We start from the raw sequence: 72,089 nt of genomic DNA, 5'->3' as shown, positions 1-72,089 counted from the left end.
AAGGCTATCAAAATTTGACATCTTAAATAGCTTAAATCGTTAGCTCAGGAATTAAATCCAAGAATAAAAAAGAGCTATTAGGCTCTGATACCACTTGAAAAGGCCTAGCTATATGTCCTAGAGGGGGGGTGAATAGGACAATGCCAAATAAAACTTATAACAGCAGAATTAAAAAGAATATGATAGCCAAAATAAATCACAATGCAAGAAAGTAAAATAACCTCAAAATTTAGATCTTGAGAGGTTGATACAAATGTTGTTCTAAGGACAACCTTACACCAAAAACCAGAGTTTATGGTAGGACAACCTTATTTCTAAAAAGATCTTTGTATCAAATCTCAAACCAAAGAGGAATATAGAAATAAATACAAACTGAATTGAAATAAATTGTAATCACAAATGTATTGTTCTAGGGACAGCCATACACCATAAAAATGGCAGGGCAACCTTGCTGGAACAACTTTCAAAGGAAATTAAATATCAAGCTGATAAAGGAATAGCAGAAAATAAATTCTAAACTATTACAAAATTCTCACAATGCTTGAATTAAATGATTACAACATTCACCACCATACATACATCCCACAAAAGAATAATTAAAGATCAGAAGTATAAATCATTCAACCACAACACAAGGGATTATAGTGGTTCGCATGTGTGTTCACCAACTGTTAAACAACAGCGACACAGAATGCTACTCCACTCTTAATATCCTCACACAGGGGATATTAGCATTCACTAACAAAATAGGTTTTCCCAGGTTCACCCAAAACCTTTACAATTGTGTCTTTATCTGTGGGCTTACACAATTAAAAAACCTCACTTCTGAGTTTTTCTGGCTCTCCTCAGATAACCAATACAATAAGATTTTTCTGGCAAATCTTGAAAGAAACCAAAACAGAAAGGAATTTACAATTAAATGTAAAATACCTGATTATCTTCTTCGTTGTAGCAGCCCGGTAGAACCAAATCAGAGTAGATGATTGAATGTCCAAGTTCAATGTCCAGTACTCAATTACAATGGTTCTAATTCTAATAGATTTTAAATTAAACCAAATAGTGCTTGCCTTAATTGATTTTGATTCCGAAGAAAGGGAATAACAATTCCTCTTATCAAATTAGATTGGAATAGCAGAAACAAAATCAATTAAATAAAGCTAAGGAAAGAGAATATTAAATAAGCACACTTAGCTTAGATGGAGCACAGAATTATCTCTCAGAAGTTCGACGAAGATTGGCTTGAATGGATTAATTAATTCGATTTATGTATCCAAAGTGACCTACTTCTAAGGTCAACCTAAGGTCAGTCAAACCTCAACCATGAAGTAAGGACATTGAAACATTAGGAATTAGTGACCTTAAAGTATGAGCCATGAAGTCTTGATGTAGTTCAATCTTGAAATCTTGATGTACCTCAATCTTGAAAGTGTCTTGAATTCTTTACAAACTGCCTTGTACTCTTCTTGAAGTCTTACAGCTTGAGTCTTGTCTTGTGAGCAATTCTTGCATTCAAGATTGATCCTTGTACTTGTGAGCTTTGCTTGTTGTGAGCTTAGCTTATTTATGAATGTTGATCCTTGAGAGAGCTTCACTTATGCAAGTTATATATAACAGTGATTTTGGCACCACTAATTTGACAACAGACAAGGATATAAACTATAGCACTTACAACTCTGCCTAGAAGAGATCCTCAAAAAATTTAACAACTGTAGATTTTATCTCCTCCTACGCAGTAAGAGTGTCACATGACACTGTCTTGATGAAAGAGATGGAAGCCCTTCTGGCTTTCTCACTTACCATCATATGAAAGAACTTTATGTTTTTGTCCCCTTCTTCTAGCCTGGAATTACTCGATTTCTGTTTCCAAAAAACCTCTTCCGTAAGCTCCAACTGATTTAACCTTTGCTTAATCGCCACGGACCATTGGGATAGCTCATCCATATTCGAGGATTGCATGTTGATATCAATACTTTCTAAATCCTCCTCAGTCCTTTGAATTTGATGGAAAATGTTACCGAAAATCTCCTTGTTCCAGACTTTCAGCAATTGCTTTGTTTCTTTCAGCTTGAGTTGGACATTGAGTAAAGGTTGCGTATCACACTCACCTTCCCACGCCTTCTTGATAAGTTGTTGAAAAGAGTCATGAAGTGTTCGTATCCTGAGGAATCTAAACGGTCTAACCTTGGGCTGCGATTGACAAGGGAAGGCAAGCCGAAGAGGGGCATGATCTGATCTAATTCTTGGAAGATGTTCGACTCTAAACTGTGGAAAAGTAGCAGCCCATTTGCTATTAATTAGGATTCTATCCAGCCTGGCCCACACACGGGTGTTCCCCTCATGGTTATTACACCAAGTAAATCTATTCCTCACAAAACCATCATCTAAAAGACCGGAGTTATGAATTGCCTCTGTAAAATTAGCCATGCTAGCTCTATCAGGATCTCAGAGCCCTCTCCTTTCTTCTAATTCCACCACCACATTGAAATCTCCACCAACAACCTAAGCTCCTTAGTTAAGTCCGCTAAGAGTCTCCATCTCATTCCAAAGTGCCCTTCTTTGAACTTTGCAACAATGAGCATATACTACGAAGAGAATAATCGGGACGTTGAGGGGCTGCATGGTGATGTTCAGGGAAATCATCTGGTTGGAGGACGAGAGCACTGAGACGTTCAGCTGATTTTGGTAAAAAACATCTAGATTTTACCTCCCAAATTGCCATTAGAAATCGAGGAATCAATTTTTAGACCTATGGCCACCCTTCTATCCTCTCTCAGCATTGGTTATAGGATCACCACTAAACAAGTGTTGAACTTCTTGACCAATATTTTGAGGGATCTCACCGTAAGCGCGTTTCCTACCCCGCGCGCATTCCAGATAAGTGCGTTATCCATCCGTAACACAACCTGAGTTCACTGCCCAACACTTCAGTCTACGTAACATGTTGTACCATTCTCCAGATGGTTGAATGCCAGGACTACTTATGTTTGCCTTTTTCTTGATTTTCTTGCTACCAGGTAACTGAATTTTTACCTGAGGTGGAGAGCTAGCTGCAGACTGACCTTGTTGAACTTTTGTCTCTGAGACGTTTGGAGTGGCCTTGGGGAGGGATTTCTGCAATTCTTGGTTGATGTACAGTGAAAGATCCACCGCAATATGCCTTAGCTTATCTTCTGAATCCAAGTTCGGAACCTTGCTCCTACATCTGAAAACTTGGTTGTCTACCCTATTCTCAACCTACTCTTTGTTTCTTATCCAACTCATGTTGGCCTGCTGTGGTTGGAGAGACAAGCAACCCACCAATCTTACTCGATTATGCCTGAGGAAAATCTTGGGAGAGGAGGGTTGCATCCCACTCTCAGATGCTTGGAGTTTGTGGGAGAATTGGGGTCTACCACTGAAGGACTACTAGGCTCAGTTGAGAGCCTGCGTTCGAGCTAATAAGGGGACTACCATAACGGGGACTATCGAGCTCCACAGATGGGATGCCTACATTGATGGAGGTTGGGGGATGGCAAAGATCAGTTTGGGTGAAGGGGTGTGTACCAGGGGGTAGAAGGTGAGGGCTGTCATGCATAGAATACTCCAGAAGGAGGGTGAGCCTGTTGGATTCCTCTAGGCTAGGGGATGAAGGGCTTGGGGTTAAAATAGGTAAGGGAGCTACTTGGGAGGGTTAGAGGAATTTGGGGGGGGGGGGGGGGGGAGATGTGGTCTGGGTTGGGTTTATGGGGACAGGGTTGGGTCGTTAGGCTTGTGGGGACTGGGTTGGGTGGGGCATTTTGTCGAATGGGTGATGGGCGAGTGGGGATGGATAGTCTGGGGGAGGTAAAGTTTGCATAACCCAATCTTTAGTGGATACAGGAATTTTCGGAGGCTAATGGGGGGGACACCTGACCTCACAATGAATCTCCCATCCTCTAAAATCCCAAAGATAGGGTAGGCCTTCCCATCTACCATTAGGAATCTGGTCTTTTGAATGTGGAGCTTGGGGGAAGGCTTAATTCGAATTCTAGCAAACCCTTAAAAAATTCCTTAGGAGGCCATACGATCTATCTCCAGAATTTCTCCAAAGCTTCTGGCCAAACTATTGATCCTCGTCGGGTAACAAGCATGGGGAGGAATGCCAAAGAGGAGAATCTAAACCCTTTGGATGAGACCAGCTGAACCTAGAGCCTAGGTCTCCACTGTCAAAATCCTCATTTTCCTATGAAGATTGAGATCTGTAACAAATACTAACATCTCTTCTCTTGACTGGAATTTTAAAAGAAATTGATTTGGGGCGATTCTGGAAAAATGTACATGTAGTCTCGCTAGGGACGATTCCCGGAAGACATCGATGAGATGGAGGATTGAAACTTCATCATTCTCAACCATAGCTGTGAGGGCAGAGGATAGGGTTTGTTTGATTTTTTTCACCACTCTGCCATCAGCATGAATCGTAAACAGATCTGAGGCCACCATCTCCGAAGGGGCGAATCTGGTAGAGCTATGAGTAGGACCATTCCCCGCAGATTGATGGTGCATCACCAAGTCCCAATATGACGAAAACCTAGACGAGTCTTTGTGCCTACTAACATGGGATTTCTATAGCAGGGATGGATTTCTAATCTAGTTTTTCGCCCAAGCTATGCTTACTACCCTTCCATCAATACGTCTTTCATGGAGGCATTTAATGGCATTGAAGGCCCCCTGTTCATAGATGAATTGGATGAAGGCAAAACCGCTTGATCTATTAAGATTCTAGTTCCAGGGGATGAACACATCCGCCAACTTACCAAATCTTCCAAAAATGCGGTGGAGGTCTTCCTCTGTAGTGTCGTAGGTCAGATTTGCAGCAAAGATGGAGAAGGGAGAGAAGGGGCGTCGAGCTTTTTTTGGGGGAACCCTTTCCTAGGGGGACTCATGCTCCCGCTCCTCCATGAGTTGCAGTGATAGAATTCCAGCATAAATTAGAGCCTTTCAACTAGAAGAAAGAAAAAAACTGCTTTTTGTGATTTATAGCTTAGCTACGAATGGGACCATGCCATGTGCTTATATAGACCAGGAAACTTAAACTTCTTTCAAGTCAACTGCATGATAGTTCAAGTAAAGTTTTTTCCTTTACAATATAATCAAAAGGGTTTTCTAGCTCATTGAACAGTACTGTAGCAATGGTGGTTCAAAGAAGTTGGCAAGGAATTTATTTGGGAGCACTTTGAGGTGGTTTTTCTTTAGAGCCTGTTTGTTTCTCAGCCTTGACTATATCCTTGCAGGACAGAACTGAGTATCAAAAGTCACTGGCACATGAGATGGAGGCTCGCTTGCAAGTGAAATGTAATAAGTTAGGTGATGCCTTTATAATGAACAAAATGTGACAAGCGAAATTTTCATTTTGTGGATGTTTTATATACCATGTTTGTTGGCTCTAAAACTTCGTGAGCTAAAGTTTGCTAATATTCGTTTGGATGAAAGTCCATCGTAAATAGACCATCCTGATGTGATAATAACTATCCTGAGTTCAAACTGCCTCGATCCCACATAACAATAATCAACTTTAATAACTTGCAGAACCTTCAAGACGATCTGCAAAAGTTGGGATCAAAGATCAAGCATCATGAGGACAACCTGAAATTTTCGAAGACTCAAACAAACAACTTAGGATGAATCCATTTTTGATATGCAAGGTTGGCTTAATGCTTTTCTTTGTGATGCAGAGAGGGTCGCGGACAGTTACATGGCCAAGATGGATCAGAAGTGATCTGGACCGTTGGACCTTAAATCAGGCATATCTTGCAATTCGAATTGAGTTATTGGACGTAAAATATATGATTTTGGGGTATAACAAGCTACTTTAGCCACCCAACCCCACTATACTGGGTTACCTAAGATAGATTTGTGAAATACTGCCAGATCCACGGTCGTTTCCCTATGTTAATTCCGTTTTTACTATAAATAGTAAGTTTTAGTTTGATTATAACTCTTCATCCGTTGGGCTTTAGGAGTTGTGCCCGACGCGAAAAGAGCTTAGAAAAATTAGGAGAACAGCTTGGTGATGCCAAACAAGACACTTATATTTTTGGCCGAAAACCTTGCGCACTAGTAGACATCATGACCATCTATAAATAGTAAGTTTACTATTTATAGTAAGTTGCGAATTCTATGAGTTTTATTTGTAGCTTGATTCTGATTTCTCTCCCAATGCTTGGTATCCCTATTTAAAGGGTTGTGAACTCGTTTTTATTGATTCGTCAATCAATTTCAAATTTATTAGAATTTATTTCTATTTTCTTGCTTTCTTTCCTCGTGGATTCGAGAAGTCTTTGTGAGGAGTCTAGAGAAATTCCTCTTGAGGAAGACAGTGCTCGACCTCACATCCTCCCTTACGTCAGTTTAATATCAGAGCAAGGTTTTCCCTTGGATCGATGGCTTCTAATGACGGGTCGGGCAACAATCCCATGGATGATGATCCAGGAAATTTACCTTTAACGGCGGCAACTTTCAAAGCAGCGCAGTGAGAGAATCGACAAACCATGCAAGGGCTGGAGGCTTCCATCGATCGCATGGCGGATCGCTTGGCAGATCACATAAAGGAGGCCCTAGGGCAGCTCTGTGTTCCTGATGGTAATCCTCCACCACCAATTATTGAGACTCGTAATCACCCTGATCGCAGGTTAGTTCCGACAGTGCACCCAAGGGTCATCCTGAGGAAGGGGGGTCCATCGAGGAGGAAATTGATGATATAATCTTCCAACACCCTAGACAAGGCAGCGATCGAGTAGATCAAACAGATCAGGAATTTAAGATGCGAGTTGATATTCCTAACTTCAATGGCCAACTACACATTGAGGATTTCCTCGATTAGCTTTCTGAAGTTGAGTGATTCTTCGACTATATGGATATCCCTGAAGTGAAAAAGGTCAAGCTTGTGGCCTACAAGTTGAAAGTGGACCTTTAGCTTGGTGGGAACAACTGCAACTCCCACGGATCAGGCAGACGAAAGCACCAATCCACACATGTCAGCAGATAAAGCAACTACTACGTACCTGATTCCTCCCTAGCGACTACGATCAGGTATTATTCCAACAATACCAAAATTATCGGTACGGTAGTTGGTCGGTGAGAGAATATGCAGAAGAATTTTACTGCCTGGCTGCGCGTAACAATTTGGTCGAGACTGAATCGTAGTAAGTCGCCCGATTTAATGGTGGATTGCGTATGGCAATCCAGGATAGGGTCCAGATGTAATCCGTCTGGACGATGAATAATGCAATCAAGTTGGCTACCTGGGTGGAAGTGCAACTTAAGCGTTCTAACACACAGACATATCCTACCGCAAGGGTCACTACAGCAGGTTCGCCCCAGAGAGCTCCACAGCCCAAGTGGAAGGAGCCCATAGGAGCATACAATTAACCTCCTACACCTGTGAACTGGGTTCAAGGAAGTGGTCAAACTAGGCCCCAAAAGGACATATCGACTGCAGCTAGCCCAAGCAGGATCCCAAACCCCTATGCTCAGTCAAGTGGAAACCATTGCTTTTGTTGTGGCTAGCCAGGTCACCTATCAAATACTTGTCCCCAACGATAAGTGGCGAACCTCGCCATCAATGATGGTAGTGTTGAAAACGCTGACGAGGATCCATGTATTGAGGAACTAGAGCACACCACAGAAGACGAGGTGAATGAGTCAGGTTGGGTTCAGCAGGATCATGGCGAATCACTCTTCGTGAGGTGACTATTTTACGCGCTAAGGAAAGAAGTACACCCACAATGGCATAACATCTTCCGAACTAGGTGTACGGTTAATTGAAAAGTCTATGATGTGATCATCGACAGTAAAAGCAACAAGAATATCATCTCCAGGGTAATGGTAGAAAAATTACAATTGAAAATGGAGCGTCATCCCTCCCCATATACGATTAGTTAAATCAAGAAGGTCAACGAAACAAAGGTAATTGAGAGGTACACCATATCCTTTTCAATTGGCAAACATTATAAAGATGAAGTAGTATGCGATATGGTTGACATAGAAGCATGTCACATAATAGTCGACCCTGGCAATCTGACCTTGACGCCACTTATAAAGGGCGAGATAACATATATATCTTCATTAAGGACGACCGAAAGACCATATTGGCTCCTATAGATCCAAAGGAACCACCTGAAACTTCTAAAGTGGAGGGTCATTTTCTCTTGACTATACGGGACTTCATGAAGGAATCCAAATAGACAAAATAGGCCTTTGTACTAATCGTGAAATGGAAAGAACTCGATCCCATCAACATCTCTGATGACCTAAAACCCTTACTGTATGAGTTTAAAAAAATTTGGCCCAACGACCTTCCCGATGGATTACCCCACATGCGAGATATTTAACACCATATCAACCTTATCCCTGGGTCTAGCTTACCAAATCATTCTCACTATCGGATAAGTCCGAAGGAGTACGAAATTCTATAAGGGTAAGTTGAGGAATTGATCTGTAAGGGTCTCATCCAAGAAAGCATGAGCTCATGCACTGTACCTGCTCTATTAATTCCTAAGAAAGATGGGAGTTGGCACATGTGTGTCGACAACCGGGCTATCAACAAAATCACCATCAAATACATGTTTCCCATACTATATCTGGACGATATGTTGGACATGCTTGAGGGCGCAAAATTATTCTGAAAATTGGATTTGAAGAGCGGCTACCATCAGATTCGAATATGGCTGGGTGATGAGTGGAAGATGGTCTTTAAGACCAAGGAAGGATAGTACGAATGAATGGTCATGCCCTTCGGTCTTTCGAACGCGCCTATCACATTCATGAGATTGATGAACCAAGTTCTAAAACCTTTTATTGGGCGGTTCGTTGTAGTTTATTTCGATGATATTTTGATATACAGTTAAGACGAAACCACCCATATGGAACACCTTAAGAAGGTCCTTTACGAGCTCAGTAAAAATAAACTATATCTCAATTTTTAAAAGTGCAGCTTCATGACTGATAGCTATTATTTATTGATTTTGTCGTAACATCCACGGACATTCAGGTGGATGAGGAGAAGGTGAAGGCAATCAGAGAATGGTCTGTTCCCACAAATATTCATGAAGTGTGAAGTTTTCATGGATTGGCGACATTCTATCGTCGGTTCGTGAAAATTTTCAGTACCATTATGTCACCAATCATAGATTGTATGAAAAAATGGTGGTTTCAGTGGACTGATGAAGCTGATATGAGCTTTGCCAAAATTAAGCGCAGGTTATCCATGACTCCAGTTATTGTACTTCCCAACTTCGACAAACTATTTGAAGTCGAATGTGATGCCTCATATGTCAGGATTAGGGAAGTTTTGTCTTAAGAAGGTAGGCCGATAGCCTTCTACAGTGAGAAACTTAGCGATGCACCCAATAAGTGCTCTACATTTGCGATCGATTTGTATGCATAGGTCTAGTCACTGTAACACTGGCGACACTATTTGATTCAAAAGGAATTCATACTTTACACGGACCATCAAGCTCTCAAATTCATTAATAGCCAAGCTAACATTAACTGTGTGCATGCTAAATGGATCTCATTTTTACAAGAATTAACGTTCATGCTAAAACATAAGTCTGGGCAACAGAACAAAGTAGCCGATGCGCTGAGTTGCCATGCAACTTTGTTAGTCACTATGAGTAATGAGGTTGCCGGGTTCGAGCGCCTCAAGGACATATGCTGACGACGACGACTTCAATGACGCATGGGTTAGATGCCAAGAAGGTCACCCTGGTGATTTACATATGCAAAACGGGTTCCTTTTCAAGGGGAATTGATTGTGCATCCCCAAAAGTTCGTTAAGGGAACAGATAATCCAAGAGCTGTATGGAGGTGGCCTTAGTGAACACCTTGGGCGAGACAAGATGTGAGCACTTGTGGAAGAGCGGTATTACTAGCCGCAATTGGTATGTGATGTGGGAAAGGCAGTCCAACGTTGTTATATTTGTCAGACGTCCAAGAGACAATCTCATATTACGAGCCTCTACACCCCATTACCCGTGCCTAATGGCCCTTGGGAGGATTTATCTATGGACTCCATGCTTGGTCTCCCAAGAACACAATACGGTATGGATTCGGTGTTCGTGATAGTAGATCGTTTATCTAAGATAGCGTACGTACTTTATTCCATACAAAAAGACTCTCGATGCAACACATGTAGTGAATCTATTCTTCAGAGAAGTTGTCTAGCTACACGAGGTTCCCAAGACTATTACTTTTGATGGTGACACGAAGTTCATTAACCACTTTTGGCAAACTTTATGGACTCGATTTGATACACAACTTCAGTTCAGCAGCGCCTACCACCCACAAACTGACGGGCAGACCGAGGTTATGAATCGCACATTTAGAAACCTCCTTCCATGTATTTCAGGAGAAAAACTGAAGCAATGGGATTTACCCTTATCTCGAGCGGAGTTTTCATTCAACAACATGGTGAACCACTCGACAGGAAAATCCTCATTCCAAGTTATTTACGAACGAGTACTTCGCCACACACTTAACTTGGTCCCTCTGCCCAAGCTCCCATGCATGAGCATTGCAGTAGGACATATGGCAGACAGGATCATGGGCATTCATGCAGAGGTGCAGGCTAAGCTACATGCCTCGAGCGAAAAGTACAAAGAGCAAGCGAACAAGCATCAGCGACAAAAAGTGATCGAGGTGGGCGACCAAATAATGGTCCATCTGTGCAAAGAAATATTTTCGACCGGAACGTATAACAAGTTGAAGAATAAGAAGATTGGACCGATACCAATCATCCGAAAGATCAATGATAACGCTTACGTTGTTGATCTTCCAGATGACATGGCAATCTCACGAACTTTCAACGTTAAGGACCTGACCGAGTATCATAAACCAGAGCAAGACAAGAACTCTAGGACGATTTCTTTTGAAGTGGAGGACACTGATGTAGAGAGGGTCGCGGACAGTTACATGGCTAAGATGGATAAGAAAAGGCCCGATCGACGACAGAAGTGATTCGGACCGTCGAACCTTAAATCAGGCGTATCTTGCAATCTGGAATGAGTTATCAGACCACTGGGTTACCCAACCTGGATTTGTGAAATACCGCTAGATCGACGGTCGTTTTCTATTTTAATTCCATTTTTACTATAAATAGTAAGTTTTAGTTTGATTATAACTCTTCATCCGTTAAGCTTTAGGAGTTACACCCAATACGAAAAGAGCTTAGAAAAATTAGGAGAACAGCTTGGTGAAGCCAAATAGGACACTTACTATTTTTAGCCAAAAATCTTGCGCACTAGTAGACATCACGACCGTCTATAAATAGTAAGTTTACTATTTATAGTAAGTCACGAATTCTAGGAATTTTAGTCGTAGTTTGATTATGATTTCTCTCCCAATGCTAGGTATCCCTATTTAAAGGGTTGTGAACTCATTTTTATGGATTCATCAATCAATTTTGAATTTATTAGAATTTATTTCTATTTTCTTGCTTTCTTTCCTCGTGGATTTGAGAAATCTCTATAAGGAGTCCAGAGAAATTCCTCTTGAGGAAGATGGTGCTTGACCTCACATACTCCCATGCATCACTTTAGTGTGGTGTCCTTGTATCATCTTGTCTATGATCCATCTTGAATTAGGAAAGGCGTTGAAAATAGGTAAAAGCAGAATCAGAAATGGAATCCACTTGCTATTTGTTATTCTGTTCAGTTTTTTAAGCCTGTGTGGCTTTCAATCTAATGCACTAGGAAAGTTGGGTCATTTAGATGCTACCCTAGGATTGCATCTTTGCAAGTGCAACACGATATAACTAGTTACTACTTCATTGCCTTTCTTTTTCTTCTTTTAATATCTATTTCTATGGATGCTGCTAGTTTTTTCTTTTTTTTATTTCTTTTTTTTTTTTTTAATACACGCACTCACACCACAGTGAGATTTCACCACAATGGACACTCGAACCCAAGACCTCATGCTGAAACTCTTGTGAGTCTACCACTGAGGCATGAGCTAGGACCCAGCTACTTGATGCTTGTTTTCTCTCCATGTAAATGAACAGTACCCAAGTGAGCCATATAATTCATATTTTTTTAGGATATGGCCCGGATTTTATATGGTGGGGTTCACATGATGGATGGCTTGGATTATATATACCCACATATCAAGTTCGTACATGTAAAACAAAGTTACAGGTGGTGATCAGCTCCCAGCTTTCAGAAAAATAAAAAAGTTCATACATGTGGAGTTTGAAATACTGCCTTGTTATACATTTGTTTAGTTGAACTAACTCCTGTTTCATGCCAGTGCAGTCAGACCAGGAAGATCTTCCTCACATTGTTAGTCCTATTTGGATCATGCCTGGTAATGTCCAAAGCCATTGACCTCGGTCGGAAAGTAGATCTAGGGATCTATAGAGAAAACAAGGCCGATACCAACGGCGTTGGAGGAAATCTAAGTAAGGACCATCTTGATAGGGTCCGAGATGCCAGAAATAACGGAAACAATGATGCAAATGAAAATACCACCAGCCAGGGTGATAAGAATGGCAATGATGCTTCTCCTTCGGGTCTTGGGTCACCGACCAATCCCCATCATGACTTGGACACACTAACATATATTAAGAATTACCCAATAAAGAAACATAATTAGAAGACTGGGTTTGATGCAGTAGAAAGGTGCTGGTAGAATAAAGTGGAAATGACATATCAGCCTCCTATGAAAGAGCATATGTTAGTTTCCATCAAGTTTCAAGTATTTTTTTTTTGTTTGTGGTGTGTTCTATGTTTGTGTCATGGCTCAAATATCATCTACAAAGTAGCTATTATATAATAAACATCCATGACTATTGTATGTATATGAATTGTTTCCCAAGTAGAAAATATATCTATATATATATATATATATATATATATATATATATATATATATATATATATATATATATATAGGCTCACACAAGTAGTTGGATAATTCAATTTGGTTCAATTATCTGGGAAGCAAATGTAGTGGCAGATGATCTAGCTAGAAGGGGAAGCATGGGCTAGACTCAGTTGCCCTTCCGTTCTTCCGAGGAGCTTCCCCAGATTACCAAAGGGCTGTTATTCCTAGACAAGGTGGGGCTGGGAAATTTGAGGTAGGGTTGCTCCCTTTCTTTGTACTTGGTCATCTTCAGCACTTTGAATTGGTCGTATACACTTCCCTTTGCAGTTATTCCCAAGTTTCCTTCCATGCTTGGGCCTGAAGCTCCTGCTCAAATTACTGGAACAAGGTCGCTAGAAAAGGAGTCAAGATCTTGAAGGAGGCTCCTTCAACCCGAGTTCTTGCTTCAGTCAAGTCTTGACTCCGAGAACTAACGGGTATAATTCCTGACCGATCTTAGGATTTAGAGACTTCCTAAATTTGTTGCAAACTTTATGTTTTTGTTGGTGCAGGCATTCCTGAAGTTTGGTCCGCTGTGAAGCACAAGGCACCCCCTCTCAGGGACTTGCCTTCGAAGAAGAAGGGGAAGACGGCCTCCCAGAGCAAGGGGAAGGTCGACCCTTCGCCCCCTGTGGTCGTGGAGGTCGCGGATGAGGTACCAACCACAGTGCCCATCCCCACTGCTTCTGAAGGAGTCGCTGGGATGACCTCACCTATGGAGGCTCGCCTTGTGGAGGTCCAGGAGGTAGTGGAGACCTCTTTAGAGCTTCCTACGCCCCAAGCGGGAGGCTTCTCAACTGGCAGCGGAGGGAGTCGAGGTGCTCTTAAGTCGGCAAGAAAGTCTTTGGAGCAGCTTTTGCCTTGGATGGAGTGCCATGTTTCTGGCGTCGACTTCACCCGTTAGCTAAATGCGCAACTGGAAGGAGTCATCGGCCAATTGGCAAAGGTCTTCTCAAGTTGTTGTTGCTTTTTCTTCTTGAACACTTGACAAGTTGGCACATATGTGGAGAGAGAGAGAGAGAGAGAGAGAGAGAGAGAGAGAGAGAGAGAGAGAGAGAGAGAGAGAGAGAGAGAGAGAGTGGAATAGCCATTATAGCAAAACAGTTAACCCACTAACGAGTGGGCTAACCCAACATCCAAAAGATTGAAATAAATTACCATGTAATTGCTAAGCCCACACACGTCACACCCTAGTGTATGTGCCAACATGGCAAACATGTGAAAGATCGGAGCAGACCATCAGATGGACCGCGACATGTAGATATTCTAACCTAAGAATCATCACACCCTATTCACTAATCAGTTGGGCTGCAGCCTATGAAACAAATCAAAAATGAAAACACGTTTTTTTCTAGCGGTCCACCTTGTAAATAAATATGCCATATTTTTGGGCTAGAGAATTTACAGTGTGACCCACCTAATGCCCTGCTTGGATATTGCACAGGTATGACACAGTAGCACTTGCACTAGCATGTTAGACAGACAGGATTATGCGCAAGGGCATAAGAAAATTCAAATTACACCATAATTACCCTTTTGAATCTACTTGTAACAAAAATCTCCGAGATTTTCAAAATAACATTCTATTTTCATGAATAATCATCAGACAATATTATCACGATACACTATATTTTCAAAACCTCAGCTCTTCGGACTTTATTGCGATTTAATCGCAAAATTACAAGAATTATAACGTAGAAATTACTTAAGAATTAAAATAATTCATTTATACCAAAATATTTAAAATTTTGTATAAATATTTATAAAATTGTAATAAATATTTTTAAATATTTTAATTTCACCGAGATTTTCTGAATAATATCTCAAGAGAAAAGCCATAATCTGAAAATATCCCGAGAAATTGCCGAGAACAAGATTTACCACTATCAAATTTTATTCCTAAATGTAATTATACAATGACATGATAACCTTGCTAATGTTCATCTGTAATCCATCCATCAAGTTAGTGTTTGAAAATAGTCTTACTGGGCTTTTGTGTTTTTCCACTTAAATTCCACTTCCATCTTGCAAGAATCTTTTCATCTATATAAATCTGCAGCAGTGCCACACATATCACATCTACTGCTCTCTGCTTGAGCTAGACAAGCTGACAAAGGCTGTTGAGAGGTACGTGACATGGTATGCCTGCTCTCTCACGTGAGACACGACGTTTACTTAGGAGCACACGTGCCAACGTGTCATACATGTGTGAGACGTTGGTTCAACAGGTGGGCCACAGTTCATATGCCTGTTGCAGATTTCAGCAGGTTATGCACAAACTGAGCCTCATCTGTGGGTAGAATATGGACCGTTGGCACTTTGTTTCTACTCGTGCCTTCCATGTTTCCCAAATATACGTGGCCCACCTGATGAGTGGACTGGCCTGAATGTTAGGGCAGCACATGATCACTTTGGCACGCTACCTGATTAGTTGCCTGGACCTACTCCACATGTGCCACGTTGGCTGTTGTCACACCTGAGTGTAGGGTTTGGTTGGTTACTCTCACAAGCATAGTGAAAAATCTCATTCTCTGCCATTTCTTGGGTTTTTTTTCCTCGAAAAAATCTCACCGAGATAATTTAGAAATAACTTTAAATGAATGATTTTAACTCTTCGATCATTTAGCGCTTTTTCTTTGCATATGGAATATTTAAATGTTAGAGGGCTTTTGAATATCCTAATCCAGTGTTAGGTGCATCATATAAACAGCCTCCATCATTGAGAAGGATGCGATCCAATCCAACGGCTAAAATCCCAATGTATATCCTATTGCAGCCTCGGTCATTGATTATTTGCTCAGGTGGGACCTGGTCCATTCAGATCAATATGACAGTTGGTAATGGCTTTTCGAACTGTCCTTTTGTTAACTCAAGTCAAGCAGTTAGTACTAACATGGAGAAGCTAGGGCACTGTTGGATGGCTTTTCCATGACCGTTGTGAGAGGCTTCTTGTGAAATGTTATGGAGAGTGATTGTAAGAGCTTGGTGGGATTGCTCAACCAAGATAGCACCCCGGGGTGGGTCTTCTGTTACGTTTGGGCCGGAGTTTCACACTTTAGAAGAAATATTAGTTTGAGGATCTCTTTTTCTTTCGCCTAGGGAAACGAATGGAGTGGCAGATGGGCTGGCCGGATTAGAAAGCCAATCCCAACAGCACCATTTTTTTGTTCTTCCCCCTAACTCCCTTTTTCTATTCAGGGAACTCTCTCCTCTTAGACCAGGTGGGTCTGGGTGTAGTCAAGATGGGCTGACTGCTGTTCGAAGTCCAGGCATCCATTAGACTGATGGGGCCTTCATATCGGTGCTCGAAGGTCTCAGTAGCGGCAGCAGTTGCTGGGTTTGGTGGACAGTTTTTGTTTCAGTTTCTTCTCGACATCTCTGGAGGCGGGAGGGTTGCATGTATAGGCACATTTTTTTTTTTTTTACACACGCACACACTCATCTATAGTGGGATTTCACCACCTATAGATACTCGAACCCTTGACCGGGTGTTGAAACTCCTGAGAGTCCAAAGCTAGCCTTTCTAATTCAATAAAACTTAGGTAGTGTGCTCCCACCTTTCTTTGAAAAGAAAAAACAAAAACCAAAAAGCAAAAAAATTACATGGAGAATAAGCATTCCTTGTTCACGTGCAACGATGCATACAGGATTAGCCTTCTTCGTAAACAAAAATTATTCTTTTTAAGCTCCTTCGAAATCAATTTAATGCTTTTTTTTTTTTGGTTGAATTGCTATCAATTAGGTGGAATCATGAAGTCCCAATGCATGATTTTGTTCGTAACAATTCTTGCATTAGCAATGGCAACTACAAGCTCATCTGAACATGATACCGGCAACCGGAAGCTAAAGCTTAAGGTGGACCGACACCAACTCCTTCGGAACGCAATCAACGGACTTGAACATCGCCTATTAGAAGATCTTAATGGTGGAAAGTACAGTGCCATGGATCCAACAAGGAGAAATAGTATCGACAATGGCGTTAATCAAGCAAGAGAATCCAATAATTCCAACAAAAATGATATAAAAAATGAAAGCCGTGTGGCTATAACAGACAGTCACCATTCCACCGATATGAATGCTTATCTTAACCAGCATCCTAAAGTAGGCAACTAGCAAAATAACATTAGTCTTGCTTTGCAAACTAATATTAGTCTTGCTTCCCTATGTATAAGAAACCCTAGAGCTTGTCACCTAGGGCCCATCTGCCACCTACTTACGTTCAAGCAGCACATCTTATCCACCAACATGCCACGTGTGTAGGACATCCATAGCATGCAAACATTTGATCCCGCAGAATAGAGATCGCCCATCTTGAAAATCAGGCTAATTAATCTACTCGTTAGGTCAGCTGCACGAGTTGGTTGAATCAGACCATTGGTTGCCTATGGATTCCAATGGCATGGCCCACCTGATCAGCAGACATACATGTCTTTTTTTCCATCATGGTGTGGTTGCATGGTAAGGATGTGCTACTCAAATGGCATGTTGGCGGAAGAGATTTGGCTGCATCACAAGTTAGCATCCAGTGGCTGTAGGTTATCAGCTCTCAGAACTAAATAAGGTGGCTTGGTGTGTTCACCTTCCATAGTTGTGGTACAACTGTACCTTCTGTCCTTTGTTATATACATGAATGAATATATATTAAACCTCATCACTTCCTGCACATTGCAATATTGGTTGGTTTGGCTGTTCATGACTTTGAAGTTGGTGGTTATCGTTACAAACAGAAATTATCAGGTCCTGATGATCATAATGTGTCCCGATGAATGTATTTTGTACAAAAGAGAGCTCCAGTTGTAAAGATGTGGGGTCCACGTGATCTATTCAAACCATCCAATCCTTTTATCAAATGTCACACTTTACAAAAACCGGATCCAAAAATCAGCCTAATCATAATTACTAAGATAGGCCACAGCGAAAGGAACTCTCTCCCTTAAATTTATCATAACAGCATAAGTGTTTGAGGTGCGGATCGTATGTGTTGAAGCACAGAAAATTCCTGGGCCATTGCTTCTCGTTGCTACACGTCATTGCTGATGACACCAAGTCACAAAACACGCCGTTTTCTCTCTCGTAAGTAGTTAATGTACTGCACAGCACAATCTTTAACGTGTGCAAGTTCTTTGGGCCCACCATGATTGATGTGTTAGATCCACACCGTCCATCAATTTTTCTATGTCATTCTAAGTCATGAACCCAAAAATGAGGCACATCCAAAGCTCAATGGGGCCACCCAATTGAAGGAAGTGGCGATTGAACGAATTGCTGTTGAAAACTTCCTCTGGCCAACCGTGAAGTTTATTTTCCATCTAATCTGTGCATAAGGTCACACAGATATGGATGAAGGGAAAAAAATATATATATCAGCTTGAGAAGAGGCTTCTGTGACCCTAAAAAGTTTTCAATGGTAGGCGTTCAATTCATACTGTTTCCTATGATATGGTACACTTGAGCCATGGATATGCCTTGTTTTTGGGCACGTCTTAAAATGATCTGAAAAAATAGATGAACAGTGTGGACTTAAGAAATACATAGTAGTAAGGCCAGGTAAATCTCACACGTTAAGGAATTTGGTTGCTTGCGGCATGGTGCAGCACATTCATAGAAGAGAAAAAAAAAAAAGTGTTGACATATGGAACTTCCGTGGACCTATCATGATGTATATAAGAGATTCACCCCGTCCGTCCATTTTTCTATATCATTTTAGGATATAAGACGAGAAGTGCGGCAGATCTCATACTCAAGTGAGATCTCATACATGAAATGAACTGCACATTTTGTATCTGGCCCGCCCTAGTCACTACGTGAAAAATGGAAAAAAATGACGGATTTAGAGACGGTTCTGAACCGTCTCTAAAATTGCTTGGTTTAAAGACGCTTTAGAGACGGCCGTAAACCGTCTCTAAAATTTTAGACGGCCCCTAACCGTCTTTAATATTGTCTTAAAAAATTTGAACGTCCACAAATCATTTAAGACGGTCGTTGACCGTCTTATATGGGTCATTTGAGACGGTCATTGGCCGTCCTCATTAGAAACGGTCCTTGACCGTCTTATATGCGGTCATCTGAGACGGTCATTGGCCGTCCTCATTAGAGACGGTCGTTGGCCGTCTTTTACTTACAATCTGAGACTGTCAAAGACCGTCTCTATTAGAGACGGTCCTAAGCCGTCTTACAACCCTGTCAAAGACCGTCTTTATTAGAGACTGTCAAAGACTGTCTCTATTAGAGACGGTCAAGGACTGTCTCTATTAGAGACGGCCCTAAACCGTCTCTATTAGGGACTGTCAAGGACCGTCTCTATTAGAGACGGTCTTAAACCGTCTTATAGCCTTGTCAAAGGCCGTCTCTAATGCTCAAGTCAAAAATGAAAAAGCTCATAAAAATTATAAATTTCGAAAAAAAAAAATATTTAAGAAGCTTAGAAAAATAATTAACAATGTTTAAGAAAAATTTAAATTTTGAAAAAAAATTGTAATTTTATAAAAATCTAGATTTAAAAAAAAAAAATTAAGAACTTTGAATAATGTTGATAATTTTGAAGAAAAAAAATTTCGATAAAAAAATGATATTTTGAAAAAGAAAATTTTAAAAATTAAACAAAATTGTGAAAAAATTGATAATATGTAAAAAATATATTTTTTAAAAAAGAAAACTAGATTTTGTATTTTGACAACAAAAATTGAAAAGTTATATAACAACAGTGAGATTAAAAAAATGATATTTTGAAAAAGAAAATTAAAAAAATTAAACAAAATTGTGAAAAAATTGACAAAACTAGATTTTGATGATGTAAAAAAATATATTTTTTAAAAAAGAAAACTAAATTTTGTATTTTGACAAGAAAAATTGAAAAGTTAGATAACAAATGTGAGATTTTGATGATGTGTTGTATATCCTTACCGCCCATACATTTCTCCAACCCATTTTTGGGCCAGGTATAAAAAATTGTGTAGATTTAAATCTTAAGTAGACCACACCATTGAAAAGAATGATAATATAGTACCTCGCCATTAAAAATTATAAAGAGCCCATCATAAGGTTTTAGTAATGTTTATTTGCAATCCAACTTGTTGACAATGTAAAGGAGATCTAGGTGAAGGAAAACTACAAAGATTAAATTGATCCAAAACTTTTGTAGCCTTCAAAAGGTTTTTAATGGTTATTCATCATTGTTTTGATTGATATGGCCCACCTGAGATTATTGAGTTCTTGTGATTTGAAATCATATCCTAAAATATGATGGAAAAATATATGGACGATGTCAATATACATAAAATATATTAAGGTGGGCCCTACATGGTTAGAGTAACACCCATGAAGGAGTTACCTAAATAGTGAAATAGTACTATAAGGTCACCTCATGGGAACTTCCCATGAGGTTAATTTGTGTGGGCCCCACCATGATGTGTAGAACATCAACACCATGCATTTGATGTGTCCCCTTTAAGTCCAAAAATCAGTCATATACGAGACTTGGGTGGGCCATGGCATCTAAAACTATGTGAAGACATCCCTAAAACATATAAAAGTATTTGGTGGGGCCCACATGAGTTTTGGATGTGTATGAAACTTGGTCTGATTCCTCATCCAAGCGGGACACACATAATGAATGGGCTGGATCTATGAACCACATCTAGGTGGGCCCAATAAATGATTATGAATGTTTTAATGGGAGGGTAACTCTCTCAACTATAGTATGTGGTGTGGCCCACCCAAGTCATGGATTGACTTTAGTTTTAAGCTTGTGGCCTACCATGGAATGGTGCATCTGATTGACGGGGCATATCCAAAGTTCAAGTGGACCCACCATAGAAAAGAGTGGGACAGTGACACCCATTATTGAAACCTTCTTAGGGTCGGCCGCGATGTTTATTTGAGATCCAATCTGTTTATAAGTTAATACAGACATGGATGCGGTTGAAACTTGGTCTGATCCTTCATACAAGTGGGACACACATAATGAGTGGGTTGGATATGTGAATCACATATAGGCAGGCTCAATATATGATTATAAATATTTTAAGGAAACCCTTCTCTACTACATTTGGGTTACTCGTTACCCTTACCAGAGTAAACTCTGTGGGGTCCACTGTTATTTATTTATTCTATCCACTCCATTCATCCATGTTAACAGATAATTTGAGGTCTAAAGAACAAAAAGGAATCATATCCAAAGCTTAAGTGAACCACACCACAAGAAATAGTGTGATTGAACCTCTACCATTTAAAATTTCTTGGAGGCCATAGAAGTTTTGGATCAAGCTGATGTTTGTGTTTTTTATTCATTCATATATTTTTGATATTATGAACAACCTTTAACCGTTTTTGGATAATCCGATCAGTCTAGATTGAAGAGTAATAACTTCAGATGTTTAAATCAAAATTCACTCAAATTGTTGATCAATCTTGTTTGCCCAATATCTTTCTCATATGTAACATGATTGGGGCAAGTAACTAGTCAATTTAAGGGTAATGATCAGTAAAATAGAGTGAATGGACCAGACATGTAAAATGGGTTAAATATTCTAGACAAATTTGTGACCCAACTTATTGACACCCTGAGACTCTAAGAATTAATGTTAGTAAGTTTTGTGGGGCCTATTATGATGTGTATCGAACATCAACACCATGCATTTGATAGAAGTTTTGGATAAGCTAATGTTTGTGTTTTTGCTTCATTCATATCTTTTAGATATTATGAACATGTAGGATGGAAAATAAACATTATTGTGGGCCTAAGGAAGGTATCAACGGTGGAAATCATTACTCCACACTGTTTTGTGTGGCATGGTCCACTTGAATTTTGAATTTACCGAAAATTTGGGATCAACACACACCATTCATCCATTTTTCGAGATCATTTTATAGAATTATCTAAAAAATGAATCATATCCAAAGATTAAATGGACCACACCACAAATAATGGGAATAGATTGGCTACTCCTCCTAGACCATTCAATGGCTGGTGGTTAGTGCTGTGTGGGCCCCACCATAATGTATGGCCCCACAAACCATTTTTAAAATTTTTTTTTTAGTTTTGAACCAATTAGATTTCAAATAAACATTATGATGGGTCTTAGGATAGTTTCAACGGTGGGAATCACCCTCCCATTGTTTTCTGTGGTGGGGGCCACTACAGATTTTTATTGGTCTCATTCTTTTGCTCCTGACTTAAAATGAAATCTCAAAATGGATGAACGATGTGGGTATAACAAATACATCATAGGTTTTTATATTATTTAAATATTTTATATGTATATATATATATATATAGAAAATGTTCTATACGTCGAGCTCATGGGAACTCTCCATGAGGTCGAGCTGGGTGGGCCCCACCATGACGTGTGTCAAAAATCAATACCATGCATTTGATGGGTCCCCTTTAAATTATAAGATATCCCATAAATCAGCCGTATACAGAACTTTGATGGGCCATATCATCTAAAATCATGTGAAGACATGCCTAAAATATATAAAAGCAGTTGGTGGGGCCCCACCTTAAATTTGGATGGGTCTGAAACTTGGTATGACTCCTCATCCAAGTGGCAACAGGTAATGGATGGGCTAGATTTTTAATGGTGGTTGTCCAATCACTATTATTTTCGCATTGTGTTGTCAACCCATGTTTTAGTTCATGCTCATTTTTTAGGATCGATGATAAAATTATGTTGAGAAATGGATGGACGGCATGGATGAAACAAATCGATTATGGTGGGGCCACAAAGCCATACTAGATCCAAAGCTTGACCTCATGTTTTCATTTTTTTGTTTTTCTTTGTGAGTTTTGTATTTTATATAAAATAGTGGTGACTTGTTTATAACAACAGTGGCTAAGCTATAGAGTTATCCAGACCATCCAAAAAATCGGTATAGTTGTAAATGGTAAATATTTGTATAATTTTTATTATATAATACAATCTTAACCATCCAGAAATTGGTCCCATACATGTACGGCCGTTAATAAACTTTGTGTTATTATCTAGTAGAAAACTCATACGGATTTTAAAATTCTATATTATTTGGAAGAGGATTTTCATATCCATCCCAAATCGATCGAGCGCCCCTTCTCCCTCCTTTCCTCTTTTCCGTCTTTCATCTTCCATTGAGCGCCCACATTCAAACGGCCCCATCGATCGCTTTTTCCGACACCAGATCGGCATTCTCCGGCGCCAGTGCTCAGCTCCCATGTCTGATCTCAAGCCCAAGATCGAGATCTCGTTCGCGGGAACGTTCGCCAGCAATGCTTTCGACGCCTATGTTGCAGAGGTATCGATCCTTTTCTTTTCCCTATTCTATTTGATTTCGAAGTTAGATTGAGTGGAATTTGGTTGTATTTACTTGATCTTGTTGTTTTGATCTTGATCTTGTATTTTTGGCCTTTTTTTTTTTTTTTTTTACATTTTTACTGTAAATTTTCGGTGATTCATTTTAGTTTGATTGAACAGATGTTCTTGTTTGATCTGGTTCTTTTGACCTTGAATTTATAAATTTTTATAAAATTTCTTGCATTTTTTGCTCATCTAGTCGAATCTAATCAGTTTGGATTTTCTTTTTTCTTTTTTCCTGTTTTGCTGGATCTTTGGTTGACTTGTAATAGTTTGATATTTTTAATTGTAGAACTTTCGATCTTCATGCTACATTTGCCTAAATTTTTAGCATTTTCGTGTTACATTTGCTGTTTAATTAGCGAATTTTGAAATGCATAAATTTTCTAGTTTTCTTTTTCTATTTCTTTTTGCCTTTGATAGACAGCAGAGAGGGCAATGGCTTGCATTTGATAGACGGTAGAGGGGGCATGGATTTATGGAGGCTTGCATTTAGGAAATCCACGAATTTGACAATCCCTGCAAACGATAAATAGGGGAGATTTGAAATCCATGGATTTCACAAATCCCTGCCAAAAATCCCTCGCCCCAAACAGCCCCCAAGTAATCAAAGTAGAAAAAATAGTGAACACGTTGATTAAGTGATGACACATGGAAAAAAAAAAGAAAAGAAAAAGAGACTGACATCAAAGAGATCTCAAACCCGAATCAATAATGCTAGTTCAGAAACATCCTCAGTGCATGAGTCACTGAGACTAGACAGCCTTGTCTATCTCTAAATGTACACAGTGGAAAGAAGTAATCAAGAGGTGTTGCAAGAATCCATACTTCCTCTTATATTTTCATAAATCTTCCTGTTTTTAGATACCTTTCAAGACGCCGTCTGGTGTGTATCATCTTTAAGGCCTAGCTGTCCTTTATAATATGGTTTTGAAGGGTGTGCTCTTTGGTGAGCACGGGTGTGACTTGTGAGGATCAACTATGGAAAGGTTGAGTCAGGGGTCCTCCAAACTCTGATTTCTTAGGACGGTTATGGCAAGGATTAGTTACAATTCACAACTATAGCTGTGGAAAATGATTTCCGCAACAAAATTTACATGCATGATTAGCCCAGCTTGTATGTACCTGTATCTTGGTTGCATTCTGAACATTTCACTAGTCAAAAGATTCTTCTCCAGTGTTCTTGAACAGATGCTGACAGAAGGGGAGAGAGATCTTAGTCCAACTTTAGAAGGGCATGGAGCAGAACCCTCATAGAAGCATTGCAGTAATGTTGCTGATCCTTAGCTAAACCTTGATCAACCATGGTTCTGTATTTCATATGATAAATATTTTTTAGAGGTTTTTGCATATACAACCCTTCCTTTTAGCAATAGAAGACAAAGCTCCCTCTAGTTTTCATATTTGTAATAACACCATTCCTTTTTGTCATTTATAAACAAATCCCCAAATTGTGACTGTTTTAAGATGATAGCATAACCAGTGTTAGCTAAGCTACCAAATTAAGTTTTTGCCCCTTCTGATTTGGAAAACGTTAGTTACTCTACTATGTTGTTAAGGTGATATTCATGATGTCAAAAACTGCACAAGTGGCATGGTCACAACTTAAAACTGTTTATATCGCTGATCCTATTTTAGTAGTAACTTAAACTAATAATTACAATAGTTTGATTATTAATCAGCTGATTGATCTTCATTTTTTTGGATGATCAATGAAAGGAAGTGGGTGGTCATGTGCAGTTCCCTCCGTTTCTTTGGGCCATGCTTCTTAAGCTAATAAATATTTCATTCATTATTTCAGAGTATTGCAGTGGCCTTCATGTTTCAGTCCCCTCCGCTTCTTTGGGCCATGCTTCTTAAGTTCCCGTTCGGAAGTGCATATTCAGTTGATGTAAGAGCATTTAATCTTTCCTTTTATTTTACCATGATTTAGAAAGGAATTATAGATAGTGAATGTCATTTGCAGTTCATAAGATGGAAACAAAGGGTAACCATGCCTTGGTTATTTTACTAACATCTTTAAAATTTGACCAAAAAAAGAGTAGTAAATGAATGTGCATGTATCAGCTGTCATCTCTAAATATGATGGGATGCAGAGGCCAATTAAATGTTTTGAGAGAGTAGCTGAAAGGTGTCACACGGATTCACTATCCAGTATAGTTGCATCATGTTCTTGGGGTAAACATGTCGCCGTTGGCACAGGAACACCTTTCCAAATTATGTGGAGCAAGAAAGAAGTTAGTTTTCTTCCCTTTACCATTGTTGTTTGATTGTTAATCCTGTTTGGAGTTCTTTCCCTATTGAGAAGTCTTCAGATGAAGTGCTTTATCCAAGCCTAGATGCCACACATGTATGAAGTGCTTATTAGATGTTGTGAAATATAATGCCAAGAATTAGTATTTCATGTCCCATAATGTGTTTTATTTTGTTCTTTCTATGAAATTGGCTTCTTTTTTCTAAACATGTACCTATTGCATGCATTTTGTTAGTAATTGGCATCCACCCATACATGGTGTCTTTCTTTTTCTTTTTCTTTTTTTTTTTTAATGCTGTTCTATGATTGGACTGGTTCCTTCTTTCCTGGCAGGCATTCTGATATCAATCTGGTCGAGTTGGGAAAGGAAGCAGTGAATGAAGATGATAGAGTTATCTTGTTTTCAGCAACAAATCTTACTAGGAAGTTTGACATTATGGGTTTAGAACAAGAAGACATGATTCCATTGTTCATAATTAGTAACAACAAACAGTAAGTCAACAAACCTTATACGCGGTAAGAGTTTCCTGATGCTAATGGATTCTTGCTTGGAAGGCCACATCTCAAATGATGATGGAACTGAGTTGGTGCAATTGGCTTCTCGTTGCTTGCAATATGAACCTCGTGAGAGGCCAAATGCAAAGACGCTTGTGACTGCTCTTACTTCTCTTATCATGCAACACTTTCACGGGTACTTGCTCATATTTACTTCTTTTTTTTTGGGATTTCACTGGTACATGATAGCACAACAACATTACTAGTTTGTGTATGAAGCATTACTTTCCATCTGCTGAATTTTACTTTATTGGCCCCTTGAGTACGAATCTCGCAAGTCTAGGAACTACACCAACCATCTAGTGGAAAGTAATCTTGTTGGAAAGTAGGTTCATCCAAAAGAACCTGAAGTTTGACATTGAGGTATACAAATGCAAATACATGCAAATACATGTAGATAGGTAGAAGAGATTGATACAGTCATGTAGATAGCTTCTATGTGGTTGTATTGAGAACATGAATGACATAAATAAATCGAAGGATGCAATTTGGGGGTGTAAACCAGCCACCATCACCAAATTGTGTTAAAGGAGCGACCATATCAAAACCTTTGTGGGAAATGCTTCTTGTGGGAAAATCCAAACCTGTTGTAGCCTTTTCTAGGGAAAATCGGAACTGTTTAACCAGCAACAGCCACATTTTTTAGTTTCTAATATACCCTTGACTTCATTTGAAATTTCTTTCAAAACCCATTGAGTATTGAAAGTTTTCAGCCCTAGGAAGCTAATTGTGGGGACAAAAATGTCCAAAAGCTACTCAAGCTGGGTCACACTTTTTAGAACTTTTAGCTTAAAATTCAAGTGTTTCCTTCCTCAAGTTTTTAGAACTTTTAGCTTAAATCTCTAGTATTCCCATCGTGAAGCAGGAGAAACCATCAATTACAATATCTGCAATGAACAGTATATTGAAACAAAACCATGTTTCTTCTTATAGCCAATGCTATAGTTTTTAGAAGCAATGATTTATCATAACAAATTGTGAAAAGAATAGAAATTTGTGGAAAAGCTCTCCCTTGACTTTTTGTAGCTAAAAATACATGAATTAACTAAAATATATGATGTCTAGTTGCCTATGTATACGATGTGTATATGTAAGCGTCTTTGATGTGCATGTGGATGAATGATGGCATTCTTTTTCTTAGTTAAGAATATGCATTGATTGTGTATTTGAATTTTTTTAAATGCACCAACCAGAAACGATTTGAGACAACGTTCAATGATACTTTGTTAAATATGAAATTTATGACCTTTAGTAACTTGGTTAATTAAAAAGAACTACATAGTGGCTTGATCCCAATCTGAATTTTTGGGTATGTAGGCAGCCGTTTGTAATGTACTAGAATATCGGTGCAGCCACAAATCTTTTTTCTCCTTTGAATTGTAACAGACTGTATCGGTTGCATTTTTCTCTGTCATACAGGTTGTGGCTATTAAAGATATAATATCACCTCCTTATAGGGAAACATTTAATGATGTGTACAGGTAAATTCATTTTTTCTTATTCCTTATATTGTTTCCCAGTTATATTTGTGTTGGTTTCAGAGTACAGGTAGCAATAGAAAGTGTTGGTCGATTGTGGCTTATAGACAAAGGGATGAGTAACCAACAATACGAATATGGGAGGCCTTCCCCAGGTATCCAAATGCTTTTAGATATAATTATGTTGTTTTTAAGGGCGTGTTTGGGCGTTGGGATTGGAAGGGATTCGGTGGGATGGGATTCAAAAAACATAATTACCCTGTTGCCATGGGATAAGAATAATTCCATGCTTTGTTGGTAATCCGGTGGTACATTGAATGGATATACTAACCATCGTTCGAAGTTATTGAGAATAACACACATGTGTTATATCTAGACCGTTCATTTGTTTTGGAACCTCATTTTATGGCATGGGCCTAAAAATGAGGTAGATCCAAAACTTATATAGCCCCATTGAAGTTTTCAACGGTAAGTATTCAATCCCCGTTGCTTTCTATGGTGGGGTCCACTTGAGTTTTAGATTAACCTGATTTTTTGGCCCATGCTCTAAAATAATCTCAAAAAATGGGTGGACGGTGTGGATCTAACTTACACATCATAGTGGGACCTACACAACTTGCTAACATGGAGTGAAATTGGCATGGGACCCAATGCAATTCCATCGACAGCTTTTCCGTTCTCCCCAAACATGGAGTGGAATTGGCACGGGACCAGATGCAGTTCCAGCCCACCTATTCCCTTCTAATCCCAGTGCCCTAACGCGCCCTAAATGTATTAAATCGAAATTGATGGAACAGACACGGATGTGCGTCGGAGCTATCCGGATGTTGAGCGGGGGTCCCTGGAAGGTGGGAACCGCTGTTATGACCATGATGAAGCTGTCCATTTCCTATGGACAGCATTGGAGTGGCCTGACCATTTGGACAGGCTATGTTTATGTATTAACTCGAAATTGATGGAGCAGATCCGGATGTGCGTCGGAGCTATCCGGAAATGGTCAGGCTATGTTTATGTATTAACTCAAAATTGATGGAGCAGACCCGGATGTGCGTCGGAGCTATCCGGAAGAGCGGGGTTCCCTGGAAAGAGGGAACGGCTATTATGACCATGATGAAGCTGTCCATTTTTTATGGACAGCATTGGAAGGGCCTGGCAATTTACGTCGGATGGCCGTGTTTATATCTGTATTTGCAGGGACCATACCCTTAACCAAAACTAAAACCTATGACCTAAAACCTGAACCTATAACCTAAACCTCAACCTTAACCTAAACCTATAGCCTAAACTCAAATCCCTAAACCTTAACCTATAACCTAACCTATACCTATACTTATAACCTAAAACTATCCCCAAATCCCAAAACCTATAACCTAAACCTAAGCTTTCCCTAAACCTATAAGCTAAACTCAATTCCCTAAAGCTAAACCTACACCAAATCCTAATCTCAATTCCCTAACCTAAACCTAAACATAAACTTGAAAACTCAAACTTAAACCCAATCCCGAACCTGAACCCGATTTCCTAAACCTAAACCATAACCCATTCTCAAATCCAAAAACCTATAACCTAAACCTAAACCTAAACCAAAACTTATAACCTAAACCCGAACTCATTCTCAAATCCCAAAACCTATAACCTAAACCAAAACCAAAACCTATAACCTAAACTCGAACCCATTCTCAAATCCCAAAACCTATAACCTAAACATAAACCTTAACCTAAACCTATAACTTATAACCAAAACCTATAACCTAAACCCAAACCCATTCTTAAATCCCAAAACCTATAACCTAAACCTAAACCTAAACCTTAACCTAAACCTATAACCTATAACATAAATCAAAACCTAAACCTAAACCTATAACCTAAACCTATAACCTATAACCTAAATCAAAACCACCTTTCCCTAAACCTTAACCTAAACCTATAACCTATAACCTAAATCAAAACCAAAACCAAACCTAAACCTAAACCTATAACCTATAACCTAAACCTAAACCTAAAACCTAATGTATTCTCAAATCCCTAAACCTAAACCTACACCTAATCCTAATCTAAACTCCTTAACCTAAACCTAAACATAAACTTGATAACCCAAACCTAAACCCGATCCTGAACCCAAACCCGATTTCCTAAACCTAAACCTTAACCTATTCTCAATTCCCTAAACCTATAGCTTATAACCTAAGACGAAACCAAAACCTATACCTTAACCTAAACCTAAACCTAAACCTATAACCTATAACCTAAACATAAACTTAAAACCTAAATGTATTCTCAAATCCTTAAACCTAAATCTAAACCTTAACCTAAACCTTAACCTAAACCTATAACCTATAGCCTTAACATAAACCTGTAACGTATAACCTAAACATAAACCGAAAACCTAAATGTATTCTCAAATCCCTAAACCTAAACCTACACCTAATCCTAATCTCAACTCCCTCACCTAAACCTAAATCTAAACTTGAAAACCAAAACCTAAACCCGATCCCAAACCCGAACCCGATTTCCTAAACCTAAACCTTAATCTATTCTCAATTCCCTAAACCAATTGCTTATAACCTAAACCGAAAGCTAAACTTATACCTTAACCTAAACCTAAACCTATAACCTATAACCTAAATCAAAACCACCTTTCCCTAAACCTTAACCTAAACCTATAACCTATAACCTAAGTCAAAACCAAAACCAAACCTAAACCTATAACCTATAACCTAAACCTAAACCTAAAACGTAATGTATTCTCAAATCCCCAAACCTAAACCTACACCTAATCCTAATCTAAACTCCCTAACCTAAACCTAAACCTAAACTTGATAACCCAAACCTAAACCCGATCCTGAACCCAAACCCGATTTCCTAAACCTATAGCTTATAACCTAAACTTAAACCTAAACTAAACCTTAACCTAAACCTTAACCTAAACCTATAACCTAAAACCTAAACATAAACATAAAATCTAAATGTATTCTCAAATCCTTAAACCTAAATGTAAACCTTAACCTAAACCTTAACCTAAACTTATAACCTATAGCCTTAACCTAAACCTGTAACCTATAACCTAAACCTAAACCTAAAACCTAAATGTATTCTCAAATCCCAAAACCTAAACCTACACCTAATCCTAATCTCAACTCCCTCACCTAAACCTAAACCTAAACTTGAAAACTAAAACCTAAACCCGATCCCGAACCCGAACCCGAACCCGATTTCCTAAACCTAAACCTTAACCTATTTTCAATTTCCTAAACCAATTGCTTATAACCTAAACCGAAAGCTAAACTTATACCTTAACCTAAACCTATAACCTATAACCTAAATCAAAACCACCTTTCCCTAAACCTTAACCTAAACCTATAACCTATTATAACCTAAATCAAAACCAAAACCAAACCTAAACCTATAACCTATAACCTAAACCTAAACCTAAAACCTAATGTATTCTCAAATCCCCAAACCTAAACCTACACCTAATCCTAATCTAAACTCCCTAACCTAAACCTAAACCTAAACTTGATAACCCAAACCTAAACCCGATCTTGAACCCAAACCCGATTTCCTAAACCTAAACCTTAACCCATTCTCAATTCTCTAAACCTATAGCTTATAACCTAAGCCGAAATCAAAATCTATACCTTAACCTAAACCTAAACCTAAACCTATAACCTATAACCTAAACATAAACCTAAAACCTAAATGTATTCTCAAATCCTTAAACCTAAATCTAAACCTTAACCTAAACCTATAACCTATAGCCTTAACCTAAACCTGTAACCTATAACCTAAACCTAAACCTAAAACCTAAATGTATTCTCAAATCCCTAAACCTAAACCTACACCTAATCCTTATCTCAACTCCCTCACCTAAACCTAAACCTAAACTTGAAAACCAAAACCTAAACCCGATTCCGAACCCAAACCCGAACCCGATTTCCTAAACCTAAACCTTAACCTATTCTCAATTCCCTAAACCAATTGCTTATAACCTAAACCGAAAGCTAAACTTATACCTTAACCTAAACCTATAACCTATAACCTAAATCAAAACCACCTTTCCCTAAACCTTAACCTAAACCTATAACCTATTATAACCTAAATCAAAACCAAAACCAAACCTAAACCTATAACCTATAACCTAAACCTAAACCTAAAACCTAATGTATTCTCAAATCCCCAAACCTAAACCTACACCTAATCCTAATCTAAACTCCCTAACCTAAACCTAAACCTAAACTTGATAACCCAAACCTAAACCCGATCTTGAACCCAAACCCGATTTCCTAAACCTAAACCTTAACCTATTCTCAATTCTCTAAACCTATAGCCTATAACCTAAGCCGAAACCAAAATCTATACCTTAACCTAAACCTAAACCTAAACCTATAACCTATAACTTAAACATAAACCTAAAACCTAAATGTATTCTCAAATCCTTAAACCTAAATCTAAACCTTAACCTAAACCGATAACCTATAGCCTTAGCCTTAACCTAAACCTGTAACCTATAACCTAAACCTAAACCTAAAACCTAAATGTATTCTCAAATCCCTAAACCTAAACTTACACCTAATCCTAATCTCAACTCCCTCACCTAAACCTAAACCTAAACTTGAAAACCAAAACCTAAACCCGATCCCGAACCCGAACCCGATTTCCTAAACCTAAACCTTAACCTATTCTCAATTCCCTAAACCAATTGCTTATAACCTAAACCGAAAGCTAAACTTATACCTTAACCTAAACCTAAACCTATAACATATAACCTAAATCAAAACCACCTTTCCCTAAACCTTAACCTAAACCTATAACCTATAACCTAAATCAAAACCAAAACCAAACCTAAACCTAAACCTAAACCTATAACCTATAACCTAAACCTAAACCTAAAACCTAATGTATTCTCAAGTCCCCAAACCTAAACCTACACCTAATCCTAATCTAAACTCCCTAACCTAAACTTAAACCTAAACTTGATAACCCGATCCTAAACCCAAACCTGATTTCCTAAACCTAAACCTTAACCTATTCTCAATTCCCTAAACCTATAGCTTATAACCTAAACTTAAACCTAAACCTAAACCTTAACCTAAACTTATAACCTATAGCATAAACCTAAACCTAAACCTAAACCTGTAACCTATAACTTAGACCTAAACCTAAATCCTAAATGTATTCTCAAATCCTTAAACCTAAATCTAAACCAAAACCTATAGCCTATAGCCTTAACCTAAACCTATAACCTATAACCTAAACATAAACCTAAAACCTAAATGTATTCTCAAATCCCTAAACCTAAACGTACACCTAATCCTAATCTCAACTCCCTAACCTAAACCTAAACCTAAACTTGAAAACTCAAACATAAACTCGATCCCGAACCCGAACCCGATTTCCTAAACCTAAACCTTAACCTATTCTCAATTCCCTAAACCTATAGCTTATAACCTAAACCTTAACCTAAACCTATAACCTATAGCATAAACCTAAACCTAAACCTAAACCTAAAACCTAAATGTATTCTCAAATCCTTAAACCTTAACCTAAACCTATAACCTATAGCCTTAACCTAAACCTATAATATATAACCTAAACATAAACCTAAAACCTAAATATATTCTCAAATCTCTAAACCTAAACCTACACCTAATCCTAATCGCAACTCCCTAACCTAAACCTAAACCTAAACTTGAAAACCAAAACCTAAACCTAAACCCGATCTTGAATCCGAATCCGATTTCCTAAACCTAAACCTTAACCTATTCTCAATTCCTTAAACCAATTGCTTATAACATAAACCGAAACCTAAACTTATACCTTAACCTAAACCTATAACCTATAACCTAAACATAAACCTAAAACCTAAATGTATTTTCAAATCCCTAAACCTAAACCTACACCTAATCCTAATCTCAACTTCCTAACCTAAACCTAAACCTAAACTTGAAAACTCAAACCTAAACCCGAACCCGAACCCGAACCCGATTTCCTAAACCTAAACCTTAACCTATTCTCAATTCCCTAAACCTATAGCTTATAACCTAAACCTTAACCTAAACCTATAACCTATAGCATAAGCCTAAACCTAAACCTAAACCTGTAACCTATAACCTAAACCTAAACCCAAAACCTAAATGTATTATCAAATCCTTAAACCTTAACCTAAACCTTAACCCAAAGCTATAACCTATAGCCTTAACCTAAACCTGTAACCTATAACCTAAATATAAACCTAAAACCTAAATGTATTCTCAAATCTCTAAACCTAAACCTACACCTAATCCTAATCTCAACTCCCTAACCTAAACCTAAACCTAAACTTGAAAACTCAAACCTAAACCCGATCCTGAACCCGATTTCCTCAACCTAAACCTTAGCCTATTCTCAATTCCCTAAACCCATTGCTTATAACCTAAACCTATACCTTAACCTAAACCTATAACCTTTAACCTAAACATAAGCCTAAAACCTAAATGTATTCTCAAATCCCTAAACCTAAACCTACACCTAATCCTAATCTCAACTCCCTAACTTAAACATAAACCTAAATTTGAAAACTCAAACCTAAACCCGATCCCGAACCCAAACCCGATTTCCTAAACCTAAACCTTAATGTATTTTCAAATCCCTGAACCTAAACCTACACCCAATCCTAATCTCAACTCCCTAACCTAAACCTAAACCTAAACTTGAAAACCAAAACCTAAACCCGATCCCGAACCCGAACCCGAACCCGATTTCCTAAACCTAAACCTTAACCTATTCTTAATTTCCTAAACCTAAACCTTAACCTAAACCTAAAACCTAAATGTATTCTCGAATCCCTAAACCTAAACCTACACCTAATCCTAATCTCAACTCCCTAACCTAAACCTAAGCCTAAACTTGAAAACCCAAACCTAAACCTAATTTTCTAAACCTAAACCTTAACCTATTCTCAATTCCTTAGACCTTTATCATGTAACCTAAACCTAAGCCTAAAGCTATACCTAAACCTGTAACTTATAACTTAAACCTAAACTTAAAACCTATTGCTTATAAGCTAAACCTAAACCTAAACCTAAACCTTAACCTAAACCTACACTTAATCTTAATCTCAACTCCCTAATTCAAACCTAAACCCGATCCCGAACCCGAACCCGATTTCCTAAACCTAAACGTTAACCTATAACCTAACATAAACCTAAACCTATTACCTGCACTTATAACCTAAACCTATAACCTAAACCAAAAATCGAAATGTATTTTCAAATCCTTGAACCTAAACCTATACCTAATTCTAATCTCAACTTCCTTACCTAAACTTAAACCCGATCCCGAACTCGGACCCGATTTCCTAAACCTAAACCTTAACCTATTCTCAATTCCTTAAAGCTATAACCTATATACAACCTATAACTAAAACCTAAACCTTAACCTAAACCTATAACCTAAGCCTAAACCTAAACCTAAACCTAAACCAAAACCTATAACCTATAACCTAAAACCTAAACCAAAACCTGTAACCTAAACCTTAACTTATAACCTATAACCTATAACCTAAACTTATAACCTAAAACCTAATCGTAAACCTAAACCTAAAACCTAACACCTAAAACCTAAACCTAAACCTATTTTAATGATCAGTTTTATTTTTAAAAAGTACTCACTTTTTTGGAAGAAGTTTATGCAATTCTTCATGATTCTGAATTATAATGTTTTGTTGGTTTAATTTTTTTTTTTCAGGTGAAAGGCAGAAATTGTTGCTGATTTTTTTTCTTTTTTTTTTTATTTATAATGTTAAACTTATATGTATTTATGTGTGGATGAATGTAATGTGGATAAGATTGCTTGTGTTTGGATGGATGTAGTTTATGTTTGGATGAATGTAGTTTATGTTGGATTTACGTAGTTTGGGTTTAGATGGATGTAGTTTATATTGGATTTACGTAGTTTAGGTTTAAATGAATGTGAATGTGAATATGATGAAATATATTATATAACAGGTGTATATTAGGAAGAATATGATGATGTAACAGGTATATATTGACCCTCTTATAAGGGACGGTCCATGACAGTCCTTTTCAAGGACAGTCCATGACCGTCCTTTTAAAGGATGGTCTGCGGTTCGACGGCCCATAAGAGACGGACGATGACAGTCCTTTGTAAGGACGGTCATGGACCGTCCTTAAAAAGGACGGTCTATGGCCGTCCTTTAAAGGCTCATAGAGACGGTCTACGACAGTCTTTTTTAAGGACGGTCCATGACTGTCCTTTTAAAGGACGGTCGATGGCCGTCCTTTAAAGGCTCATAAGAGACTGTCCGAGACCGTCCTTTTTAAGGACGGTTTACAACCGTCCTTTTTTAGGACGGTCCATGACCGTCCTTTTTTTGTAAAAAAAAATGACGGTTTTCAACCGTCCTTTAAGTAATACGACACGTCAAAATTTGACGGCCCTTGTGACGGTCCATGACCGTCCTTTTTGGTCATTTGAGACGGTTTTGGACCGTCCTTTTTTCGCAGTTTTGACGTAGTGAGTGGCCGTTTTGTATCCTTTATATTCCATGAACTGAATTGCACATTTTGAAAAAAACAAAAAAAAGACTCAAGTGAACCACAGTAAAAGAAGCAACGAGAATTGGATGGAAGGCTTTGAAGCCCCAAAACTTTTTTGGGGCTACAGAAGAAGGTTCTGATCAAACAATATTTTTGTTTTCCTTCATCCAAGTCTGTGTAACCTTACGTGGAGATTAGATGGAAAATAAACCTTACTGTGGACCTTAGAAAGTTTTCAACAGTAGTCATTTAATCCCGGCTGCTTTCTTGGTGTGGTCCTTTTAAGCTTTGGCCGTGCCTCGTTTTTGGGCTCATGCCCTAGAATCATCCGGAATAATTGATGGATGGTGTGGATCTATCATATAAATTGTAGCAGTTTCTAGAGAAGTTCCACACGTTAAAAACTATAATGTGCAGCACCTAATCTATTGGAGAGAGAGAGAGAGTCCGGGTGCTTTGTGAGTAGGAGTCATCAGCAATGACATGGGCCAAATGAGAAGGGATGGCACTGATTTTCCATGTGCTTTCAACACAGACGATCCACACTCAGTTTGAAGGGCCTGATCGCCCAAGAGAGGTTGTTCAGGTCCAGGCTCTTGTGATTGATGAAGAAATCAAATCGCTCGTCGTATACAGTGTCACCAAATATTAAAAATAAATATTATGGTAGTTAACTCTAGATCATGTGTTAGGTAATTACGCTCATGATTCTTCAATTGCCACGATGCATATGCTACTATATCTTTCTACATCAACACGTGAAAGCTCTAAGATCGACGAATCGGCATAAACTACGAACTTCACTCCCTCTTGAGGAATGATGAGAATGGGAATTAAGGTTAATATGAGAATGGGCGATAAGGTTAATAATCGCTTCAGCTCAGCAAATGCTTCTTCACATTTCTCTGTCCACTTGAATGGTACACCTTTTTGAGTTAAGCTCGTCAATGGGCCAGAAATCTTTGAAAAATCCTTGATAATCCTTTTGTAGTAATTGCAATTCCAAGAAAACTTCTCATATCTGAGACATTTCTGGGTTGCTCCCACTAAACAACTAATTATACCTTTGTAGGGTCCACTGCCACTCCATCTTTGGTTATTATATGCTCGAGAAATTTTACACTCTCCTTCTAAAATTCGCGCTTTGAGAACCAAGTGTATAATTGGTTTTCCTTCTAGCTCTATAACATTGCTTTTAAGTGCGCCTTGTGCTCTTCGCTGGTAATGGAGTAGATTAAATACCATCAATAAACACGATAAAAAATTGGTGCAAATATGGTTGAAATACCATATTCCTCAAATCCATGAACACATATGGAGCATTGGTCAAGTCGATCAAGGGCATAACTAAGAACTCATAATGCCTGTATCATGTCCTGAAAGTTATTTTTATAACGCAGCTAATGACATCCTGACCTCAAGTCAATCTTGAAGAAAAATAATAAACTCTCTTCAATTGATCAAATAAATCATCAATGCACAGGAGTTAATATTTGTTCTTGTTCGTCACTCCATTCAACCAATGATAATCTATGCATAGTCGCGCACTCCCATCCTTCTTCATCACAAATAGCACAGGTGCTCCCCATGGTGACTTACGTTGCCCAATAAAACCTTGAGTCTTTAGTTCTTCTAACTGCTTCTTAAGCTCCTGTAGCTCAACCTGTGGTATACGATAAGGTTGCATTAATATTGAAACGATTCCTAGTACGAAATCAATGCTAAAGTTTACTTCTCTTTTAAGATGTAGTCTAGATGTATCTTGAAAAACTTCTTGATAATCCTTCACAAACAAATCTGCTCCAACATCAACACCTACGATTCCCCAATTCAATACCATAATGTGATTTACTTTTTGCTCCTTTTTTTTCTTTTAAGAAAAGCTGATATTATATTCATATCATCAACAAAACTTACAAAAAGACAGCTTTCGGGCAGGCATGGACCGACAAAAAGAAGGGCCCAGCTGTAACAACCCGAATTTTCACGGCTAAAGTATGTACTCGTGCCCGAGGAAACCGGGTGTTAATAATGTAAAACTGGATGCTCTGAAATCGCACCCTATTTTTTTCGTTTGGATCACATCCAGATACATTCATGAAGGTAACATTCACAAGAATAAAATTAACTGTATTGATTATATATCATTAGAGTAAAAGGAATAATCAAGGCCTTCCCAATAGAAGCTCATTACATTCATCAAGTTCGCAGTGGAAGTATAAATCTAATTAAATAATTTAGCTTCGAATTCTTTCAGCGTAGTCTTTTACAGGAAGCAGGCCCTTTAAGTCTTTAAACTTGTACATCACCTATAAAATCTATATGGTTGGGAGAGGGTCAATGCCCTACTCATAGTAATGGTCACCCTTTAAGATTAACAATAATTCAAGAGATTCATCAAAGTAATGTAAAGGGCTCTAATAATCTCCGTAGTCCACTAATACGAGGATATTAGAATGCGCAAACAATCTACATGAGATACATGCCTAGCAAAGTATGTGGGGCTCATCATACGTTGTGATCATCATAATGTAGAATACAATTTATAGAAATTTCGTCTCGACCCGCATCCCATAACTGCGGATATTTGTCGGCATGGTCAACGCTACCATGGATTTACGAGAACTCATCAAAGCGCACAACATATAACTGGATGAATTACATACAATGATTTATTCATGGAGCAACTATTTGCGACATCCAATCCCGGAGTGATATGACACTGCATTTACGAATTACATACATCAATTTGTGCACCACTACCCGAAGGCTCAAGGACTTACATGCTCTAAGAGGATCTCTACCCAGAGCGCATTACGTCCATGATAGAATATTTGAATCACTAGTTGTGATACATCTTACACATCACTTGCACTTATAGAGATAAACTGAAACATAAAGAATATAACTGAATCTGAATCATGTAGAATATAAACTTAATCATGGAGATTCTAAAATAACAAGACACATGCTCAGGCCTTAAAGATATACGGTACAAGGCCAAAATAATAAAGAGGAGCGACAAGGGTCAACTCAACACAAGTGGCAATGGCCAATCATAATATAAGAAGAGTGATAATGGTTAAATCTATAATACGGAGAGTGGCAATGGCCAACTCAAATAAAGAGACGAGTGACAGGGCCAACTCAAATATAGAGACGAGTAGCAGAGCCAACTCAATAAATTTGAAAAGGCATGGCAAGGCTTGTATCCATGGCCTCACATAAATTTAGATAATTCACTTGTATTTGACATCATGTCATAATCCCAAAAGGGCCAATAGTTGTAACGATATTAACTAAATCAATTGATAGGATAATTCTCAAAAAAACATGTAATCATGAAAGGCATGATAATTCATATCGTAAAAAGCACGAAAGAGGCAGATGAAATAATAGGATTATAGGTAAATGGTATAATAATAAATCAACTTAAAGTACTGTAAGCTTAAAGGATAAAACCCTCACCTTATTGTTCACTCCCCAAGTATAGGGTTGTGATGTAGTAATAAACTCGGTAAGACCGAGGTCGAATCCCAAGCGACTGAAACCTGTACGTTATCTGAAACTACGTAAAACTAGAACTAGACTAAGATGAAATCTAAATCAACTGAATATGAGGGAATAATGGTGAAATAGTAATTTAAAATTTAGAGAATTCAAAGGTAGGGAACTAGGGTGCCAAGGATCCACTTGTAGTAATTGGGAAGCTACCTTTCATAATTCAAGGTCACAACTGAAATTAGAGTCCTATCTTTTCCAGTTGGTAAGAAGATATTTGTCAGATCTCTGAACTTCTCATGGATCTAATCATCAACAGATAAGAGTGGTGAAGATTTGGAAGTAATTCCGTCACTTAACTATGCCCAGGAGACTATGGCAAACAACAATAATTTACCAATCTCATAGCCAATCATGAGAGAATTGTAAAAGTTAGGAAGAGTTTCATCACCCAACCATGCCCATGAGACGATGGTGAACAATAGGGTTCCCAAGTTCACAATCTCAATACATGAAAAGTGAATATCTCAAGCTATTGCATATCTATTGTAATTTGAGTCACAGCAAACTATTAAAAATAAAAACATTCCTTATAATCAAACTAGAATCCATGAGGTTTAACAAGACATGAATCAAAACAAAGTAACCATCCTAATCATGTTATGAGCTTCACCTCTTAGCCCTAGCTAAGAGGTTTAGCCTAGCATCGACATCATTATGCTAAAATCTCTTAAAAACATAAACAAAAACAGGGGAAAGAAAAGAAAACCTGTTGGAAGGTTGCCCCGTCCCAGCTTCAAAGATGCCTCCACGGCTACCCGTCTCCTCGAAATTGGAATGATTTTGACTTAGATTCGGTATGACCCACGGAAGAAATCATGCTGCAATAGGTTTGGATGTTGCAAAATAGTTTTATTGTGATTGCTGTGGCCGGCATGTGCGCTTGCATGGCCGACAAAGGTCAGCATAGTTTTGACCATATTGATCCCCTCTACATGATGGACGGCTCGGATCGTTTTCATGGGCCATGATGGAGGCCCACTAAAGATCAAACGGCGCCCCTGTTTCATGCCAGAGAAAACAGCAGTTGCCATTTTTGAATGAATTACGGGTCCAAGCCACTTTGACCGTCTTGGACTAGCCGTGCAAATCTGGTGCACAAGTGCATGGTGCACACACAACTCAGGTGGGGTCCACGGTGTTGTTTATGAGAAATCCACTTTGTCCATCCATTTTCTCATCTAATATAAGGGTTAAGACCAAATTTGAAGCATATCCAGTTATTGAGTTGGCCCCAAATCAGGATTTTAGGAGATGATCTATCCGTTGAGCCACTTTCACAAAAATTCAATGGCTAAAATTTGACGTGTACAGTTAATATATGGTCCTCAGGCCCTATGTGAACTTTCAAGCCAAACGAATGGTTAGAACCCTGTGATCTTGCATTCTAGACGATTTTCAGGCCCGTTTGAGCGTTAATTCTATGCTTTTAGTACCATTCTCCCGTCAAAGTTCCTAAATACACCCTGCATCACAAACACAATTAAAGTAGGGCGTTAAACGGTATCAAGTTCGTAAAATCAAGTAATAATTGGAGTCTAATATGCAATATTTGACCCTCAACACTTATCAACGTTAATCTCTTCCAGACATTGCTAGGTGTGTGTCCTCACACTTCAAATCTAGTAACACCAATATGATTCACCTGGTTAAATTATTGTGCAATCTAAAATGATAGGGTACGGTTGTGTTTTAGGCTAGGTTAGAGTAAATATCGGGAGAGGTATGGATATACTTTAATTCACCATTGTTCACAATCCAGTAACTCTTTTGTTAAATCAATTCGAAACTGTATTAGGAAAAAATTCGTGAATAAATACCTTTGATCTCCTAGTCGGGAATTAGGACGATCCTACCCGAATCCGTCAAACTTGAAGCCTTGAAGCCGTTCATAATTTTTCACAAGGCGGCCGGTCTCTCTCTTTCTTCCTTCCCTTTTCTTTTCTTTCTTCTTCTCTTTTCTTTTATCTTTTCTTTTCGTTCTTTCTTTCTTTCTTTCCTGCCAGCGGCTGGTTGCTGCTCTCTTGCTGGCCGGTCAGCAATTCCCGTCAGCAACCTATTTCCTCTCTCTCTCTCTCTCTCTCTCTCTCTCTCTCTCTCTCTCTCTCTCTCTCTCTCCCTCCCATTTTCTTCTTCCTCGTTCCTCTTCCACAGTCGGACGGGCGGTGGTTTTATAGAGGGAGAGCATTCAGATTCTACTTACGTGTCTGTTTGCACAGCACGGGGATCAGAAACTCCTTGCGCAAAAAGGAAACGGAGACTCTCCCTTCACAGCATGCCTTACGTAGCTCCCTACTTGCGCATCACCAAGGAGATCAGCGTCCCACCATACGAGTTCTTCCTTCAATCGACGTGGAGAGGTTCGGATCGCTTCTTGGGGAGGTATGGACGGCCAGGATGGGTCAGATTGATCATGAACGTCCATGGCCCACTGATCCGATCACGTGTCTGTTTGTTGCACAGGTCGCTCGCGAAACAGAGCATGCGCGATGCTTCTTGCATGGAATCGAGGATCGTGCTGGGTGTTTTAACTAGGACGGGAAAGGACCAGGGTTTGGTCGGTTTCTTCATTCCTACCAGATGGACGGTGTTAATCATCTCTCTGATCATCGAGGTGGCCCATAACGCCGTCAAATGGACATTGATCGTGTACGCTACCGGTGCAGCCTGACTTTGGATTCTGTATTGGGCGGTCTTTGGTTCTGATCAACGGTTGAGATTACTTTTATCTGTCGAATTTTCGTGTTATACACGATGGACGGTTTGGATTGGCCGATTGGGTCATTCTGTTGACCCACAACTCATCCCATTGGAGTGCTGTCCGTTTGAATGGGGTGCAGCGGGGAGTTTCGCAGATTAAACATCGTTTAATCATGCCGTGTTTTAGCAAGATGAGTGCTAGGGTTTGGTCTCAATTCGGGTCCGCATGTGATGGACGGTCTAGATCTCTCGTCCGATCAAGTGTGATGGCCCATCAAACATCCCAACCAGACACTGTCCGTCCGCAGGAAGGGAGCAAGGAAGAAACCTTCCTTGGTTAGGATTCCATCGGGTCAAACGCGGTTTGACCCAATGGTTATTTTGGTGGGCGTCTGGTGGCCACCGTCTGTGTATGCATGCAGTGCAGGCTGGGGTCCACCGTGCTGTCCCTTGAAATCCACTCCGTCCATTTGCTTCTCCACCTAATTTAAGTGGTTGATCCCAAAACTGAAGCATATCCCAAAATCAATGTTTATTGGTTGACCTGTCCACAGGGCCCTTTCTATAATGATCTAAGGTCTAAATTTCGACGTGAATGGCTAATTTACGATCCTTGGGTATAATATAGAATTTCATCGTACACGGATGGTGGGAACCATAGGATTAGAATTTCGTGGTTCAAGTTAATGGCGTTTTCGTAATTATTGATGATCTACGAGTTTTTGGGAAATCTAACGACTCCACGTGGTTGTAGGCATGTTTCTAAACAATTCTTACAAGAGAACGTATAATTAACTTATTATGGATATATAACACCCAGACTTTTTAGGACCCGAGTATATGACTTGTTTCCCAAAAACCCGAGTATTAACTTCGAAAGATGGTCAAATTCAAGTATTTTTTTTTCAACTATCAGAGTAAGCAGATGAGCGTAGAATAAACAAATCAACATAAAGGAAAATTTCATTTACATTTAAAATATACAAGAGCTACCCATAATGACTTATACAAACCAATGTCCTCATTCTTACAATTACAAAATGAAATAATATTACATGTGAAATAAAGTAAATTACAACAAATTTGGGATATGAAATCCTATAGCAACCCTTAGCAATTACAATCATGCATCCCTGTCAAATATAGTTTGCTCCTCGTCAACATAAACATGAATTTCACTTGGGCCACCTATGCTACCTGTACGGTTATATATTTGCTGGATGAATGGTCAACTCAGTGTAAATTCCCCTCAAGATTACACACCGCCGCATTAGGTAAGAAATAATATAAAACATCCAGACAACCAAAACAGAGTAAATGCAGTCTTATTAGATGCATGGATGCATGAATGCAATCAGCGTCCTGGGTAAAATATCCAGACGGACATTAAGGTCGTCACCCATGCAATCATCGACCCGGGTAAAACATCCAGACGGTCTGTGCCCCGGGTAAAACATTCAGACAAGCATTGGGCTCCTCACTCATGAATATAACTGGTCATCAGCGCAACACTCAGCATAATCGCATGGGCATAATGATCCAAGTCATCATCATAAATCGAATGACTGGTCATTAACACAACATTCAGCGTAATCCTCCCTACTGGTGTCATTCGCAACACCTACTAGCGGCTGGGAAGCACAAGCCCTGCATTGTGAATCCTCCCTTTCCGGCGTTCCCCTTTGCTGCACCTGCCCCCTTTCCTGTTGTTTGTGAGGTTGTTAGGTGGAAAAAAACGCCCACTGGCTGCTTCAAGCTCAATGTCGACGGATCTGCCATCCGGAATCCGGGGCCTGCTGGGGGTGGCAGGATTTGCAGAGATTACAAAGGCCATAAGAAGTTCGCGTTCTCTAATGGGTACGGCGTTGCATCCAACAACAAGGCTGAGATGCGGGCTCTTCATGACGGGTTACAGCTATGTGTTCTTCTTGGCCTCTCTCCTATCCTTGTTGAATCTGACTCGAGATGGGTTGTTGATTGCATCCTAAGTATGTCCTCTGTTGATTGGAAATGGAAATATTGGAAGGAGAGAATCTGCAACCTCCTGCTCACCGGTTCGTTTTCCCTTACCCTCATCCCTAGAGAGGTCATGGTCCGGCTAACTGTTTATCTAGGCAAGGTAGTGCTTTGCAAAATTCCAACTTGTATTCAGTCCCCTCTGATCTCCCTAGGCAGGCGAGAGGTTCTTATTGTCTAGACAAAATGAGGCTAGGTTTGGTGTTAAAAAAAAAAAATCAGATATGTATAGCACATGATAGGAGGGCAACCCCTCCCGAAACTCCTTTTGTAATTTTGCCTGATCAATGAAATCCTTTGGTTTGAAAGAAAAAAAAAAAAAAAAAACATTCAGCATAATCGCATGGGTATAATGATCCAAGCCATCGTAAGTATGTCATGTATGCATGATTAGCTAAGTCATTATTAATCCATTTACAACCAGCCAATTTAAATAAGCTCAAAGGTCATTACGAGGAGTACATGGACCAGCATAAGCCGACGGCTTAGGCATAGTGTCCCATGATTAGCTAAGTCATTATTAATCCATTTACAACCAGCTAATTTGAATAAGCTTAAAGGTCACTACGAGGAGCACATGGACTAGCATAGGCCGACGGCTTAGGCATAGTGTCCCATGACTACCATCCCCAGCCCATGAGACTACCATCTTAGGATGTTTAATGGAAACCCATCGATTAGTGGCCAATCATATTACAGTATATGGGGCTTACCATCGTATGATTGCATAGTATAAAATATTGAACCCGTATAGGGAAAATACTAGAACAAAGCCACATAGGGCGAGTATCAGAACCATGTGATAAAAGACCATCCTTGAAAACCGTTGGGCACAACAATCCTAGATGGTAGGCCCACATCAATGGTCAATTTAAACCACTATTCAATAACTACTAAACCGAAGGTCCATTACAATCACAACCAGCCAGGTTACATCCCAAGTATGGGTGTATATTTATAGGTGGGGGTTTCTCATTAACGTACTAGTTTAAATCCTAGAAGCAATATACAAGAAATCCAATAGGATGAATTAAATATACAGGATAAGCATTAAGCATGTGATATAGCAATTCAATTTCAACAATTAACACATGTTGTTATAAAATGGAAATATCAATTATAAATTAAAATAAAAATTATTAAGTTAATGGGAAAATGGAAAGGTTAAGCGGAAGAATCATCACCTTATATTTTGAACCGCCTACCCGCATTGCTGGGGAATGTGTGCTCCCTTAAAACCAAATCCTACCATAAATCAGGACGTACAATTAAATCCAAGTTCTACATACTACCTAGGGTTTAGATTACCTAGGCTTAGATCTAGGATTTGGACTCTAGGTAGTGTATTAGTTATAATTTAAACTTAACAGTTACAAGATAATTATTAGCGTTAGTGTTATATTTCATATTAGCTAACATGCTAATGATAATCATTATGACGATAGTTAAGTTTTGATCTAAAGATCGACAAAACAATATACCAGTATTTAGTAATGATATTATTTTCTATGTAATAACTAATATCGGTATAGTTAAGTTACTAATGGCTATTCGTTCATAATATTAAAAATCCTAATGACGTTAGAGATGGTAACCATGTTGATAGTGTTAGTAATTGTAAAATCGTCATTAACACTAGCGATGAAATTGTTATTTAACTACCCTGAGAAACTTATCCCTTATGAGAATAATAAATATTATGATATACTATTAATGATAACGTTTGAGGGAAATAGATAAAACACTACTATTCTCTAATTGCAACTCTATTTATAATAACTAGTCTTAGCATAGGTTATCCACTAATGGTTAAACATACCTAATGTTAGAAATCCTTATAATAAGAGTGGTAACAAATAGTGTGATCTACTATCAATGAGAATATTTAGGAATAATAAGTAGATACTAGTGTCCCATTTATACAGCCCCCTAGATAGCTGTCATGTTCGCTGGCGGCCCTGCTGAACCAAAGGTGGCCCAGCAACGACACAGGCCTGAGGTGAGCTGGTTGGACTGATTCTGGCCCAGCAGATCGGCCTTAAGTGCAGCCCACCACACTGGACGTGATGTGTCCCACAGAGATCTGCCTCACGTGAGGCCCATCATATGTGCGGTGGGGCCCATTGAGATACGTGGTGTGGCCCACTGAGCTCCATCTCAGGTGCGGCCCATCTGATGCCATTTGAGCCCAGATTTTCAGGGCTAGTTTCAGCCCGTTTTGAGCTGGATCCGAGGCCCATCTGAAGGTGGTTCCTCAGCTCGAATCCCACCCCGTTGGAGGCCACTTTCGGTTCAGATCAGGGCCTCACAGAAGGATGGTTTTCAATCCCGTTTTGGCCTAGCTGGAGACGTTTTTCATCTCGCCTTTGTGGCCCTAGACATGGCTGGAACTCCCACAACAGTGTGCCAGCGGATGAAAGGAAGACAGAGGACATTAGGCCGTTACCTGGCCTGCTCCATCGTCGACTGAGCAACTCAGCTCAGTTCGAGCAGTTGCCGCGCATGGCGGACGCTCACTCTCTCTCTCTCCCTGTTCTCTCTCTTTTCTCTCTCTCTTTTTTTTTTTGTTTTTCTACTTCTCTGGAGGACCGACAACGTCAATGGGCCCTGTTTGACTCAGCCCAAACTCGGCCGGACGTGTGGGTCACGGTGGTGCGGTGCAACAGCCGCACCACTCTCCTTTTTTTCTTCTTGTTCCCTTCTTTCTCTTTTCTTCACTCTTCTCTCCCAACACCATCACCAAATGGTGAGAGCCCGAAAACGGCATCACAAACTGAGCTGACCCGGTTTCGAGCGGTGGAGAAGATGACTGTCGTTAATGGCAGACCTTGCTGCAACGTGTTTCTCTTCATTTTGCTCCTTCTGGACGCCTTGGATTGGTCCATAGGAGCTCGTGGAGGTGATCCTTCGAAGCTTCTTAGAGGCTCGGGTGGTGGGTTCGTGAGTGGGAGGAAAGCAACATTTTCGAGCGCAGCTGCCTGAAAACGGACGAGGAAGCACTGCGTCCGCTCCCTCTTCATTTATGGAAAAACCATAGCTCTCTAGGGACGTCAGATGAGAGCCGACGGTGGGGATTGAATCTGCCCGAAACTGCCTTCATAAACAGTGGGCAGGAACCTCCACCGGCTATTGGTTTAGCTTGAACGCCCTAAACCACGTTGCTTAGGTGGAGGGCCGAGATTTCCCAGCCGTTGGACGTCTGAGATTGAAAGGGACGTGCGCAGGTGGGTTGCCAACTAAGGTGCTGAAAGCTTCTATTTTCGGAAGAAAACAGCCGCACACATGCCGTCTCCGACGGAGTTTGTGGCCATGCCTGCGTGTTCCCGCAAGCTAAAATGGGTAGGGTTTTGTCAGACGAGGGCTCTCCATCAGATGAACGGTTCCGATCACCCTAACTATCCCTAATGGTGGGTCCCATCTTGATCAGAAGAGCGGGCGCCCGTCCGTTCAAAAACGCGCTGAGCGCGGGAGTGGAAAAAAAAAAACAAAAAAAAAAAAAAAAGGAGGAACTTTCCCTCTTGTGAATTTTCGGTCAAAGCCAGTCTGACCGGCCCCTCTAGTACAGTGCACAGCTGGTGCACCTCCCCTGATGCACAGACACACTGATGTGGGGTCCATCGTGATGATTGTCGGAAATCCACTCCGTCCATCCCATCTATAGGGCTTCATTGTGACCCTAAATCGTGGATGGGGACGATCTTAAACTTGGGTGGGCCATACAATCTGGATCACGACTTTTAACTATGGATCATCGTTGTTACGACGGTTAGATTAATTCGAATCTGAACATCAACGGTTAAAATGATCTATGGAACCATTTAACTTGAAATTAATGGTTGGGTTATGGATTAAATGGTGTAATATATATTTATAATATTAAATAACATTTTTGTAATGTTTTATATTTCATTTCAATATATTTTTATATTTTCTATTATCAATTATTCATATTTAATTCTCATAGTTTTCTCTTTTGGGGATGTTCTGTATGTTTTTCAAGGATAAATTATTTATTTGTATTTAGATTTTTATATATACAAATATATGTATATTTCTAAATCGTTGACGTGGGTCATAGCCCGATTAGGACCATTTATTCATTCATTCAGTTTCCTTATAAGTCCTTGATTATAAAGATTAAATTATTTGGGTTTGTAAGTGGGCCGAATTACATAGTTTTTAACATTTAGTTATCAATTTATTTAAATTAATGGTTGGATATGAGATGTTGGCATTCCAACTATTGAAATTTAGTAATGGGTCGTGGCTTATCAAATGACGGTGAACCATATATGTTATTTGTATCTTCATACAAATACACTAATGTAGATTATAATAGGAACACTTGAGTACTCCAAAGCACGGGGCGTTACAGGATAGGGGGTTATCCGTCATGTCCTTCATGGGAAAGCACTTACGTCAAAATAGGTGATAGAGAGTCTTACCTTGAAATTGACAGTCAGATGGCTTGATCTATGAGTGGAGATCATTCCTAATGGTTAGGTTTAAGTCAGGGCAAGGATGTAAGGGCTAAAATAGTCGGATTAATATCACACACACATTAAATCTTATGGTAATGCTCGAGGACTTTCGATGCTCGAGTATCGAAAAGTTCGGGGCGTTACATCAGCCACCTATCATATCACTATACCACTATGGCTAAACAGAAGAGATGAAAAATGAAACAAATCAGGACTCCCTTAACGCTCCTATACCTGCTTTGTCCAGAAAACAAAGGCCCCTAATCAGTCTTAGGAGGGTGGCCATCTTGTCCGTCTAGAAAGTACTTTGATTGGCCGCTCCCACTCGAGCGAGCCCATCCGCCAGCCCATTAATTTCAAGAGGAATTTGGGATATAGAAAAATTCTCGTTCAATTGAAGACTTTTGATTCTCGACAATCAGTAATCCTACTTCTAATGAAGAAGTGAGGACCCCTTAATAGCTTCTACCACAAAAGAGGAGTCAGATTCAATGAGCACCTCATGAAAACCTAGAAATATACTGAAATGCAAAGCATCGTGAAGGGCCTGAAGTTCTGCCCTATTATTGGAAGCCTGGCCGTAGCCCGAATAGAAAGAGAAAATCAAGTCACCATTAGCGTTTCTGCATATGCCACCACCCCCAGACGGGCCAAGGTTCCCAGCTGCAGCCCCGTCTATATGCAGTTTCACCCAGGCCACTGGCGGTCTGTTCCATTTGATGAACTGACAAGATTTGAACAGAGGGGGACTAGGAGACAAACGAGGTGGGGGGTGATCGGATTCAAAGAATGGGAACCCTAAAATAGATTTCCAAGAAGTCATTTGACACGACTAATAACCTTGCTGTTGTTTGAGTTGATCCCATCATATTTAGCAGAATTCCTCATTTTCCAAATTTCACTAACAATCAAACAAGGAGCGATGCGGCAAAGAAGAGATGGGCCTCTTCCTAGTTGAAGGGAGTTCTACCAGAAGAAAAATCGATTGGCAATAGAAGATGGAAAGATGGGATGGATTTCAAAATTTTCGCTAAACTCCTTCCAGACTCTGGTTGCAATAGCCCCTCCAATGAAAAGGTGGTCTAACGTTTCAGGTTGAGGAGAAAATTATGATCGTTGTCACAACAAATGCACCTGGAGGTAAGAGATATCCCATGCGACTGGATCCGAACGTCCGTAGGGATGGCCCGTTGGAAGAGCCTCCAAACAAAAAGAGAAATCTTGTTAGAGATCTTCTGATGCCAGATACGATTGGCTCACTCAAATTTCTGCCCTGTAGCTCTGTACATAGTCCAACCTGTTTTAACTGAAAAATAGCCTGACTGATCAAGAGGCCAGATGCGGCGGTCTGGTTGATTCGATGTACAGAGCTCGACCTGAGAGATATGGTCCTTCACGCATGCTAGGAGCAGATCAATAGCCGGTGACTGAGGATTGATGCCTTCGGGGGAGAGCAGGTCGTTGACTGACAAATGGAGCAGATCATCGGGAATTGGCTGAGCTATCTAGTCTACCATCCTCGAATTTAGAAAGACTCTCTCTCTTTCTCTCTCTCTCTCTCTCTCTCTCTTGAATAGGGAAAGTTACTTTCTTAGTATCACAATCGATCTTAGCGTGATAGGAAGTAAGTTAATCTATTCTTAAGATAACATCGTACCCCTTCATCTCCATCACTACTAAGTCTATTGGCATTAGAATACCTTTAATTCTAATTTCAAGAGATTTACATATTTTGTCTGAGGTAACAGTTTTCCCAACTAGTGATTCTAATAAAATTAACTTACTATGAATGCAAGTTTTATGCCTAATCGTTCAACTACTTTAGTTGCAATGAAAGGTAGCAGAACTCTGAAATCAAACAATATAGCAACGGGTTGATCGAACATGATAACCATACCTTCTATGAAGCTATTATCAACTTTGGATTCCTCAACAAGCGTAACGATGTAAACATTGGCTTGTATAGGTTGTTGTCTGAGTGATTGTCCTCCTTGAGAGTTCACAGGTTGTGATTGTTGCTGAGGCCAATTCTGCTAATTCTGCGATGGTCGAGGAGGCACGGAATGTGATGTTTGAAGATGTGAGTGTGAAGGCCTGGACATTTAAGGCGACTGAACAGGTTGCTGAGTCAGTGTAGGGGATGGTAGTCATGAAGATGATTGTTGAAGTGGCAGCAACTGTACAATATCATTGAGTCGAGATCCGCAATACATGCAATTCCCTGTAAAATGTTATTCCTGATGGTTCAGTGTCATGGTCGAGGCATTAGTCTATTGCCTCTTTTACTACTGAGTAGGTGCGGTCCTATCATGATGTTCTCATAGCTGAGCACGGCTCCATTCACTCTCTTTCGTCTCACAAGGCCTTGTCGATGATCTCAGAATACTTCTTAATGTCCATGCAATAAAATTAGGTTCTGATGTTTTGGCGAAGGCCTTCTTCAAAATTTTAGATTTTGTACTCTTCGTCTTCTACCAACTTCGGGTCATGTTGGGATAACTTAGTGAATTTTGCCTTGTATTGAGCTACTGTCATAGCCGTTTTCTCCAACTTTAAAAACTTGGGCATCTTCTGAAGATGATAGGCCTTAGGGAAATACTTCTCTTAGAACTTTCTTCTGAATTCGCTTTAAGTCCACACGTCCTACACTGCGACCATTTTATTTGCCAATCTCCACCATATATCCACTTTGCCTTGGAGAACGAATGTTACTAACCTGATCATTTGGTACCTAGACAGTCCATTGCTTCAAGAATCATTTCAACCTATGTCAGCCAAATCTTCTACTATTGTCAGATCCAAAGCGCCTTTGAACATTGGTAGTCTCAAGTTCATGAATATTTCCTGTAGGTCCACCCCACCTAATTGATCATGTCTTATTAAGGTCGAATTATGATGGCCCTAAGGTGCCCGATTCAAGTTTGCTATCATATTCTACTGAGCAACGAATTAGTTTTATTGTTGCTTCATATCATAGCCACCATCTGAGTTATTAATCCAAACACAGCATCTCATGGTTGGGAATTAGATCAAGCAAAATGAGTGTGTATAGCAGTTGGTGATAACGGAAGTTGCGCACTATGCCTAGCACCACCCAAGTTTCCCACTGGAGGGGTAGGACTTCCATCTCCACTCCGTCCTCAACATTCTTATCATATTCTCGAACCGTCGTTTTAGAATCCATTGAAATATTTGGATCTATACTTCTGGTTTGTGAGGGATGGTGATGCTAGTCGATGGGACAATATCATGTAAGCTGCACATCATCTTTAGGGTCATCGCATCCTATAAAAGATCTAAAGTTTAGTATAAGATTGATATATGTTTTCTATCTCGATTCAACAGAACGCTATGAATGAAAAGTTCATATTTCCAGTTATTGGTTAAAACACAATTCGGGGTGTCGGTGGCACCTATCCTTAGTTTCTAAGTTCCCTATTAATCAACACAATAAAAAAAGGTGAATCCTAAGTATAGAGTCACTAATTTCATGGATCTGCTAATTATATATGTCTGTATGTGAAAACAACCTATAGGTCACTCTAAGTTTAATGAAAGCCTCTTTCTAATACCATCTTGTAATACCCCACAATTTGGATACAAATTGTGCACCCTAAGATTCAAGTTATGGTCAATGACTTGTACATTAAGTGTACATAATTTCACTCATCACACATTCGTTTGGAGGAATGATTCAATAGATTGTAGGTTTTCACTAAATTAACATTCATATATTCACACAATCATCTACTTTTTCATCTCAAATTTCATCACATTACCAACCTCATAAATTAAATTTTAGAAATCCAACTACGTCCACCCATTAGGGACTTATTCAACTAAATTGTCAATATCGTTCAACAAAATAATGATTATGAACAATTTCAAATGAAATTTAAACATCAATAACTATAAAGAATGAAAACTAAATCTCTTATCAATAAATTGTATAAACAAATCATTCATCCAACACAACAAGTTTATCTTCTGCCAAATATGGCTATTGGTCCTGTGTTTTATTCACCGACTGGGCCTCTTTATATGAAACTTGATTCAGGTTTCCTAACTCGTTCACCTCCGTATAGTTGTCAATCCACAACGCTAGCTGGCCAGGCTAGTGAGTGAACACATCATGGTTCGTACACAACACAATATAAGATAGCACAAGCAACAATCCATTATATGTATGCATGCATGAGTATGTATGTTGAGATGTCATGATATGCATGTCAAGTGGGATGATCACCCACTTGTCTAGGTTGGATATCCGTCAACCCACATTCGCACCTAACATGCTTCTATCATAGGTAGGCATAAACAAGGCCCGTATCTACTCCATAAGTAGGCTTCCACTAATGTGAGCATCTAGCTAGCCACAAATCTACTAAGAGAACCATCCAGTGAGATCCCCCAGTAACCCAGGCACGAGGTGTGCATGCAGCCATCTAGAGCGTGCCTCTAAGAATTAGCGCAAGTACGTTATGGATGCATGTAATACATGCTCAATGTCTACGCATTGCCATATATAGTCAACATATACATCTCTCTGTGAGAAACAATAAATTCCTAATATCAATGTTTTACATTTTCATATATTCTACTTACATTTAATAATTGTTCAGAACATAAATCATACAACAAGGATCATGCTAACACAGTAACACAATAATCATATTAATCAAGAAAGTCATAACAATCTCTTCATTTATCTTAACCATACAGGTATGAGACACGTTAGGATTCACTCACCTATTCTTGGTAGGGCTAAATCCGTTGAATATTTGTATGCTTTAAAATATAAAATTTGTATCCCAATAAAATAGTTTAACAAAGCATGAATTTAATTTAGCTATTTCATCTAGTGGGGTTCACATTTAATCAATTCAAAAGAACCCAGTAGTGTAATTAATACATTATCTTATTTTAAAAATCAACAGGGGACTATCGATCAATGCAATCGATCGATCGAGCCAACTCAAAAGATCTCAATCGATCCTCCGATCAATCGACCATGTATCAATGAAATTTAAGTTTTAACATATATATTAAGTCTCTAGACACTTTTAGTCACATTTGATCGATTGAACCTACCCATCGATCGATCTAGATAGGTTGGGTTTAATTTAATTTGATCATTGGATAATTTCAATTATGCTCGATCAATAGCCTCAATCGATCAAGATCACTCAAGGAAACCCTCGATCGATTGAACGAGACTTTGATCAATCGGACTACATTGTGAATTTAGATCTTCAGTTACTGGATGAAATTTGACCCGCTAACTTTAATCGATCAACTAAAGTCAGCTAGATTCTGTTAAACAACTCAATTTTTCAAATTTTTTTTAAAAAAAAAGGATTTATTCTCTGACTCTTCGCTTTTAGGGATTCAATTAATTCAAGGGTTTGGCTCCACTACCAACCACTGATTTCTCCAACAACAAACTAGAAATAATGGATTGCTCATATCCGAATTATGCAAGATCTTTGGTTGAAGTCATTCTGTAACATATTCTATTGCTATTAATACTATCTATTGATCATTCTGAGTAATCCACCAGCCAAATCACTTCAGGATTTATGATTTGGCCTTTAGAAATTTTGATTTGAATCTATCAAAAGTTAGCATGGCTGGTTGCTCAAAGCTAATATCTACAACTCGCGTTTTCTACCAAAAAAAAATTTCTAATCTTCAAATCCCTCGATAGATCAAAACAATGGATGTAAGATCAATCTGCCCTATCCATTATGCAGGTTTAGGGTTTTTCAATCAATAAACAGAAAAAATTTAAAAAGAAAGATTTAGGAACTACCCGATGAAGCCTCTTCTCCACATGCCTCCTCTCTATCTCTACTCTTTTGTTTAGGGTTTTCACAGGAGAATTCTCTACGATTTTTGTAGTTTTTCATAAAAAGTTAAATTACTATGGTGTTGAGAGCAGATAATGTTATTCTTGTCATTCTTTCTGATCATGTCAACATTGTTACCACCAATAAATTCCTGCATTCTAACTTTGGGGGTATGACATGTCTTTATTTCGTGTTTACTCTTTAAAGGGCATGAATAATACCATTCCTCTTCCACCTTATATTTCCCTTAGACATTGCGAAGCTGTAACGACCACTGGTTTTCCCCTTATCATCAACCTAGCAAGCAGGATATCACAGTTTTACTCAAGGTCAGAAGGCAACTTCCTAATTCATCCAAAGAGCAGAGGGATAGAGAACAATGTGAAGAATCAGAGGAGATTACCAAACCATCTCCTCAATTTACCTCTTGGAGATAGAGAGGTCATGTTTTAAAGCCTAGATGGATTAAAAGGCTACAAGACAAAAGATAGATTTCTGAATCTCATAGTCGATTTATCTCCTTATTAGACCATGCAAAAGGATGGGGAAGGGTCACCCAATGGGTGTGTAGACCACCTCATAGGAGGCAGCAGCAGTAGCAACAATGAGGATGCTCCACCTAATCCAGGACCTCTAAAGAGAGCAAGGTAACAACCAAAGCAAGACAATGACATCTAGATAACAGACCTCGATTCAGATTCACTATCATTTCAAGACCACCAACAGATTGTTAGGCTGAATGGATCCAACGAGCTACCTCAACAATGGAGATCACCAAAAATAGGAAAAAAGCGAATTGGGGGAAGAAAATCAGCTAAATCAAAAATAGGGGCGAATTCGGAAGAATGGAATGGGAGGTTGAGAAGGTTAAAGAAAAGGGCTAGTTGTAAACTTTGAAAATATTACTGATGGATAGTGCCTTAATTTGGAATGCCCGAGGAGTAGCCAATGCAGCTACCTTAATGACAGCCTGTAGAATAATTCGAAATCAAAACCAAGATCGATGAAATTACACACCAGGATCCGAGGAAATCAAGCCATTCACGTTAAAGAGGCCTGAAATTGGTAAAAAATGCAAGATCACATAGTTCTCGCCATCTGATTGGCTCAAAACTTCATACATGGCCTGAGGGCCATAAATTAACCGTACATAGCAAATTTCAGCCCTTGGATCACTATGGAAGTACCCCAACTGACAGATCAGCCCATAAACCGTTGATTCTGGGCCCACCTAATATCTGGAACTGTCTCAACTTTGGTCTCAGCGGTTTAAATAAGATGAGGAAACAAATGAATGGTTTGGATTTTGTAGGAACATCACAGTGGGCCCCGTTTACACAGCGTGTGTACATGAGGTACACACGTGCCGCGAGGCACCGAACCACGTAAGGCGGGTCAGCAGCGCTGACCCGTACCTTCTTCTTAAAACGGCAATTGCCGTTTCACGCTGTGTAACGAACGGACGCTGTCCGATTTTGCGGACGCTAGTGGGCCCCACATAGTGTACGTACGACTAATCTGAACCGTCCATCTTGTAGAGGGTCGCGACTACTACAAAACCTTGCTGAACTTTTGGACCCATGCAAGCACACGTGCGCAATACAGAGGCCACAAACAGGCGGTCCTGCGACTTTCAAAACGATTTTTGAGGTGATTTCTTCTCTAGGCCGCGTCAATGGACGTTCAAAACCACCTATTCTTGACTGAAATTTCATCCTGAATCTAATGGACGGGGTGGATTTTCCCGAAAATATCTCTGTGGGGCCCACCGATCACGTCAGCGTCGGACGTGCGAAAGGCTACGCACGTCCGCGAAATAAACTTCCACGCGATTGTGGCTCACCATCTTTGATCATATGGCGGATCTGAACCGGTCCATCATGTAGACCAGCCAAAATACTTTCAAGAGGCGTTGATTTTACAGAAATAATGCAAGGAACGCGAAAGTTATGAAGCCCCGAACTTGGCTGCGAAAAGGCTTTCGCTGCGCGTGCGATAGCTTCCCAAATCCGATTTCCACCACTCCAAAAGCTATAAAAAGAGTTCCAAACGTGGAGAAGAGGGTATGCTTGAATAGGGGACGTCAGATAGAGAAAGAGAGGCGGAGAGAGAAGTGTTTGGAATTTTTATGTATTTTTTCTTTATTTTTCTTCTTTTTCCTATGATTATGTTAGGCTAAATCTCTTAGCTAGGGCTAAGAGGTGAAGCTTGTGGCGTGATGGGAGCTTCTACAAGTTTAATTTAAACTGAACTGATTAACTCTGTTTTGATTTAAGAAATTCTTTTAATCATTAATAGTATGTTGTGATTTAAATTACAGTAGATCTGTGATGGCTTGAATAATTTCTTTCCTTTTATTTTGATGTTTGGAAACCCTGTTGTTCGCCATCGTCTCATAGACATGGTTGGATGATGGAATCCTTCCTAACACTCATACATCTTTTAGTTGGTTATGGATTGGTCTAAGTTCTGTTGTTTACCTTGTCTCTTAGGCATGGATTTGTGATGGAATCATACCTAATTCTTATACCTTTCATCTCTTGAAAACTATATCGAGTAAGTTCAATTTAATATCCATGAAGCAGGCATAAGATCTCCCTGATCTCTACAAGTGGATCCTCTGAATCCCTAGTTCCCTTTCTCTGAATTCTTTAAGTTTAGATTAATATTTCACCATTATTCCTCAAATCACAATTGGTTTAGATTTCATCTTAGCCTAGTTTTAGATCTAGTTATTTTCAGATAACGTACAGGTTTCAGTCCCTGTGGATTCGACCTCGGTCTTACCAAGTTTATTACTACATCACAACCCTGCACTTGGGGAGTGAACAAGTTTTTGGCGTCGTTGCCAGGGATTGACTTACATTTTCTTAAATTAATTAGTTTTAGAATTAGGTTAAGATTAGGATTTTACTAACTTTGGGTTAAAGGTTTTTATTTTATTTGATTTTTAGGAACTAACCTGTTTTCCTGTTTTGTAGGATCCTGAAATAACTTCTAAATTGGTAATTCCTTTCTAATTCCTCTACTTTTTCTATTTTTAGAATTAGGGTTTGAGTTTTGAAAATTTTCTATTTTCTAGTATTTTTCTATTTTTAGGAACTAGTTTATTTTTAGAAACTTTCATCTCTTGTTTTTAGAAACTAGGTTAGTTATTTCTTTTTTTTTGAAATTCTTTCTAATTTTAGAAACTAACTCAGCTTTCATTTATTTTATATTTAGGCTTAGATTTTCTATTTTAGAAACTTTCTAATTCTAGGTCTTCTTTTTAGAAACTAACTTAGCTTCTAGGTTTAGGGAACTTTCCTTTTTAGAAACTTTCTATTTCAATTGTAAGAACTTTCTAACTTTAGACTTTTTATTTTAGAAACTAATCTCTTTTGTTTTCTTAAATTGGATATTAACATAGGAACTTCTCATTTGGTACTTTCTTTTTAACTTCTCCTCCTCTTACTTTACACATTGCTGTAGGATCTTTTCTTCTGTTTTTCTTAGGATTAAATTCAGATTAAGGGTTTCATCATGTATATGCACGAGTGGGAACGTCAGTATGCTGAGAAGAATAACCTATTTTGGGATGATGAAGATATAAATCAACCTATGTCTCAAAACTTTTCTAAAACTATCAGTGAGAACCGATCAGAATATAAAGATCCACCGGTTAAGAAGTCCTTACGTGATTATATGCAGGAGAACAATTACACCCCACGGATTAACAAAACAGTACATGAGTGTTGGGGTTATCATAATTATGGTTGTGAGAATTATTATCTCTCATCTGATAAAGAGAAAACAATGCGTGATTATATCATGAGTGATAATAAGTATTACCAACTAGCAGATTCTCCCACCTATGATCAGTATGACTATAACTGGTGGGAACATCAAAATTGGGTAAATGAACCATCAACATGTTATAATAATTCTCTTGGATCCCATACCTTTGAAATCCAACCAGAAACGACCCAAGAGGATTCACTTCAACATGACATGGCCTGTCTTGCAGAAATTAGAAAAGCAATGAAAACACTCACTTCGCACCTCGAAAGGATAGAGGAAGCTTTCTCATCCCAACCACAACCCAATCTAAAAATACAATGCGAGGAAAGTAATCCTCACTCACTTTTGAAGGAATCTGGAATTTGGAGCGAGGAGTTGGATTCCATTAATGAGCATGCGGTTCAATCTCCTGATGAGAAGATCTCGATGACTGTTCAAAGGAATGGTGAAGATACATGGGTGTCTTTTAAATATAGTGATGATGACACCTTCCTTACATGACACACAGGATTTCAATGATGAGGTAAAGGTTAGTTTATTCGAACCTCAACCAAATTTAGGAATAGAATGTGAGGAAGGCGATCCCATCCCAAATGTGCATTGCACTGGACTAGAATATGATGAATATTGGGACGGCGATCCTGAATGTGCAGCCACAGTTCCCCTGGAATCTATCTCAAGTTTGGTCCAGGTCAATGATCAAGATGTACACGAAGTGGTCGGTCATAATGAGTCACTCCCCTCACCTGACATGTCTGATTTAAAGGTGGAGGATGAGCTCCTTACAACCGACCCTTCTAAATCTTGTGAAACATGTTTAGACCACGCCTCTGAATCGAATGTATTGCTCGCTACGACCCTGGAATTTGAAACCACTCAATTGAGGCCACCATCTGAGCTGTACACGTTTAACAATTCAACGCCTCGATTGAGTAGTCTCAATGAAAAAAGTGATCACATCGATGCTTACCCTATTGATTTTCAATTTGTCTGTGCAGGACTGGAGGAAGAGAGCATACATCTGGCTACTTTCAAGGATGAGGGTTTCCTCAGGCAGATCATCGCGAGCCACAATGTGGAAAATAAGTCACACTCAACTGAACTTCCCAACTCTTTAGATGATTACTTGGCATACTTTGCAGATTCAAACGATCCCGTGTCAAAGGATAAAGTGGATGCCTTGCAAGACGACATCTCGGTAGTCATCACTGATCGAGAGAACCCTTATTCTGAAGCCCCTTCTTCCCCTGATCTTAAACGTTTACTAGTAAAGGAAGAGGAGTTGAAAATTGAGCCGAAGTTTGGAACTTCGGAATGTGTTGAGACTACATCACTTTTTAAGAAGTTTTCTAAACTTTATTTGCTTGTAGTCTTTGATTCACCATGGGATACTAACGTTGAAACTTCTTCTGTCACAGGTGAATCGTACATACTCTAGATACCTCAAGCAATTTAATGGAAAATTTCTTATGCGGTACATAAGTTTCTCTGGAAAGTCATGCTCCAGAGCGTCCAAGCCTATTGCAAAAAGGGCTTTTGGATGATCCTGTTGAGGAACTTACTAAGAAACTTATCAAGATATTGGCCGGAAGAGGAACCTTGCGGTATGATCGAGTAGTTTTTTCCTACTTTCATAGAACTAGGGTAGTTTGTTTTATACTGCTTTAGGATAGATGATAAACTTAGCGCTCCTAGGAGCCAACCCAGCTTTTCATTCCATTTCATTTTCCTAGTTAGTTAGTTCAATGTTTGTGGGTAACATTGCTGCAAACCCTCACGAGACTACAACTCGTCCACTAGGAGCAACCTAGGGGTTTAAAGGCTTGTTGCATACGCTAAATGCAATCGAGAGTACCTGCGAAAGTGGTGTAGGTAGGATTTCATTTTTGTTATTTTTATTTTACTTCTGTTGGTTTCTCTCTTGTGCTGACCCGATCTTACGTAGATATCTTTGGAAAGCCTTTTGATTCTTTCGTCCAGGTACTATCTTTCCATCACTCCTCTTATATTTTTGTTGTCCCATGTGCATTGCATGCTTATTTCTTTTATATTGAGGACAATGTAGATTTTAGGTTGGGGGTGGGAGATTAGGTTTCCTAATCAGCATTTTATTGGTCTTGAGCAAAAAAATTGTGAAATTTTTTAATTTTTCTGGACTTTCTTGTGAATTCGAAGGGATTTTAACGGCCATCTAGGGCACTTGGAATTTCAAGATACGTGATGTTGGTAATTTAAGACGCTTGGATTCAATATCTGTTGGATTTCATAGTTAAGTTTGAATTGTTAATCCAAAATTAGAAGTTGTAAACATTGATTGAGTTATGATCTCACATGTCACATCTCGCTTTCACATTAAGGTTTCAGTTTGATATTGAAGAATTTACTTGGTACTCACTATGCTTGAAAGGAACCAACCTGAGAAATTGAAAGGATTGGGCGAATGGTCGACGCCATAGGTTTGCTCCCTATAAGTGTAGATTTAATTCCCTATGAATGATATGTGAAAATTTTGGGTGTACAGTCTTCATAGGTTTGCTCCCTATAGGTGAGGATCTGATTCCCCTTCTTGGCATTACTTTTACTAGAAAAATCAAAAGCTAAAAAAAAAAATTGATTTGTGAAGCAAGTTTTGGTTTAAGTCTTGGCTATCATGAATCTTCTTATTGGTTACCAATGATATCCTGAAATAGAGAAGTGAATTTTAATGATGATAAGCTGAGATTACACTGTATGCTCATAGATCTCAATGATTAGAATTTTTTTCTAATTAATGGAATAATACTTTGAACTTGATTATGAAGTTTACCGTGCGCTTGAGTCTAGGAGAAAGTAATATCCAACATTCATGAATCTGGGAATTCTCATATCTGGATTATTCTACAAAAATCACTCGAGTTTATAGAAATTGTTCTGTAATTCTCAACTTACTTTTCGCATATTTTGCTCGGGACTAGCAAAATGCTGGTTGGGGGTTGTGTTGAGGGTCAAATATTGCATATCAGACCCAGTTATTGCATGGATTTACAATCATTGATACCGTTTAATAGCCTGATTTAATTGTATTTGTGACGCAGAGTGTATCTACAAGCATGAACTGAAAAAGGGTGCTTAAACCATGGATTTGACGCTCTGATGACACCCAAGGCAAGGGACGGACTCCAGGGGACCAAGATCGATGGAATTACACACCAGGGATCCGAGGAAATCAAGCCATTCACGTTAAAGAGGCCCGAAATTGGTGAAAAATGCAAGATCACATAGTTCTCGCCATCTGATTGGCTCAAAACTTCATACATGGCCTGAGGGCCATAAATTAACCGTACATATCAAATTTCAGCCCTCGGATCACTATGGAAGTACCCCAACTGACAGATCAGCCCATAAACCGTTGATTCTGGGCCCACCTGATATCTGGAACTGTCTCAACTTTGGTCTCGGCGGTTTAAATAAGATGAGAAAACAAATGGATGGTTTGGATTTTGTAGGAACATCACAGTGGGCCCCGTTTACACAACGCGTGTACATGAGGTACACATGTGCCGCGAGGCACCGAACCACGCTGCTGACCCGCACCTTCTTCCTAAAACGGCAATTGCCGTTTCATGCTATGTAACGGACGGACGCTGTCCGATTTTGCGGACGCTAGTGGGCCCCACATAGTGTACGTACGACCAATCTGAACCGTCCATCTTGTAGAGGGCCGCGACTGCTACAAAACCTTGCTGAACTTTTGGACCCATGCAAGCACACATGCGCGATACAGAGGCCACAAACAGGCGGTCCTGCGACGTTCAAAATAATTTTTGGGGTGATTTCTTCTCTGGGCCGCGTCAATGGATGTTCAAAACCACTCATTCTTGACTGAAATTTCGTCCTGAATCTAATGGACGGGGTGAATTTTCCCGAAAATACCTCTGTGGGGCCCACCGATCACGTCAGCGCCGAACGTGCGAAAGGCTACGCATGTCCGCGAAATCTGACTTTCCACGCAGTTGTGGCTCACCATCTTTGATCATATGGCAGATCTGAACCATCCATCGTGTAGGCCAGCCAAAATACTTCCAAGAGACGCTGATTTTACAGAAATAATGTAAGGAACGCGAGAGTTATGAAGCCCCAAACTTGGCTGCGAAAAGGCTTTCGCTGCGCGTGCGATAGCTTCCCAAATCCGATTTCCACCACTCCAAAAGCTATAAAAAGAGTTCCAAACGTGGAGAAGAGGGGGTGCTTGAATAGGGGACGTCAGATAGAGAAAGGGAGGTGGAGAGAGAAGTGTTTGGAATTTTTATATATTTTTTCTTTATTTTTCTTCTTTTTCCTATGATTATGTTAGGCTAAATCTCTTAGCTAGGGCTAAGAGGTGAAGCTTGTGGCGTGATGGGAGCTTCTACAGATTTGATTTGAACTGAACTGATTGACTCTGTTTTGATTTAAGAAATTCTTTTAGTCATTAATGGTTTGTTGTGATTTAAATTACAGTAGATCTGTGATGGCTTGAATAATTCCTTTCCTTTTATTTTGATGTTCGGAAACCCTGTTGTTCGCCATCGTCTCATAGACATGGTTGGATGATGGAATCCTTCCTAATACTCATACATCTTTTAGTTGGTTATGGATTGGTCTAAGTTCTGTTGTTTACCTTGTCTCTTAGGCATGGATTTGTGATGGAATCATACCTAATTCTTATACCTTTCATCTCTTGAAAACTATATCGAGTAAGTTCAGTATAATATCCATGAAGCAGGCATAAGATCTCCCTGATCTCTACAAGTAGATCCTCTGAATCCCTAGTTCCCTTTCTCTGAATTCTTTAAGTTTAGATTAATATTTCACCATTATTCCTCAAATCACAATTGGTTTAGATTTCATCTTAGCCTAGTTTTAGATCTGGTTATTTTCAGATAACGTACAGGTTTCAGTCCCTGTGGATTCGACCTCGGTCTTACCGAGTTTATTACTACATCACAACCCTGCACTTGGGGTGTGAACAAGTTTTTGGCGCCGTTGCCGGGGACTGACGGTTACGATTCTCTGAAATTAATCATGTTTGTGATGGATAGTGCCTTAATTTGGAATGCCCGAGGAGTAGCCAATGCAGCTACCTTAATGACAGCCTGTAGAATAATTCGAAATCAAAATCCTTGGTGTCTAGATATTTTGGAGCCAATGACTAGGGATGAAAGAAGAGTGGGAGTGGGTTTAAAACTAGGCTTTCACTCCTCTTTCTCCAATGTGGTTGATGGGGAAAATTTTTGGTTCTTCCATAAAAATACCTTAGATGTCTTTGTTGTTCAACAATCTAATCAGATGATTTCTTTTAAAATTCAGGTTCAAAATTCCCCTCTAACTTTCCACCTATCTATTGTGTATGCAAAATGCTCTAGATTCCAAAGGAGGGCGCTATGGGAAGATTTAGCTTCGTTGTCGAGAAGCTCTCCAGGTCCATGGGCGGTAGGCAGGGATTTTAATGTCGTGTTGTCCATCACAGAGAGGTGGGGCAACAAGAACCATGATCATGGCAGCTCCTTAGAATTTGTAGAGGATATCGAAAATGTAAGCCTGCTGGATGCGGGTTTCTCTAGTAACAAGTTTTGCTAGTACAACAATCAAGCAAGGAATGCATGCGTTTGGGCTAGACTCGATAGGGTGTTATGCAATGGAGACTGGGTAAATCTTTTCTCCTGCTTCCAAGTGAAGCACCTACCACGAGTGAGCTCCGACCACGCACCTCTTCTGCTGGTTTTTCCCAGGGCACATCAGTCAACCGCTATGCCCTTCCGTTTTCAGCAAATGTGGCTCCTGCACGACAACTATATCCAGGTGATTAAGGATGCTTGGCAAGAGGATTTTTCAAACCAGTTAATGGTCAACCTCATGCTTAAAATCAAAAAGGTAAAAAGCCATATCAAGGAATGGAATAGGGATGTCTTTAGAAATATTTTCCAGCAGTTAAAGGCAACCGAACAGAACCTATTGGAGCTGGAAAATCAAGCACAGTTTGGGGCATATGAGATCAGCCAGTTAACACTAACAGAGGTGAGGCAGTGTTTGATGCAAATGGAGTTGGCCGAGGAAATTTTTTTGAAATAGAAGGCTCGAAACAACTGGCTCGAGGAAAGGGATCGTAATACGAAATTCTTCCACCTATCAAACATGGAAAGAATCAAAAGAGCCGGAATCAGGGAGATTCAGCTAGATTCAAGAGCTATGACTGCAAATCCAGATTTAATTAAGGAGGAAGCTGTAAAATACTTCTCCAAGTTATTCTAGACAAAAGGTCAGTCTCAAGCTGATAATCTGTGGAGGTAATCTCGCATCTCATCTTAGAAGCAGATAACAGGCAGCTTATGGCTATTTCGTCGATAGAAGAAGTTAGGAGTGCAATGTTGCCCTCCCAAAGGATGGAGCGCCAGGCCTGGATGGTTTTTTTAGGGCATTCTTTGCTAGTAGTTGGCAGTAGTTGGAACAAACATCCACAGAGTGGTTATTCATGTATTCCAAGGAGGATCTTTATCCAAAGCATTCTCTACGTCCCTTATCTACTTGATCCCTAAAATGGCAGCCCTGAAAAAAATTTCATACTTTCGGCCCATTAGCCTCTGTAATTGCATGTACAAGATTTTCGCTAAAATAATTACGGATAGGCTAACTGCAGTGCTCTCAAAGCTGATCTCATTAGAGCAAGGAGTGTTTGTTAGAGGCCGCTCGATTGCAGAAAGCATAGCTCTGGGTCAAGAGCTATTCAGAGAAGTGGATCATAAAGTTCATGGCGGGAACATTATTATAAAGTTGGACATGGAAAAGGCGTACAACAAATTGGAGTGTGATTTCCTCAAACAAGTGTTACAGCGTTTTGGTTTTTGCCAATCTTGGATAAACATAATAGAAAAGTGTTGGAATAATAATTGGTTTATGGTTCTTATAAACGGGGATGGAGCAGGTTTTTTCAAATTGTAAAGAGGCTTACGCCAAGGAGATCTACCATCTCCTAGCCTCTTCATCCTCGCAACAGAGGTGTTGAGTAGAGGTTTCTCGGCTCTGGTTAACGACGGTAGATGTCAGTCCTTCAAGCTCAAGTAAGGTTGTAAGCAAGTCTCGCACCTGCTATATGTAGACAACATGGTTCTTTTCTTAAACGGTGGATGCGGTTCACTTAAAGCAGCTGTAGATTTCCTCTCATCTTACCAATCCTCATCAGGTCAGAGGATAAATCGGAGGAAAAGTTGTTTCCACTACCCTTCCAAGCTCCCCGTTGGTAAGGTGAGAGACATTGAGCAGATTCTTAGGATTCCCAGCTCATCGGCATCGTTCAACTATTTAGGGGTTCCCTTGTTTAAAGGCAGGGTCAGGTGTGCAGTCTATCAGCCCATGGTGGACAAAATTGAAGCCAAAATCCAAAGCTAGAAGGCTAGGCACTTATCGCAGGTTAGCAGGTCTACTCTTATAAACCACGTGCTTTGTGGTATCCCGGTTCACACGATGGCAGCTACCATAATCCCGGTCCAAGTTTTGGCAAGCATGGAATCGAGTTTTACAAATTTCTTTTGGGGTTAGCACGAAGGGAAGAGGAAGCTACATTGACTAAAATGGAACAAAATCACTTTGCCTAAAGAGGATGGAGGCCTCGGCATCAGAAAATTGAAGGACGTGATGAAAGCGCTAAGACTAAAGATGGTCTGGGCAGCGAAGTTTGGTAACAACAGCAGCATTTGGGTAGATTTCATCAGATTCAAGTATGGAACCTCGCTAGCTAGTTCGACTGGTAGTGCCTCAGCAGCCAACGCATCGCCCCTCTAGAAATGTCTGGCCAAGTTAGTCCCTTTCCTGGACATAAATGTGTAGTGGCACGTGGCGCAGGGTTCGATCAGCCTCTGGCAGTGCAACTAGACGGATTTAGGGCCTTTGGCTAATATGGCAGCCCATCCAATCCTAGGAGCCTCCATTAGCTTGTTGCTCATGATGTGCTTGGTTCGAATGGGCTCAACCAACACTTGCCTGGGGTGGCCTTTTTTCCCTGAAGGTGTGCTAGAATGTATTATTCAAGGTGGTTTCTGCACCTCTGATGAGTTGGACTACTGCTTCTGGCCTCATGATTGTTCAGGCCGTTTCTCCGTTAAATTCGGTTGGGATGTCTACAGAGTGGGCGGGCAAGTGAAACCATGGGCTAAGCGGATATGGGATGCGAGGTTACCTCTTAAGATTTCCGTTTTTCTCTGGAGGTTATTGCAGGGAGCGATTCTGATTGACGACATGATAAAAAAGAAAAGGGTTCACCTTACATCTAAATGCGTTTGCTGTGAAGCTGAACGGGATTTCTCTCCCCATTCTGAATCTCTAGACCATCTTTTTATCAATGGCTCGTTGGCAGTAAAGGTCTAGAAGGAGTTTAACGACATATTCGACCTTCATATTTTGTCCCATAGTTCGGTCAGTGATAGGCTTTCTGCTCGATGGCAAACATATATATCTTCCCAGAGGTAGTACATCCCACCTTTGTCGCATTACCCTATACCTCATTGTCTGGGAAATCTGGAGAGCCAGAAACTCAGCAAAGTTCAATGGCAACCAGCCTACTGTTAGCAAAGGATTGGGTTTACAACCCAACAAAATCAACAACGGGCTTCCCAACCCCAACCCCAACAAGATTTTCCAATGCCTAATCTCTCGTAACCTGGGGATTCCAGCCTCATCTCCCACTACAAAGAAAGTCCAGATCGTGAAATGGGCCAGGCCAAGTATGGGATGGGTAAAAATAAATGTGGATAGTTCTGCTTTTGGCAACCCAGGGCCATCTAGGGGTGGTGGGATTTGTAGAAATTCTTCCGGAAACTTCCTTTTTGCCTTCTCCTCAGGGTATGGGGAGGGAACCAACAACAGGGTTGAGCTCAGAGCGTTGCATGATGTTATGGTCTTCAGTGTTTCATTTGGGTGTAAACAAGTGGTGATAGAATCAGATTCTCAATTTGTGGTGGATGCCTTTAGGGTTAAGCCGAATCCAGCATGGAAGTGGAATTATTGGCTGACAAAGATTGAGGGCCTTAAAAGGAGGGGAAGTTTTGCTATATCCCTCATCGCAAGAGTAGGTAACGGGCCAGCAGATGGGCTGACAAGAGATGGTGCGGCTAGTTAGGACAAGGCCTTCTTCAGGAAGGCAAATGACTTACCCATACGTATTAGGGGTGCGTACCTGTCAGATAAGGTGGGTTTCGGGGCATTTAGAGAGTCTCGAGGTCTTCTCACCGGCTGGGTGAGAGTCCAGTATATGGATATGATAGGCGGGTCGGATTTTTTTGTTATCCGGGCTCACCCAAATTTTGTGGTGGTTTCTTACTGAATATATATACAAATTCTTTTTTTTTTTACAAAAAAAAAAAAAAAAAAAGGTGGATAGATCTAGAGCTAGCAAAAACATAATCTTGAGAGTGATGGAGGGTTGTGCCTTGTATCTTTTTCCAGTTGCTAACGAATGAAATTTTCTTGTGTATAAAAAAATTAAAATTTAAAAGTTTAAAAATTAAAAAAAAAAAAAAAAAAAAAAACTGTCCAATTGGCAGTCCTGCGTTCGTTACGGGGAACCCAAGATCATCTTGATCGTGCTTTTGTCCCATCTTTCATTACAAGTATGCATTCCAACTTCCCTTTCTTTTTGAAACGTGCCAGCACAAAACCTGTGTATATTGATTGCAAAAAGACTGCTCCTATCGGGGAGGACATAAGCGTTACCCCACCACAAAAGATTATTTTTTTCCTTTGGTCAAAATAGAAAATTCTCACAGATTTTCAATATGGTCTAGTCAGGGGCATGCAAAAATGGATGTACAGGATTGTTCATGGAAAATCGTCCCAGTCACGGATGTTTTCTTTGGGCGCCGATTAGATACTGACAACGTCAGTAGCCAAATCGCTACTGAAGTGACGTCACCAAGCTCTGTGGACCCCACCATGATGCGTGTGTTGTATCCATACCGTCCATCCATTTTTAGAGACCGTTTTAGGGCATGAGAAAAAGAATGATATAAATCTAAAGTTCAAGTGGACCCACCACAGAGAACCGTGGGATCAGTCACACCCACCATTGAAACATTTATAGGGCCCACCATGATGTATTTTTTAGATCTAACTTATTCATAAATTAACATAGAGATAGATGAAGTGAAAATAAAAATATAAGCTTGATCGGAAACTTCTGTGGCCCCTAAGAAGTTTTGAACGGTGGATGTCACTATCCCCACTGTTTTCTATGGTGGCGTCCACTTGAACTTTAGATCTATATCATTATTTTTATCATGCCATAAACGATCTCTCCAAATGGATGGATGGTATGGATATAACACATGCATCATGGTGGGGCCCACAAACCTTGGTAACATCACTTCAGTAGCAATTTCCATCATCTAATCCGCGCCCCCCTTTTTTTTTTTTTGAATGTTTGCATAATAGCAAAGAAGAGGGGACTAGACTTCTTTTTTTTTTCTTTTTTTGTTTTTTTTTCTGGGATAGCTTTTTAGTACACACCCATGTCATTACACACACTCCATGTTAGCTACCCCCACTAGGATCGATGCCTAGACCTCCCGTTTTTTATGATGTTTGCATAATAGCAAAGAAGAGGGGACTAGACTTTTTTTTTTTTTTTGGTTTTGTTTCTGGGATAACTTGTTAGTACACACCCATGTCAGCACACACACTCCATGTTAGTCACCCCCACTAGGATCGATACCAAGACCTCAAGTGTTGAAACGAGGCATATCCACTCAGTCTGCCAGTTGAGCTATGGATCTGGGTGTTAGAGGGGGGACTAGACTTAATGGATGGTTCAGATATGCATCATGAATGACAAGAAGTCCCAATACAACAATGTGTATGAAAGGATTTCAATGCACATTTTCCTTCTAAGAAAGGTGGGAGCACAACAACTGAAATTTTATTGATGTGGGGGCAAACTAATTACTTCTCAATAGATTGAGATCCAAGGATATATAGCATTATACATAAATTTCAGGTCTGAAAATAGGTCCCAAAACAGTTCCCAGATAGCATTATACATAAATTACAGACAACCAAAAAACTAACCATACCTGCTGATAGGCACGAAAGCGAACAGACCCGCTGATGCTGCTGCAACTCCACAATGCTGGGCTGGAATGGAAATGCGTGCTGAAACTGCTTCTAAGAAATCTTAATTAGAGCATAATTAACCTAGGAGCTTTGAACACCTTCTAATTGAAAACACAAACCCAAAATCATTGAAACTGCCGCATCAGAGAATGAGCCCAGTAGTAGATCACTGATACAGAAGCCAGAAAATGAAAATTTTGGGCTAGAACTAATCATCACGCTATAAGCTGCTTCTACTGAAGTAGAAACAAAGACAGCGGAAGGACCATAGATGGACAAATCTTTGCTAGATCAATGCATTGGCCGACTAGATCTTCGTTCTCTTGCCATTATCATTACTTTGATATCTCTACTAAGTACACACGCTTGTATAAGGCATGCATCACGCACTAGAATATATGCCAACCTAAAAAACATGTGCAAGATCTAACGGTCCGTAAGTTGGGTTCCACCACCTTGGTCCCTGCCCTGAAGGGACTCGGCTTCAGTGGATCCCTGACTGTGGGGCCCATCTTGATGTATTTCCCTTACATCCACACCGTCCATGCATTTTGAAAGCTTATTTTAGGGCAAAAAAACAAAAATGAAGGAGATCAAAATCTCAATGGACCACACCACAGGAAATAGTGGTGATTGAATACCCACCATTAAGAACTTCTTGAGGGCGACTGGAATGTTTATTTTCCATCCAATCTGTTGATAAGGTAATAAAGATCTGGATGAAGCCACCGCACAAAAATCAGCTTGATCCTAAACTTTTGTGACTCACAAGATTTTTGTAACAGTCAATCACCACTGTCTCATGTGGTATGGTCCACCTGAGATTTGGATCTACTTCATTTTTTGGATCATGCACTAAAATGAGCGGTCAAAATTGATGGACCGCGTGGATGTAAGGCACATATATTACTGTGGGCCCCACATTAAGAAATCCACCTACCTCGGGTGATCCGGAGATCCACCCAAGCCGCGTCCATCGTGATTGGGAAGATCAGGCCAGTCTAGGCATGGACCGCATCTTCAAAAAGTTCATAGACTAAAAAGAAGTACTTCGAAAATTTTCTCGGGAGTCCAGTTGTTTTGAATATTTTAGCCAACCTGATAAGTAATCCTACATGATTTTGGGGACGGTAGCTACACTGAGACCCACCTGAAGAAAAGCTTAGATCTTGAACACCTGTGACAAGTTAGCACATATGTAGGGCGCAGATGGGCCGCCTGGCGCTGCTACAAATTCACAGAGAGAGAGAGAGAGAGAGAGAGAGAGAGAGAGAGAGAGAGAGAGAGAGAGTGGAATAGCCATTATAACAAAACAGTTAAACCACTAAACCAGTGGGTTACTCCAACATCCAAAAGATTGAAATAAACTACCAGATGGTTGCTAAGCTCACACGCTCACATGCTAATGCATGTACCAACATGACAAACATGTGAAAGATCCAAGCAGTCCATCAGATTGACTGCAACATGTAGATATTCTGACCTAAGAATCAGACTTACTCATTCATCAGATGGGCTGCACCTATCAAACAAACGCAACAGGAAAACAAGTTTCTGTTCTACCGGTCCACCTGATAAATAAATATTTCATATTTTTGGGCTAGAGAATTTACAGTGTGGCCCACCTAATGCACTGCTTGGATATTGTACAGGTATGCCACAGTAACACCAGCACTAGCATGTTAGACGAATAGGATTATGCGCAAGGTCGTAACAAAATTCAAATTACATCATTCGGTTGTATAATTACGCTTTGGAATTTAGTTGTGACAAAAATCTACAAGATTTTCAAATAATATGCTATTTTCATGAATAATCGTCAAATTATTATTATTATTATTATAACAATACGAGTAGTTTCAAAATCTTGGCTATTTTGAATTTATTGTGATTTAATAGCAAAATTATCACAATTTTAATGTAAAAATTATTTAAGAATTACCATAATTCATTTATAACAAGAGACTTAAAATTTTGTATAATATTTATAATAATAAATATTTTAATTTTCAGCTAGATTTTCCGGATAGTATCCAAGAAAAAAAAAATTCCCGAGAAAAGATTTATCACTATGTAATTTTTTTTTCCTAAATGTAATTATACCATGACATGAAAACCTTGCTAATTTTCATCTTTAATCCATCAAGTTAGTGTTTGAAAATAGTCTTACTGGGTTTTTGTGTTTTCCCACTTAAATCGCACTTCCAATATTGTAAGAATCCTTTCATCTATATAACTCCTCAGCAGTGTTGCGCATAACATATCCATTGCTATCTGCTTGGGCAAGACAAGCTGACAAAAGTTGTTGAGAGGTACGTAACCTGGTACGCCTGCTCTCTCACGTGAGAGGAGGTTTTTCTTAAGAGCACACGTGCCAACTTGTCATGCATACATGTGTGAGATCCAGTTGGGTATACATGCCTGTTGCAGATGTAAGCAGGTCTATGCAATTTAGGGCTGAAAGTCCGGCAGGTTGGGTCCGGTTGGTGCTCAACCCTAGCCCAACCCAAGGTTCCTATACATCAACCTTAATCCAACCCAACCCAACATCAGATT

This window comes from Magnolia sinica, chromosome 17 (assembly GCF_029962835.1).
Source record: "Magnolia sinica isolate HGM2019 chromosome 17, MsV1, whole genome shotgun sequence".
Classification (NCBI taxonomy): Eukaryota; Viridiplantae; Streptophyta; class Magnoliopsida; order Magnoliales; family Magnoliaceae; genus Magnolia; species Magnolia sinica.
The sequence above is the reverse complement of the archived record's forward strand: the minus strand, read 5'-3'. Positions refer to the sequence as shown.